Below are 61,991 nucleotides of genomic sequence, written 5' to 3'. Positions count from 1 at the left end.
CACCTGATAATTATACTACAACAGTTATTTCAGGAAAATGTGTTTTTACATATTTTTGGGGAATTTTATTGTGAAAAATCGTCAATAGTGTTAATATTATACAGTGTAGGACAACCAAAATCATGCTACACAACAAGGGTCACCTGATAATCATACTACAACAGTGATTTCAGGAAAAAAAAAAGTTTGCATATTTTTGGGGAATTTTATTTTGAAATATTGTCAATAGTGTTAATATTATACACTGTATACTCACCAAAATCATGCTACACAACAATGGTCACCTGATAATCATACTACAACAGTCATTTCAGAAAAATGTGTTTTTGCATATTTTTGGGGAATTTTATTGTGAAAAATCGTCAATAGCGTTAACATTATACAGTGTATACTCACCAAAATCATGCTACACAACAAGGGTCACCTGATAATTGTACTACAACAGTCATTTCAGAAAAAAAATCTTTTTGCATATTTTTGGGGAATATTATTGTGAAAAATCGTCAATAGCGTTAATATTATACAGTGTAGGATGACCAAAATCATGCTACACAACAATGGTCACCTGATAATCATACTACAACAGTGATTTCAGGAAAAAAAAAAGTTTGCATATTTTTGGGGAATTTTATTGTGAAAAATCGTCAATAGTGTTAATATTGTACAGTGTAGGATGACCAAAATCATGCTACACAACAATGGTCACCTGATAATCATACTACAACAGTCATTTCAGAAAAAAAATCTTTTTGCATATTTTTGGGGAATATTATTGTGAAAAATCGTCAATAGCGTTAATATTATACAGTGTAGGATGACCAAAATCATGCTACACAACAATGGTCACCTGATAATCATACTATAACAGTCATTTCAAAAAAATGTGTTTTTGCATATTTTTGGGGAATTTTATTGTGAAAAATCGTCAATAGCGTTAACATTATACAGTGTAGGTCGACCAAAATCATGCTACACAACAAGGGTCACCTGATAATCATACTACAACAGTGATTTCAGGAAAAAAAAAGTTTGCATATTTTTGGGGAATTTTATTTTGGAATATCGTCAATAGTGTTAATATTATACAGTGTAGGATGACCAAAATCATGCTACACAACAATGGTCACCTGATAATCATACTACAACAGTCATTTCAGAAAAATGTGTTTTTGCATATTTTTGGGGAATTTTATTGTGAAAAATCGTCAATAGCGTTAATATTATACACTGTATACTCACCAAAATCATGCTACCCAACAAGGGTCACCTGATAATCGTACTACAACAGTTATTTCAGAAAAATGTGTTTTTACATATTTTTGGGGAATTTTATTGTGAAAAATCGTCAATAGCGTTAATATTATAGACTGTATACTCACCAAAATCATGCTACACAACAAGGGTCACCTGATAATCATACTACAACAGTGATTTCAGAAAAAAAAAAAGTTTGCATATTTTTGGGGAATTTTATTGTGAAAAATCGTCAATAGCGTTAACATTATACAGTGTAGGACGACCAAAATCATGCTACACAACAAGGGTCACCTGATAATCATACTTCAACAGTGATTTCAGAAAAAAAAATCTTTTTTCATATTTTTGGGGTATTTTATTGTGAAAAATCGTCAATAGCGTTAATATTATACAGTGTAGGACGCCCAAAATCATGCTACACAACAAGGGTCACCTGATAATCATACTACAACAGTCATTTCAGAAAAACATTTGTTTTGCACATTTTTTAGCGAATTTCATTGTGAAAAATCATCAATAATGTTAATATTATACACTGTATACTCACCAAAATCATGCTACACAACAATGGTCACCTGATAATCGTACTACAACAGTTATTTCAGAAAAATGTGTTTTTGCATATTTTTGGGGAATTTTATTGTGAAAAATCGTCAATAGCGTTAATATTATACACTGTATACTCACCAAAATCATGCTACACAACAAGGGTCACCTGATAATCGTACTACAACAGTTATTTCAGAAAAATGTGTTTTTGCATATTTTTGGGGAATTTTATTGTGAAAAATCGTCAATAGCGTTAATTTTATACAGTGTATACTCACCAAAATCATGCTACACAACAATGGTCACCTGATAATCATACTACAACAGTCATTTCAGAAAAATGTGTTTTTGCATATTTTTGGGGAATTTTATTGTGAAAAATCGTCAATAGCGTCAACATTATACAGTGTAGGACGACCAAAATCATGCTACACAACAAGGGTCACCTGATAATCGTACTACAACAGTTATTTCAGAAAAATGTGTTTTTACATATTTTTGGGGAATTTTATTGTGAAAAATCGTCAATAGCGTTAATATTATAGACTGTATACTCACCAAAATCATGCTACACAACAAGGGTCACCTGATAATCATACTACAACAGTGATTTCAGAAAGAAAAAAAAGTTTGCATATTTTTGGGGAATTTTATTGTGAAAAATCGTCAATAGCGTTAATATTATACACTGTATACTCACCAAAATCATGCTACACAACAATGGTCACCTGATAATCATACTACAACAGTGATTTCAGAAAAAAAAAATCTTTTTGCATATTTTTGGGGTATTTTATTGTGAAAAATCGTCAATAGCGTTAATATTATACAGAGTAGGACGCCCAAAATCATGCTACACAACAAGGGTCACCTGATAATCATACTACAACAGTCATTTCAGAAAAACATTTGTTTTGCACATTTTTTAGCGAATTTCATTGTGAAAAATCATCAATAATGTTAATATTATACAGTGTATACTCACCAAAATCATGCTATACAACAATGGTCACCTGATAATCGTACTACAACAGTTATTTCAGAAAAATGTGTTTTTGCATATTTTTGGGGAATTTTATTGTGAGAAATCGTCAATAGCGTTAATATTATACAGTGTATACTCACCAAAATCATGCTACACAACAAGGGTCACCTGATAATCATACTACAACAGTCATTTCAGAAAAACATTATTTTTGCATATTTTTGGGGAATTTCATTGTGAAAAATCATCAATAGCATTAATATTATACACTGTATACTCACCAAAATCATGCTACACAACAAGGGTCACCTGATAATCATACTACAACAGTGATTTCAGGAAAAAAAAAAGTTTGCATATTTTTGGGGAATTTTATTTTGAAATATCATCAATAGCGTTAATATTATACACTCTATACTCACCAAAATCATGCTACACAACAATGGTCACCTGATAATCATACTACAACAGTTATTTCAGAAAAATTTGTTTTTGCATAATTTTGGGGAATTTTATTGTGAAAAATCGTCAATAGCGTTAACATTATACAGTGTAGGACGACTAAAATCATGCTACACAACAAGGGTCACCTGATAATTGTACTACAACAGTCATTTCAGAAAAAAAAATCTTTTTACATATTTTTGGGGAATTTTATTGTGAAAAATCGTCAATAGCGTTAACATTATACAGTGTAGGACAACCATAATCATGCTACACAACAAGGGTCACCTGATAATCGTACTACAACAGTTATTTCAGAAAAATGTGTTTTTGCATATTTTTGGGGAATTTTATTGTGAAAAATCGTCAATAGCGTTAACATTATACAGTGTAGGACGACCAAAATCATGCTACACAACAAGGGTCACCTGATAATCATACTACAACAGTGATTTCAGGAAAAAAAAAAGTTTGCATATTTTTGGGGAATTTTATTGTGAAAAATCGTCAATAAAGTTAACATTATACAGTGTAGGACGACCAAAATCATGCTACACAACAAGGGTCACCTGATAATCATACTACAACAGTGATTTCAGAAAAAAAAATCTTTTTGCATATTTTTGGGGAATATTATTGTGAAAAATCGTCAATAGTGTTAATATTATACAGTGTATACTCACCAAAATCATGCTACACAACAAGGGTCACCTGATAATCATACTACAACAGTCATTTCAGAAAAATGTGTTTTTGCATATTTTTGGGGAATTTTATTGTGAAAAATCATCAATAGCGTTAACATTATACAGTGTAGGACGACCAAAATCATGCTACACAACAAGGGTCACCTGATAATCGTACTACAACAGTTATTTCAGAAAAATGTGTTTTTGCATATTTTTGGGGAATTTTATTGTGAAAAATCGTCAATAGCGTTAACATTATACAGTGTAGGATGACCGAAATCATGCTACACAACAAGGGTCACCTGATAATTGTACTACAACAGTCATTTCAGAAAAAAAAATCTTTTTGCATATTTTTGGGGAATTTTATTGTGAAAAATCGTCAATAGCGTTAACATTATACAGTGTAGGACGACCAAAATCATGCTACACAACAAGGGTCACCTGATAATCATACTACAACAGTCATTTCAGAAAAACATTTTTTTTGCATATTTTTTGGCGAATTTCATTGTGAAAAATCATCAATAGCGTTAACATTATACACTGTATACTCACCAAAATCATGCTACACAACAAGGGTCACCTGATAATCATACTACAACAGTGATTTCAGGAAAAAAAAAAGTTTGCATATTTCTGGGGAATTTTATTTTGAAATATCGTCAATAGTGTTAATATTATACAGTGTAGGATGACCAAAATCATGCTACACAACAATGGTCACCTGATAATCATACTACAACAGTTATTTCAGAAAAATGTGTTTTTGCATATTTTTGGGGAATTTTATTGTGAAAAATCGTCAATAGCGTTAACATTATACAGTGTAGGACGACCAAAATCATGCTACACAACAAGGGTCACCTGATAATCGTACTACAACAGTTATTTCAGAAAAATGTGTTTTTGCATATTTTTGGGGAATTTTATTGTGAAAAATCGTCAATAGCGTTAACATTATACAGTGTAGGATGACCGAAATCATGCTACACAACAAGGGTCACCTGATAATTGTACTACAACAGTCATTTCAGAAAAAAAAATCTTTTTGCATATTTTTGGGGAATATTATTGTGAAAAATCGTCAAAAGCGTTAACATTATACAGTGTAGGACGACCAAAATCATGCTACACAACAAGGGTCACCTGATAATCATACTACAACAGTCATTTCAGAAAAACATTTTTTTTGCATATTTTTTGGCGAATTTTATTGTGAAAAATAGTCAATAGCGTTAATATTATACACTGTATACTCACCAAAATCATGCTACACAACAATGGTCACCTGATAATCATACTACAACAGTGATTTCAGGGAAAAAAATCTTTTTGCATATTTTTAGGGAATTTTATTGTGAAAAATCGTCAATAGCGTTAATATTATACAGTGTAGGATGACCAAAATCATGCTACACAACAAGGGTCACCTGATAATCATACTACAACAGTGATTTCAGGAAAAAAAAAAGTTTGCATATTTTTGGGGAATTGTATTTTGAAATATCATCAATAGTGTTAATATTATACAGTGTAGGATGACCAAAATCATGCTACACAACAAGGGTCACCTGATAATTGTACTACAACAGTCATTTCAGAAAAAAAAATCTCTTTGCATATTTTTGTGGAATATTATTGTGAAAAATCGTCAATAGCGTTAATATTATACACTGTATACTCACCAAAATCATGATACACAACAAGGGTCACCTGATAATCATACTACAACAGTGATTTCAGGAAAAAAAAGTTTGCATATTTTTGGGGAATTTTATTGTGAAAAATCGTCAATAGCGTTAATATTATACACTGTAGGACGACCAAAATCATGCTACACAACAATGGTCACCTGATAATCATACTACAACAGTCATTTCAGAAAAATGTGTTTTTGCATATTTTTGGGGAATTTTATTGTGAAAAATCGTCAATAGCGTTAACATTATACAGTGTAGGACGACCAAAATCATGCTACACAACAAGGGTCACCTGATAATTGTACTACAACAGTCATTTCAGAAAAAAAAATCTTTTTGCATATTTTTGGGGAATATTATTGTGAAAAATCGTCAATAGCGTTAATATTATACACTGTAGGACGACCAAAATCATGCTACACAACAAGGGTCACCTGATAATCATACTACAACAGTGATTTCAGAAAAATGTGTTTTTGCATATTTTGGGGGGATTTTATTGTGAAAAATCGTCAATAGCGTTAACATTATACAGTGTAGGACGACCAAAATCATGCTACACAACAAGGGTCATCTGATAATCATACTACAACAGTTATTTCAGAAAAATGTGTTTTTGCATATTTTGGGGGGATTATATTGTGAAAAATCGTCAATAGCGTTAACATTATACAGTGTAGGACGACCAAAATCATGCTACACAACAAGGGTCACCTGATAATCATACTACAACAGTTATTTCAGAAAAATGTGTTTTTGCATATTTTTGGGGAATTTTATTGTGAAAAATAGTCAATAGCGTTAATATTATACACTGTATACTCACCAAAATCATGCTACACAACAATGGTCACCTGATAATCATACTACAACAGTGATTTCAGGAAAAAAAATCTTTTTGCATATTTTTAGGGAATTTTATTGTGAAAAATCGTCAATAGCGTTAATATTATACAGTGTAGGATGACCAAAATCATGCTACACAACAATGGTCACCTGATAATCATACTACAACAGTGATTTCAGGAAAAAAAAAAGTTTGCATATTTTTGGGGAATTTTATTTTGAAATATCGTCAATAGTGTTAATATTATACAGTGTAGGATGACCAAAATCATGCTACACAACAAGGGTCACCTGATAATCATACTACAACAGTTATTTCAGAAAAATGTGTTTTTGCATATTTTTGGGGAATTTTATTGTGAAAAATCGTCAATAGCGTTAACATAATATAGTGTAGGACGACCAAAATCATGCTACACAACAAGGGTCACCTGATAATCATACTACAACAGTTATTTCAGAAAAATGTGTTTTTGCATATTTTTGGGGAATTTTATTGTGAAAAATCGTCAATAGCATTAATATTATACACTGTATACTCACCAAAATCATGCTACACAACAAGGGTCACCTGATAATCATACTACAACAGTGATTTCAGGAAAAAAAATCTTTTTGCATATTTTTAGGGAATTTTATTGTGAAAAATCGTCAATAGCGTTAATATTATACAGTGTAGGACGACCAAAATCATGCTACACAACAAGGGTCACCTGATAATTGTACTACAACAGTCATTTCAGAAAAAAAAATCTTTTTGCATATTTTTGGGGAATATTATTGTGAAAAATCGTCAATAGCGTTAATATTATACACTGTATACTCACCAAAATCATGCTAAACAACAAGGGTCACCTGATAATCATACTACAACAGTCATTTCAGAAAAATGTGTTTTTGCATATTTTTGGGGAATTTTATTGTGAAAAATCGTCAATAGCGTTAATATTATACACTGTATACTCACCAAAATCATGCTAAACAACAATGGTCACCTGATAATCATACTACAACAGTTATTTCAGAAAAATGTGTTTTTGCATATTTTTGGGGAATTTTATTTTGAAATATCGTCAATAGTGTTAACATTATACAGTGTAGGACGACCAAAATCATGCTACACAACAAGGGTCACCTGATAATCGTACTACAACAGTCATTTCAGAAAAACATTTTTTTTGCATATTTTTTGGCGAATTCCATTGTGAAAAATCATCAATAGCGTTAATATTATACACTGTATACTCACCAAAATCATGCTAAACAACAAGGGTCACCTGATAATCATACTACAACAGTGATTTCAGAAAAATGTGTTTTTGCATATTTTTGGGGAATTTTATTGTGAAAAATCGTCAATAGCGTTAATATTATACACTGTATACTCACAAAAATCATGCTACACAACAATGGTCACCTGATAATCATACTACAACAGTTATTTCAGAAAAATGTGTTTTTGCATATTTTTGGGTAATTTTATTTTGAAATATCGTCAATAGCGTTAACATTATACAGTGTAGGACGACCAAAATCATGCTACACAACAAGGGTCACCTGATAATTATACTACAACAGTCATTTCACAAAAATGTGTTTTTGCATATTTTTGGGGAATTTTATTGTGAAAAATCGTCAATAGCGTTAACATTATACAGTGTAGGACGACCAAAATCATGCTACACAACAAGGGTCACCTGATAATCGTACTACAACAGTGATTTCAGGGGAAAAAAAAGTTTGCATATTTTTGGGGAATTGTATTTTGAAATATCATCAATAGTGTTAATATTATACAGTGTAGGATGACCAAAATCATGCTACACAACAAGGGTCACCTGATAATTGTACTACAACAGTCATTTCAGAAAAAAAAATCTTTTTGCATATTTTTGGGGAATATTATTGTGAAAAATCGTCAATAGCGTTAATATTATACACTGTATACTCACCAAAATCATGATACACAACAAGGGTCACCTGATAATCATACTACAACAGTGATTTCAGGAAAAAAAAAGTTTGCATATTTTTGGGGAATTTTATTGTGAAAAATCGTCAATAGCGTTAATATTATACAGTGTAGGATGACCAAAATCATGCTACACAACAATGGTCACCTGATAATCGTACTACAACAGTCATCTCAGAAAAATGTGTTTTTGCATATTTTTGGGGAATTTTATTGTGAAAAATCGTCAATAGCGTTAATATTATACACTGTATACTCACCAAAATCATGCTACACAACAATGGTCACCTGATAATCATACTACAACAGTTATTTCAGAAAAATGTGTTTTTGCATATTTTTGGGTAATTTTATTTTGAAATATCGTCAATAGCGTTAACATTATACAGTGTAGGACGACCAAAATCATGCTACACAACAAGGGTCACCTGATAATTGTACTACAACAGTCATTTCAGAAAAACATTTTTTTTGCATATTTTTTGGCGAATTTCATTGTGAAAAATCATCAATAGCGTTAATATTATACACTGTATACTCACCAAAATCATGCTACACAACAAGGGTCACCTGATAATCATACTACAACAGTGATTTCAGAAAAATGTGTTTTTGCATATTTTTGTGGAATTTTATTGTGAAAAATCGTCAATAGCGTTAACATTATACAGTGTAGGACGACCAAAATCATGCTACACAACAAGGGTCACCTGATAATTATACTACAACAGTCATTTCACAAAAATGTGTTTTTGCATATTTTTGGGGAATTTTATTGTGAAAAATCGTCAATAGCGTTAACATTATACAGTGTAGGACGACCAAAATCATGCTACACAACAAGGGTCACCTGATAATTGTACTACAACAGTGATTTCAGAAAAAAAAAGTTTGCATATTCTTGGGGAATTTTATTGTGAAAAATCGTCAATAGCGTTAATATTATACACTGTAGGACGACCAAAATCATGATACACAACAAGGGTTACCTGATAATCATACTACAACAGTTATTTCAGAAAAATGTGTTTTTGCATATTTTTGGTGAATTTTATTTTGAAATATCGTCAATAGTGTTAACATTATACAGTGTAGGACGACCAAAATCATGCTACACAACAAGGGTCACCTGATAATCATACTACAACAGTCATTTCAGAAAAACATTTTTTTTGCATATTTTTTGGCGAATTCCATTGTGAAAAATCATCAATAGCGTTAATATTATACACTGTATACTCACCAAAATCATGCTACACAACAAGAGTCACCTGATAATCATACTACAACAGTGATTTCAGAAAAATGTGTTTTTGCATATTTTTGGGGAATTTTATTTTGAAATATCGTCAATAGCGTTAACATTATACAGTGTAGGATGACCAAAATCATGCTACACAACAAGGGTCACCTGATAATTATACTACAACAGTCATTGCACAAAAATGTGTTTTTGCATATTTTTGGGGAATTTTATTGTGAAAAATCGTCAATAGCGTTAACATTATACAGTGTAGGACGACCAAAATCATGCTACACAACAAGGGTCACCTGATAATTGTACTACAACAGTCATTTCAGAAAAAAAAATCTTTTTGCATATTTTTAGGGAATTTTATTGTGAAAAATCGTCAATAGCGTTAACATTATACAGTGTAGGACGACCAAAATCATGCTACACAACAATGGTCACCTGATAATTGTACTACAACAGTGATTTCAGAAAAAAAAAGTTTGCATATTTTTGGGGAATTTTATTGTGAAAAATCGTCAATAGCGTTAATATTATACAGTGTAGGATGACCAAAATCATGCTACACAACAATGGTCACCTGATAATCGTACTACAACAGTCATCTCAGAAAAATGTGTTTTTGCATATTTTTGGGGAATTTTATTGTGAAAAATCGTCAATAGCGTTAACATTATACAGTGTAGGACGACCAAAATCATGCTACACAACAAGGGTCACCTGATAATCATACTACAACAGTGATTTCAGGGGAAAAAAAAGTTTGCATATTTTTGGGGAATTGTATTTTGAAATATCATCAATAGTGTTAATATTATACAGTGTAGGATGACCAAAATCATGCTACACAACAAGGGTCACCTGATAATTGTACTACAACAGTCATTTCAGAAAAAAAAATCTTTTTGCATATTTTTGGGGAATATTATTGTGAAAAATCGTCAATAGCGTTAATATTATACACTGTATACTCACCAAAATCATGATACACAACAAGGGTCACCTGATAATCATACTACAACAGTGATTTCAGGAAAAAAAAAGTTTGCATATTTTTGGGGAATTTTATTGTGAAAAATCGTCAATAGCGTTAATATTATACAGTGTAGGATGACCAAAATCATGCTACACAACAATGGTCACCTGATAATCGTACTACAACAGTCATCTCAGAAAAATGTGTTTTTGCATATTTTTGGGGAATTTTATTGTGAAAAATCGTCAATAGCGTTAATATTATACACTGTATACTCACCAAAATCATGCTACACAACAATGGTCACCTGATAATCATACTACAACAGTTATTTCAGAAAAATTTGTTTTTGCATATTTTTGGGTAATTTTATTTTGAAATATCGTCAATAGCGTTAACATTATACAGTGTAGGACGACCAAAATCATGCTACACAACAAGGGTCACCTGATAATTATACTACAACAGTCATTTCACAAAAATGTGTTTTTGCATATTTTTGGGGAATTTTATTGTGAAAAATCGTCAATAGCGTTAACATTATACAGTGTAGGACGACCAAAATCATGCTACACAACAAGGGTCACCTGATAATTGTACTACAACAGTGATTTCAGAAAAAAAAAGTTTGCATATTCTTGGGGAATTTTATTGTGAAAAATCGTCAATAGCGTTAATATTATACACTGTAGGACGACCAAAATCATGATACACAACAAGGGTCACCTGATAATCATACTACAACAGTCATTTCAGAAAAACATTTTTTTTGCATATTTTTTGGCGAATTTCATTGTGAAAAATCGTCAATAGCGTTAATATTATACACTGTATACTCACCAAAATCATGTTACACAACAAGGGTCACCTGATAATCATACTACAACAGTCATTTCAGAAAAACATTTTTTTTGCATATTTTTTGGCGAATTTCATTGTGAAAAATCGTCAATAGCGTTAATATTATACACTGTATACTCACCAAAATCATGTTACACAACAAGGGTCACCTGATAATCATACTACAACAGTGATTTCAGGAAAAAAAAAAGTTTGCATATTTTTGGGGAATTTTATTTTGAAATATCGTCAATAGTGTTAATATTATACATTGTAGGATGACCAAAATCATGCTACACAACAATGGTCACCTGATAATCATACTACAACAGTCATTTCAGAAAAAAAAACTTTTTGCATATTTTTGGGGAATATTATTGTGAAAAATCGTCAATAGTGTTAATATTATACAGTGTAGGACGACCAAAATCATGATACACAACAAGGGTCACCTGATAATCATACTACAACAGTCATTTCAGGAAAAAAAAAAAAGTTTGCATATTTTTGGGGAATTTTATTTTGAAATATCGTCAATAGTGTTAATATTATACAGTGTAGGATGACCAAAATCATGCTACACAACAAGGGTCACCTGATAATCGTACTACAACAGTTATTTCAGAAAAATGTGTTTTTGCATATTTATGGGGAATTTTATTGTGAAAAATCATCAATAGCGTCAATATTATACACTGTATACTCACCAAAATCATGCTACACAACAAGGGTCACCTGATAATCATACTACAACAGTGATTTCAGGAAAAAAAAAAGTTTGCATATTTTTGGGGAATTTTATTTTGAAATATCGTCAATAGTGTTAATATTATACAGTGTAGGATGACCAAAATCATGCTACACAACACGGGTCACCTGATAATTGTACTACAACAGTTATTTCAGAAAAATGTGTTTTTGCATATTTTTGGGGAATTTTATTGTGAAAAATCGTAAATAGCGTTAATATTATACAGTGTAGGATGACCAAAATCATGCTACACAACAAGGGTCACCTGATAATCGTACTACAACAGTTATTTCAGAAAAATGTGTTTTTGCATATTTTTGGGGAATTGTATTGTGAAAAATCATCAATAGCGTTAATATTATACACTGTATACTCACCAAAATCATGCTACACAACAAGGGTCACCTGATAATCATACTACAACAGTGATTTCAGGAAAAAAAAAAGTTTGCATATTTTTGGGGAATTTTATTTTGAAATATCGTCAATAGTGTTAATATAATACAGTGTAGGATGACCAAAATCATGCTACACAACAAGGGTCACCTGATAATCGTACTACAACAGTTATTTTGGGGAAATTAGTTTTGATATAATTTGAGATTTTTTATATTAAAAAATCTTCAATATCGTTAATATTATACAGTGTAGGCCGACCAAAATCATGCTACACAACAATGGTCACTTGATAAGCTACTTTTTTTAGCTGTAGTTTTACAAACTACATTTCTCCATGGTTAGTTTGTTCAAACTACTGGCAGGCGGAACTACATGTAGTTTTACAAGGTATGCTTGCAAAGTAGCTTCCCCAACACTGAGGAGAGGAGAGGAAGAGCAGAGGAGAGAAGAGGAGAGAAAGAGCAAGGGAAAATGAGAAACCCGGGTGCGTGGGGGCCCATCTAAGATTATCTCGTCCCGGGCCCAGGCAAGACTGTCAGCTGGCTTGGTCTGGATGGTTCATAATGTAGCAGCTAATCAGAAATGTTTTTTGGCCCTAAACCAGTAAGTGCTTTATAAACCAACAGCAGTATTGTAAAGTTAGTTCTTTGAAGCCAATATAGGTATCTGACAACTGGACTGAAATGATCCACTTTCTTAGTTTAAGTGAGGACTCGGAACAGAAGCATTCTGAATCTGTAACTGGTTTGAGTCTTGCATCAGACCTTTATTGTATTCCCCACACCAAGGAAAAACCGACATAAAGTAGGTCTTCGTAAGTCTTCAATATGCCTTCATATTTATTCTTTGCTAACACTTAGGTCCAAAATCTCCCATTTCCCATAGGTGTTCAGTTGGGTTGACATCTGTGGACTGCAAAGGCCATATCATATGATTCACATCATTTTCATACTCATCAAACCATTCAGTGACCCTTTGTGCCCTATGGATGGGGGCATTGTCACAACACTCCCATGAGGCTACACATAATTCATCATAGGAGAAAGGTGATCACTCAGAATTTTGTATTGATTTGCAGTGACCCTTCCCTCTAAAGGGACAAGTGGACTGACATCATTGCCCCACAGCATAACTGAGCCACCAAATCCTCTAACACCTTAGGTTTTTCCTTTAATTTGCGCCCCGTCTGTAGCTTTTGATTGGCTGAAAGGTGTGGAATAACTTTTTTAAACTTTAGTTTTTTAGCTCTAATTCAATATGTCTGTATTAAACTGTAGGTAAAGAAGGGAACTTAGATGAGACTAAGTTAAAGAGCTGGAAGCCAGGGTTATTCACAGTGCCGTGCATAGACATTTTGGGGGGCAGGTGCTCAGTGAAAAATAAGGGCACTTTGTGCGGCATGTGGAACTGCTGGCTGCCTTATTATAGCAGTGTGAGACACAAAAAAAACATTACAGGCACATGTTGAATGTAATTGTATATTTATTTATGTCAATATGTTAATATCAATTGGACTATAGAACTGATCAGTCAATCACTGTTGTCTTATTTGTCTGGAATATACACACATGGAGAGGTTTTTAGCAAGCTAGGCAGCTACAATGATAGATCAGTGTACTGGTTGCAAAATAAGAAACATGTTTTTTCCCGTCAGAACAAAAGAAGTGTACAAAGTGTCATTTTGAAGTGAGGAGTGAAGAGTGAGCAAATCTCTAAAGCAGCATTCTCCTCGGTGGTCATCACGTCATATCTATTATTGATTTGGGCTAGCGTCGCTATAGCTTGGCAACTGAGGCTTAGGTTAGGAGGCAAACAATACACTCGACTCGTTTCATTTATGTTTTACCTGGCTGGTGGGGCAGAGGAAGAGGTGTGTGTGGGCTGCAGCTGTGCACTGCTGCTGCAACTCGCCTCCGTTTGTGTCCGCTCTGCGCGTTCACGTTGACAGAGGAAGAGAGGTGTGTGCGGAGGAGGAGGGGTGGGGGCTCATAATCGTCGAGCATTTATTATCATGTCAACATGGGCCACATACAGTACACTGTTTAAAAAAAATAATAAAAAATTTCAAAAGGGCACTTGCTTGGTCCAGAGGGCAAAGGGCAGGTGCTATAGCACCACTTAATGTCTATCTGTGCACGCCACTGGTTATTTATGTATCCACTACCAACAAAAATGGAAAAAGATAAATATATAAGATATTAAAACGATATGGAGTTGTAGATTTTGACAATAAGTCAGTTAGTTCACTTGCTTTTATACTTTAGCATTACAGCTGTCAAAGTGTTGATATCCAAATGGGTGCCTCAAATTATATGATATATGGGATATCAGTTGAAATTACAGCTGTGCTTACAAATTGTTTTTATAGTGATGGAAAAATCTTCTTGGACTCAAACAACTTTGAAAATAATTTTTGTACCTCTTTGGACTGCAAGCCATAAATAATAGGGTTTAGGCTGCCAGGGATGATATGAAACAAAATGGTACAGAGTTTTCTAAAGTCTGTGTACTGGGGAAAGCGATGAAGAGTAATGATAGAAATTCCATTGAAGACCACAATCAAATACATAACCAGATGAGTGCTGCAGGTCTTCAAGGCTTTACTGTTCAAAGACTTGTTCTTACTAGTCAGACAGACTACTGTAATCTTAGTATAAGTGAGAACAAGGCTGCCTATAGAAGTTGTAAGTAAGACTACAGTGAACAGAAAGCCATAGACATTATTAATAAACACACTCTCACAGGAGAGTTTAAATAAGGAGGGATTGTCACAGTAAGGATTCAAGATCAGAGTCCTGCAAGTATTTAGCCGTATGGTCAGACCGAGCAGAATGCCAACCCAAACAAGGGGCACTCCCCAGGCAGAAATTGTCAGTTTGATGACCATCTTGTCGGTCATTATGACAGCATAGCGTAGAGGATTGCAAATGGCAACATATCTGTCAAAGGCCATAATCATGAGCACAGTATGTGAAGTGGTGCCAAACAGGTGTGTAGTGAAAGCTTGTACTACACACTCATAGTAGCTAATGAGGCGTTCAGAGGAAGGCTTCAACATGTCTATAAGCAAACGAGGCAATAAGTTAGTGTTTCCAAGTATGTCATTAAATATCAGGTTGCAAAAAAGCAGATACATAGGCTGGTGAAGGCTCTTGTCTGTGAAAATCAGAAAAGCAATCCCTATATTGGCAACCATTATAAACAGATAGGAGAAAAAGAAGAAGAAAAAAAGAGGGTAAATAGAATCCTTTGAAACATTTAACCCTTCCAGCTGTAGTGTGGGGCTGTTGTAGGTGTAGTTGTCCATTAACCTGAAAAAAACAAAACAATGCGCTTATTGTCACATGTAATGTCTAGGCAATCTACATATGAGAGATAATTTTAAATCATTTTAAAACAGAACAGAAATGTCCTTGTTATTTTTTTAGCAGACACACTGATCAAGGATTGCCTTGTACAATTCATGATCTTTAGTGCCATATCAATGAAAGCTGAATGAATGAATAGTATTTATATACATTTTGTCTTTCATCAGAAATTATGAGACAAAGTCAAAAAGATTGTGAAGAAATAGTTTTTTGTAGATCAGTAATACCTTTTTGTGTCTCTGGTTTCAGTCCTCTGGTTTCTCTTTCTTGTGTCTGGTAATACCCACCAGCACCAAACAAGATGTTCTCTGCTGCAGTGTTTTATAGACATGTTTTTACTCCTTTGTTACCTTGGATTATATCTGATGCAACATTAAGTTGAAATACACAACATGTTGCCTCACATTGTTCAACCTTTGCCTTTTTTACCCAGCTAGTCTGCTTCAGAGCAGGTTAATTTCAGAGGATAAGGTAAAAACTTTTTTCAAAGATGTATAAATAATTTTTTAAAACAAGGTTTCTTATGTGATTTGTTTTATTTTCATTGGGACAAAATTACCTTAAACCTGCAGTTTTTAACTATTACATATCAATGAACATTCGTTACATTCAAGCCCATGCCAAACAAGTGGATCAAATTCTAATAGTGAAATGAGTCATTTTGCGGGGAATTTATCCACCGTTTAACAGCCACAAAAGTAGGTTGTTATGTACTGGCCATCGGGCATACTTTTTATAAATCTCAGCAGGAAAAGGCCAAAATAATTTTTGGTTCAACGATTGGTTCCATCTTAGGCAATTTAGGAATCGATGCACAGCTCAAATCTGAATATCAAATCTATGCTACCTCTGTCAGTCTCAGTGACCCCAGAAAGTTCTGGGGATCAATTAAATCATTGTCTGCTCAAAACTTTAATGATCCTGCATTATTAAGCGCTTAGCCAAAGTGTCTGATAGTGACATGGGGCTATAGAACCGGTGAACCCAGGTGCATGCACAGATAATGAGACAGGAATAAGGCAAATAGATATTTATTGTTATTCACGAAAATCGTTAACTCATCAATATGCTCCAGAGTGGGCTGGCCATCTCTCTTAATGCATCATCCAAGTAGTTGGTATATCTTGATTTATGTAAAGCCATTCTAGACAAACCTCATATCTTTGCAATCTTATTTCATTGAGTTCATCTTCCAATCAAAATCGTAGATACAGAAGACACTTTCTGTCTATAGGATATGGATATGGAATGAAAGCTTTTCTGTTTTCTGCTCCAGCCACTTGGAATAATTTGCAGAGGGAAATTAGGTTAGGACTAAAGATTAATTTAAAGAACAAACCGGATGACCATGTATAGAGGCACAAAGAAGAGACATTTTATTACCTAGCTGTACTGTAAAGAATGAAAATGGGTTGAACATATATGTATTTACAAGGAACAAACACCAGAACACAAAATACAGTAGGATGCTATTAGTTAACACATTTTATTATTTGTGTTATTAGATTTACAAATGAACCTTGGAAATGGTCCTTACTTTGTGTGCAAAATTTTCTTGGGCTCAAACATCTTTGCCAAAGATTTCCGCATTTCTGCGGACTGCACGCCATAAATAATAGGGTTCAGGCTGCCAGGGATTATATGAAACAAGATGCTACTGAGTTTTCTGTAGTTTGAGTACTGAGGGAAGCGATGCAGAACAATGAGTGACATTCCACTGAACACCATGATCAGATACACAACCAGATGAGTGCTGCAGGTCTTCAATGCTTTACTGTTTAAAGACTTGTTCTTACTGGTTAGACAGACTAATGCAATCTTAGTATAGGTGAAAACCATGCTGCCTATAGAACCTGTAAACAGAAATACAGTGAAAGTGAAGCCATAGACATTATTAATAAACACACTCTCACAGGAGAGCATAAAAATTGAGGCATTGTCACAATAGGGATTTGTGATCAGAGTCCTGCATCGGTTCAGCCGTATGGTCAGACCGAGCAGAATCCCAACCAAAACAGAGGGCACTCCCCAGGCAGAAACTGTCAGCTTGATCATCTTCTTGTTGGTCATTATGACAGAATAATGCAGAGGATTACAAATGGCAACATATCTGTCAAAGGCCATAATCATGAGCACAGTGTGAGTAGTGGTACCAAACATGTGTGCAATAAAAGCTTGGATCACACACTCATAGTAGCTAATGAGGCGTTCAGAAGAAGGCCTCAACATGTCTATAAGCAAACGAGGCACTAGGATAGAGTTTCCAAGTAGGTCATTAAATGGTAGGTTGCAAAACAGGAGATACATGGGCTGGTGGAGGTTCTTGTCAAAGAAAACTAGAATAGCAATGCCAACATTTGTAACCATTATAAACAGGTAGGAGAAAAGGAAGAAAAGAAAAAGAGGGTATGTAGTTTCTTTTGAAACATTTAACCCTTCCAGCTGGAGCATTACGCTGTTGTAAGTGTAGTTTTCCATTAACCTGAAAGAATGGAACAATGTTCTTATTGTCACATGAAATGTCTAGACAATCTACCAATGACACATCATTTTCTAGAGACAGCACCGATTGTACAATTAAACCCAACAGAAACTTAAAGCTTTTTCTAGATATTAATCAATACCAGGAGATTGTTTGTACAATACAGTCTTTTAGTATTTCTGTAACAATCAAAGCTGAATGAGTAAATGCATTTCACACAAGTTTTCTCTTCAATAGGAAGTAATATCAAAAAATTATAAAAAATTGTGAACAAACTGTTTCTAGTAGACCTGCAAACCCCGTTTGTATTTCTGGTGTCTGGTAATACCTACCAGCACCAAACAAAATGTTCTCTGCTGCAGTGTTTTATAGAGATGTTTTCAGCTCTTGGGGAATAAATCATTGTTGCATAATATCTGATGCAACATTAAGGATCATTAATTTGGCCATTGCAACTGTAAACAAGTTGAAATATATTATTAATAATAGTAATAATAATAATAAACTTTATTGGCAGCAAAACACACAAACCAAAATAATTGTATTATTAAAAAACAATTTGAGTAATGTTTTTAATTAAAAGTTACTGTTTTTGTCTTCATTTTTAATGTTTTTTAAATCCAACATTATTTTAAATAAGGATAACTTCAATGAGTCTTTGAGTTTAGATAAAAGTTGTAATATTTAAATGTAGGAAAAAAACAAGAACAGAAAAAACGTTAAGATTCAAATTAAACCAGGAAAGGCTCTTTGATAAAAGTATGTTTCAAGAAGGGACTTAAAAGAAATGACTGATTCTGCTGACCTGATTTCCTCAGGTGGATTGTTCCAGAGCCTCCGGACTTTTACTGCAAACACTATCCCCTGTAGTTTTCAGCCAGGACTCTGGAACAGTCAAAGGATCTCAAAGTGTACCAGCACATATGGCACTAAAAGGTCAAATATATAGGTGGGAAAGAGGCAATGAAGAGCCTTAAGATCAATTCTAAAACATACTGGGAGCCAGTGTAAAGAAGCTTAAACAGGAGTGATGTCATTACTATAAAAATCGGTGTAAAAGACGCACCTTTAACGCAATATTTTTTCATTTAAAAGTGGGGTGCGTCTTATACACTGGTGTGTCCTATTCACCAAAATGCAGACAGAAGTCAGATCTGGATATAATTATAGGTAAGGCAAGGCAAGGCAAGGCAGTTTTATTTATATAGCGCATTTCATACACAGTGGCAACTCAATATGCTTTACATAAAACAAACATTTAACAGAAAAAATTGAAAAAAACATGGAATTTGAGAAATAAAAATAAAACCCAATCATCCAACACATACATACCCCCCCCCACCCCCCCCACACACACACACACACTAATAATAAAAACAAAGTACAGAAACATAGAAAGAGAGAGAAATAAAATACTATAATAGAGCATTAAAAATAAGATTGCAGCATAAAATAATGATTTGCTTTAAAATCATTAAAAGGACATAGAGTGCAAATGAAAGATTAAAATGTAAAGTGCTTTGAAAGAGCTCAATCATAAGCACAGGAGAAGATACGTTTTTTTAACCTGGATTTAAAAATATTCACAGTTGGGGCTGATTTCAGTTCTGCCGGTAGTTTGTTCCAGTTGTGTGCAGCATAACAGCTAAAAGCTGCTTCACCATGTTTAGTCTGAACTCTGGGCTCCACTATCTGACCTGAGTCAGTAGATCTCAGAGCTCTACTGGGTTTATATTTTACTAACATGTCATTCATGTATTCTGGACCTAAACCATTCAGTGATTTGTAGACCAGTAGCAGAACTTTAAAATCTATTCTATAGCTGACTGGGAGCCAGTGTAAAGACTAGAAATGGAGTAATGTGCTCTGATCTCTTTGTTCTGGTCAAAACTCGAGCTGCAGCGTTCTGAATGAGCTGCAGCTTTTTAATGCTTTTTTGTGGGAGTCCAGTCAGAAGACCGTTACAGTAGTCGAGTCTACTGGAGATGAAAGCAGGAATCAACTTCTCCTGGTCTGTTTGAGACATAAAACCCTTCACTCTGGATATGTTCTTAAGCTGATAGAAGGCTGTTTTGGTGATTGATTTGATATGACTGCTGAAGGTCAGATCTGAGTCTATCAGCACGCCAAGGTTTCGGACTTGGTCGCTAGTTTTTAGAGAGAGTGACTCGAGATGTTTACTGACAGCAATCCTCTTCTCTTTATTGCCGAAAACAATTACCTCAGTTTTGTCCTGATTTAATTGAAGGAAATTTTGGTTCATCCAATATTTACTTGCTCTAAACAGTGACACAATGACTGTATTGGACTGTAGTCATCCGGGGACAGTGCTAGGTATATCTGCGTGTCATCTGCATAACTGTGATAGTCTACATTAGAGTTCTGCAGAATTTGACCCAAAGGCAGCATATATAGACTGAACAGAAGGGGTCCAAGAACTGACCCCTGAGGAACTCCACATGTCATAGCCACTCGATCGGATTCATAACTTCCAATGGTCACAAAATAACTCTGCTCCTCCAAGTAGGACCTGAAACATTCTAGGACTGTTCCGCTGAGTCCTGCCCAAGTTTCCAACCTGTTCAACAGTATACTGTGATCCACAGTGTCAAACGCAGCACTGAGATCCAACAGGACCAGAACTGACACCTTGCCTGAGTCAGTGTTTAACCTTATGTCATTTAACACTCTAATAAGAGCTGTTTCTGTACTGTGGTGAGGTCGGAAGCCTGATTGAAATTTGTCAAAAAGGCCACTGGAGTTCAAGAAATTGCTGAGTTGATTAAAAACCACTTTCTCGATGATCTTGGCTATAAAAGGAATATTTGAGATAGGTCTGTAGGTAGTGTTGGGGAAGTTACTCAAAATGTCATGTACAGTGCATCCGGAAAGTATTCACACTCCTTCACTTTCCCTACATTTTGTTATGTTACAGCATTGTTCCAAAATGGATTAAATTCCTTGTTTTCCTCATCTACACACAATACCCAATAATGACAAAGCCAAAAAGGTTTTTTAGAAATTCTTGCAAATTTATTAAAAATAAATAGCATGTACATAAGTATTCACACCCTTTACTCAGCACTTTGTTGAGGCACCTTGGCAGCGATTACAGCCTCAAGTCTTCTTGGGAATGAAGCTATAAGCTTGGCACACCTGTATTTGGGGGATTTCTCCCATTCTTCTCTGCAGATCCTTTTAAGCTCTGTTAGGTTAGATGGGGAGCGTCGCTGCACAGCTATTTTCTTTATAGAGATGTTCAATCGGGTTCAAGTCTGGCCTCTGGCTGGGCCACTTAGGGACATTCACAGACTTGTTCCGAAGCCACTCCTTCGTTGTCTTGGCTGTGTGCTTAGGGTCGTTGTCCTTTTGGAAGGTAAAGCTTCGCCCCAGTCTGAGGTCCTAAGTGCTCTGGAGCAGGTTTTCATCAAGGAACTCTGTGTACTTTGCTCTGTTCATCTTTCCCTTGATCCTGACTAGTCTCCCAGTTCCTGCCACACAGCATGATGCTGCCACCACCATGCTTCACTGTAGGGATGCTATTAGCCAGGTGATGAGAGGTGCCTGGTTTCTCCAGATGTGACGCTTGGCATTCAGGCCAAAGAGTTCAATCTTGTTTTCATCAGACCAGAGAATCTTGTTTCTCATGGTCTGAGAGTCCTTTGGGTGCCTTCTGGCAAACTCCAAGCGGGCTGTCATGAGCCTTTTACTGAGTAGAGGCTTCCGTCTGGCCACTCTACCATAAAGGCCTGATTGGTGGAGCGCTGCAGAGATGGTTGTCCTTCTGGAAGGTTCTCTCATATCCACAGAGGAACGCTGGAGCTCTATCAGCGTGACCATCGGGTTCTTGGTCACCTCCCTGACCAAGGCCCTTCTCCCTGATTGCTCAGTTTGGCGGCCAGCTCTAGGAAGAGTCCTGCTGGTTCCAAACTTCTTCCATTCACGAATGATGGAGACCACTGTGCTTTTCAGTACCTTCAATGCTGCAGACATTTTCTTGTTCCTTTCCCCTGATGTGTGCCTCGATACAATCCTGTCTCGGAGGTCTACAGACAATTCCTTTGACTTCAAGGCTTGGTTTCTACTCTGACATGCACTGTCAACAGTGGGGACTTATATAGACAGGAGGGTGCCTTTCCAAATCATGTCCAATCAATTGAATTTACTACAGGTGGATCAGTGGAAACAGGATGCACCTGAGCTCAATTTTGAGTACCATAGTAAAGGGGGTAAATACTTATGTACATGCAATATTTCAGTTTTTTATTTTTTATACATTTGAAAGAATTTCTAAAACAACTTGTTCAGTTTGTCATTATGGAGTATTGTGTGTAGATCAGGCAGGGAGTTCCGGTCCTCTGAAATGATGCCAACGCGGAAGTAACTTAAAACTGCATTCTATCAAAAGGCCACCAGGGGGCGACCGTTTTGGTGTCAAAAGGACTTCCGTCTCTATACAAGTCAATGGAGAATTCACCAACTTCTCACTTGATTTCTAACCTCAGTAAACGTTTTCAAAATGTGTTTATGGTCTCAATCGCTAGTTTAAAGCCTTCTTCAATGCAGTATGATGTTCATTTTTGAAATTTTGGCCTCCCTGATTTTAAATGTGACGATAAAGCAGGGTATGCATTAGGGCTTGGCTACGTCGTGATTGACAGGTTGATTGGTTCACAGGTTCAGGAGGGCGCCTCATGCTCCTCCTGATGCCCATATAAGTAGAATCCGTGTTTTTATTTTTCCCGGCATGCACCGGAAATTTTCAAGATGGCGCTGCTCAGATCTGATACTATTGGCTTCTGAGCAGTACGAACGTCCATTTCCTATATACAGTCTATGGTGTAGACTGATGAGAAAAAAAGGAATTTAATCAATTTTGGAATAAGGCTGTAACATAACAAAATGTAGGGGAAGTGAAGGGGTGTGAATACTTTGCACTGTATTACACATTACTCGTTACTTTTAAAAACAGTAATGCTTTATTTTACTTAATTACTCTGTGTGGAAAGTAATTACACTGCTATTTACATTACTTTTGCGTTACTCCTTAGCAACACAGGTAATGTTGTGCAAAAATATCAATATCAACAGATAAAATAATGTGGGACTCGACCATCATAACACCATGTTGTACGAATAACTGCCTCAAAATGATATGTACACAACCTGTTTCTCCTCAGAGTCTGCACAAGACTGGCTGGGCTGTAGAGACTTTACACGGGCACATTAAATGGTGTTTCCATCCTGGCCTAACACCGGTCCAGATAGCTCACTAGTTTTCCTGTTTAATGACAGCCGTCCGTTCACTATTATCGGTACTTTACTGAGTTTTATCTCTGAAAGATGGAGATTAACGAGCAACGCACAAACTGTGGGTGCTTGGTTGGGTTTTGCATTAATTCAACTTGAGCATCACTGTGGGTCCGTAAGTGTTTGGCTATTAGCTTTGTGTTAGCATGAGAGATCAGGCAGTTGTACCCCAAACGTGCATGAAACGCACCTTTGATAATCTTTTAATAATAATTGAAGAACTTATGTAACGCAAGTAACGCCATATTTCTTTGTTTAGTAACTGCAATGTGATTACTGACTGTAGACAATATAACGTGTTACATTACTGCGTTACAGGTAAATGTAATGTGATTACAATAACCCAACACTGATTCTAAGTATGTAAAGGGCAGTCCATACTTAGAACGATAACTATAACAATAACTATAACTTTAAGCATGACATAGCATCCACATTTATGAACTATAACGTCCTATAGACGGCAGTGTGAAGCACTCGCTGCACGCTCCAGCTGTTTCGGAAGCCAATGAAAATAGGCTATTGATGACCCGTTAATGCTGTATGTTTTACGGAAAATGATTGTGTGTTGATCAGAAGTATTTCAGACACGAGCTGCTGTGATGTTTCAGTATTTACAGACCAAACTGATGTTCAAGTGTGACTCGGGTGCAGTAGTCTATTTGCACACAGCGACAGCGTGATGAAGAGTCTTTGAGACTCGAGTAAGCACACAGGTACACACTGTATTAAATATGTAAAGTTACTGTGTTCTTTAAAAGGTTTAATTGGAACTCAGCCTAACCCGAACCCGGTCTGAGCTAATATACCGGTCCAGTTCAGTTAAGCAAATCATTACTGTACCATTATATAATATAAACATGTGGTTATAAATGAATAACTACTGGTGCATTCAAATAAACCATTCTTTAATAGAAAAGTGTTTTCCCAGCATGACACTCCCAAAATAGACTTATAGCGACTTATACACCAGTTTTTACGGTACGTCTGTTTGTTCTGGTTAAACGCCTGGCAGGTGAGTTCTGTATAATCTGGGGTACATCAATAGATTTTAGGTTTAGAAAAAAAAGCAGTTTGCAATAATGTAGTTTTGATGAGATAAAAGCATGTGAAATTGTCTCTTGTGTCTTTAAGTTTTAAGATTGACGGAATTTTTAAAATATTTTTGACATGATAAAAACAAGTTTGGACAAGTTATGTGGTGTGCTGCTTAAAGCTTAAATTACTTTCAAATAAGACAAAAAGATTCCTCGCAACAGATTTGATGTGTTCAACTAGGAAACCAGTAGATGGCAGAATTTGCTTCCCATATGATGGGACCTAATGACAAGGATCTCTGTTTTGTTTGATTTCAACTGAAGAAAGCTGTTTGACATCCAGTGTTTTCTGTTGCTTTAATGTTTGCATATATACCTACTTATGGCTCACATCTTTTGTATAAATACACATGGAATATTCTCACAATGGAAAAACCTTCTTGAGATCAAAAACCTTTGACAAAAATCTTCGTATCTCTTTGGACTGCATACCATAAATAATAGGATTGAGGCTGCCAGGGATAACATGAAATAAAAGGGCAACCATTTTTCTGCTTTCTGACAACTGGGGAAAACGATGCAGAGTAATGATAGTCATTCCACTGAACAGCAAAATCAGATACACAACCAGATGAGTGCTGCAGGTCTTCAAGGCTTTACTGTTTAAAGACTTGTTATTGCTAGTTAGACAGATTACTGTAATCTTAGTATAGGTGAGAACCATGCTGCCTATAGAACCAGTAAACAGAACTACAGTGAAAGTGAGGCCATAGATATTATTAATGAAAACACTTTCACAAGAGAGTTTAAACAATGCAGCATTGTTACAATAAATGCTCCCAATCAAAGTCCTGCATCGGTTCAGCCGTATGGTCAGACCGAGCAGAATCCCAACCAAAACAAAGGCCACTCCCCAGGCAAAAACTGTCAGCTTGATCAACATTTTGTCAGTCATGATGACAGCGTAGCGCAGGGGATTGCAGATGGCAACATATCTGTCAAAGGCCATAATCATGAGCACAGTGTGGGAAGTGGTACTGAACATATGTGTGGTGAAAGCCTGGATCACACACTCATAATAACTGATGATACGTTCAGAGGCAGGCTGCCACATGTCTATAAGCAAACGGGGCACTATGACAGAATTTCCAAGGATGTCATTGACTGACAGGTTCCAGTAAAGGAAATACATGGGCTGATGAAGGGTTTTTTCAATGAAAACAACAAAAGCAATTCCAGCATTTGCAACAATTATAAACATATATGAGAAAAAGAGAAAGAGAAACAAAGGGTACATAGAATCCTTTGAGACATTTAACCACTCCAGCTGCAATGTGGGGCTGTTGTAGGTGTAGTTTTCCATCAACCTGAAAAACCAAAAAAATACTGTTAGTGACAGGAAATCAAGCTGGCAGAGATAGTCAGCAAGAAGTGCAACAACTACTATATAAATATAGAAACTACTATGTAAATATTCCATTATATATCAAATTGAATATTTCATTAAATATTTGATATTATTTCAAATTAGTATCGTTACACTGAAAACTAGTTCCACACATCATTAATACAAATGAAAGCTAAATGAAATGGAGGTAAAATGAAGGTTAATAATTAAAATAAAATGTGAAAACTGTAAGGAAACATACAGATCAGTAATACCTATGTTGAGTATCTCTGGTTTCAATCTCTTGTCTTCTTTTTCTTGCGTCTTCCTGTTCATTGCTGGTAATATCTACCAACATTGATCCTCTGTTGCAACATTTATAGACTGGATTTTATCTTTAGGGGAATCATTTATCATTACGTCAGTAATTTTTGTCACACTATTCACCCTCCCTTCTACCCAAATGTTTCACTCACTTTTATAAGCCGTCTAAATTTTCCTGCTTAGAGGTTTAACCTTCGTGTCGTCCTCCCGGGTCAAATTGACCCTGTCTGTTTTGACTGTTCCTTCTTTCCTCCCTTCCTTCCTTGCGTCTGTCCTTCCTCCCTCCTTATGTCTTTCTTTCCTCTCTCTTTCCTCCCTTCCTTCCTCCATCTCTCCTTCTTTCCTTCCTTTCCACCCTCCCTCCTTCCTTTCCTCCCTCCTTCCTTTTTTCCTCCCTCTTACTCTTTCTTTCCTCCCCCCTACATTCCTCCCTTCCTTCTTTCCTCTGTCCTTCTTTCCTTCCTTCCTACCTTCCTCTTTTCCTTTCTCCCTCCCTCCTTCCTTTTTTCCTCCCTCCCTCCCTCCTACCTTCCTTCATTCTTTCCTCCGTCCTTCCTTCCTTCCTTTCCTCCCTTCCTTCCCTCCTCCCTCCCTCCTTCCCTTCCTTCCTCCTTTCCTTCCTTCTTCCTCCCTTCCTTCCCTCCCTCCTTCCCTTCCTTCCTCCTTTCCTTCCTTCTTCCTCCCTCCCTTCCATCCTTCCTTCTTCCTCCCTTCCTTCCTTACCTCGACGACAACAGGAGGGTTAAGTTAAACTATATGTTACATTTAGCAGGTGACATGACAAATGTACAGCTTTAAATTCACTGTATACAGTACTAGTCAAACGTTTGGTCACACCTTCTCATTTAAGTGAATGTGAAGATGCATAGGCCCTGACAAAGAACGGGACTAGACAGGCCAAACAATACCTGCAAATGATCTAATTATATGTTTGTTATAATATAGACATGCAAGTTGAATATGGCATAGGTTTATACTCACACATAGGCAGACTGGTTTGGGGCTGTCAAATATCAGATATTCATGTCTTTTTACATCTATGGTCAATGAAACTTTCAAGACAAAGTTTTTGCCTTCTGAGGCTCATTAAGAGCTTTTTGGGTTCATGCATGGATGAGGCCAGACTATCCAACCTCACTTTGTTGTGTGTTGAGCAGGACTAAAACATTGACAATGTCAAAGTGGTTGGCAGGTTTGTGTGGTGCTGTAGACTGTCTACTTTGTATTTGACTGTGCCTATTTTATATTTCAATAGGCCTCTTAGTGTTGTAGACCACTGTGTGTATTTTATGTTTGTTGTTCCCGTGAGAAAGATATAGTATTGAGACTGCACGTGATCTAGGGCTGAGTGATAAATCGTTATGTTTAATACAAGTTACACTAAACTATAGTTTGTATTGTGTATTAAACTCAGAGCACAGTAACATTCCTCTTTATCATTGACCTCAGATGGTTTTAACTGTGGTAGTTAGCCTGCAGGTGTTATTACTCACTTTGCACTTATTAGCCTCGAATCAGCGGTTTATCTGAAATTCTCCCTGTTAACTTTGAGGAAGACTCCATATGAAGAGGGACTGCTTGGAGAGGTGGCCCACCAATCTCAAAGCAAAGGTTAGAAAGGAAAGTCATGGACTGGTACCCAACACAGAGCTCTTGGATTTAATGTTGCTGAAGTTGAGAATGGTATGACTGGGACTGTTTTTAATTGCTTTTGTTGGTTATTGTTTGTGGCATAATGTCAACCTGATGTTTGTTGGTCTGTAGGCTGGGACAGTGACATGTCTGCTATCTTGCTGGTGCAACATCTGCAACAACCATCTGCACAAAGACGAAAGAGGCCAGGAAAGAAGTCTGCATCAGATTCCTAAACTGAACAGTTTTTTTAAATATGCCTTCCATCACCTCAATTTCATGCACAGTTTGAGTTGATCTGATCTATTGCCAGAGGTTGGTCAATAAATACTGCTGTTGAATGTGTTTTGTATGAGGCTAGAACCAATGTACAGCTGAATCTAGACAACATCACAAAAAGCAGTCAGCCCTACCTTCTTGCTCAGGGACCCAAAAGAAGCAGCATTCAAAGCAACCTGAATTATCCCAGGCCTTTTGACATACAAATCTCATATGGAGTGAATGACACAGATCTCTTTGTTGTCCCATACTGCTTTCTCTGGTGAGCACTGTGTTTTAAAAATGTTATATTAAAATTGACATTGTAGTCAAGGCAAGTATGGGTAATGGTTTGTAATGTTAATTCATTGACATTTAAATGACAAAGACTTAATAATAAATGCTCTTACTGTAACCTTGTATGTTTATGTTTATTTCCATTTTATAAGTTAGATCACAGCAATTCAGTAATATAGCATCATATTAAAATAGCATCATATGACCTAGATGTAAAAAATAACACTGTAGAGAAATCAAAATTAAATATTATTACATATGAGAGTGTCATTTTTAAACTAAATGTGGAGTAAAATTAGCTCTATAAAGTGTATTCATATTACTTTGAACAGTGTGAACAAACCACAGTGTTAAATATTTTTACACATTTCATTATTCATTTTGACACTGGATTGAGTAGAATTTACTCTGAAAAATGACGCTGGCTACAGATTAAATTTTACTCTAATTTCGAATGTGACCAAATGTTATCTGAAACGGAGTTAAATTCAACTCTCTGAGAGTTAAATTGACACTCTGTTTTTTACTGTGTGTTATTTGTGGTGATTAATGGGCTACTAAAAATAAATGACATATTCTTAAAATGATGGCAAAACCTTCTTGGAATCAAATAACTTTGACAAAAATCTTCGTATCTCTTTGGACTGCATACCATAAATAATAGGATTGAGGATGCCGGTGATAATATGAGATAAAAGGGAAATCATTTTTCTGCCTTCTGACAACTGGGGAAAACGATGCAGAGTAATGACAGTCATTCCACTTAGTAGCAAAATCAGATACAAGACCAGATGAGTGCTGCAGGTCTTCAAGGCTTTACTGTTTAAAGACTTGTTATTGCTAGTTAGACAGATTACTGTAATCTTAGTATAGGTGAGAACCATGCTGCCTATAGAACCAGTAAACAGAACTACAGTGAAAGTGAGGCCATAGACATTATTAATAAACACACTTTCACAAGAGAGTTTAAACAATGCAGCGTTATTACAATAAATGCTTCTCATCAAAGTCCTGCATCGGTTCAGCCGTATGGTCAGACCGAGCAGAATCCCAACCAAAATAAAGGCCACTCCCCAGGCAGAAACTGTCAGCTTGATCAACATTTTGTTGGTCATTATGACAGCGTAGCGCAGGGGATTGCAGATGGCAACATATCTGTCAAAGGCCATAATCATGAGCACAGTGTGGGAAGTGGTATTGAACATATGTGTGGTGAAAGCCTGGATCACACACTCATAATAAGTGATGATACGTTCAGAGGCAGGCTGCCACATGTCTATAAGCAAACGGGGCACTATGGCAGAATTTCCAAGGATGTCATTGACTGACAGGTTCCAGTAAAGCAGATACATGGGCTGATGAAGGGTTTTTTCAATGAAAACAATAAAAGTAATGCCGACATTTGCAACAATTATAAACAGATAGGAGAAAAACAGAAAGAGAAACAAAGGGTATGTAGAATCCTTTGAGACATTTAATCCCTCCAGCTGTAATGTGGGGCTGTTGTAGGTGTAGTTTTCCATCAACCTGAAAGAACAAAATTATACTGCTAATGTAACAGGAAATCAAGGTATCAGAGATAGTTTACAGTCAGTAATAAGTGCAACAATAACTAACTTTATACATGTAGAACTATTATATAAATATTCCATTACATATCACAATAAATCTCTCCTGGTATTTTATATCACAGTAACACTGAAAGCTGCATAAATTAAAGTGTGTTACATATGTTTTTGTTTTGATGACAGTTAATTTAAATCAGATTTGAAAACTGAGGAAACACACAGATCAGTAATACCTACTTTGAGTGTCTCTGGTTTCAATCCCTTGTCTTTTGTTTCTTGCGTCTCTCCGCTCCAGCATTGATCAAGATCTCTGTTGCAACATTTATAGACTTGATTTTATCTTCAGGGGATTCAGTTATTACATCAGATAATGTGAGGCAACATTAAGAAATTATCATGCTGGCCATCGCAACTGTCAACAAGCTGCAAATGTGTTGTTCTAAGACAGAGATATTTTTCGTCCTGTCCATCCTCCCTGCTACCAAAACTTTTTATTCTCCTTCATGAACCGTCTATCTTATCCTCCTTCAGTTCCGAAATCACTACAGGTGATCAGGAAGCATGTGAAAAATGCAGTGCGTTATTCAACAGACATTGAAGAGGTACTTAAATTTAGAAGAAGTTACTAATCTTAATCATATACACATAGCACAAAAAGTAAGGAAATTTGTGTTTGGTAGAGTATTTCTTTGTTGTAACAATGCTTCTTGGCAATAAATCTTATACTGTTGGAAAGCCTGTTTATTTCCCTTTTAAATGGAGCCACATTTGTAAGTAACATGCATTTTTGGGATGAGCAGCAGAGCTGAGTATGTGGGTTGCGCCCCCATGAAAAATGTGGCAAATTTTTCTCTGCCAATGCTGTTGCTATTGACTTGTTTTGAGCTTCTGGTACCCCCAGGTGCTGCCAATCAGGTTCCGATCTGACACCCGTGAGCTCCAAGAATCAGCATGCCATGTTAAACTGATCTGGATAGGGCCCATGCATTAGGGCAACTTCAAGCTGGTGTTCCACAAAACCAAGTTGCAGCATTATTTGGAGTGAGCCCAAACTGTGTGAAGAAGTCTGAAGAAACAAGACATATTGGCAATCTAACAATTTATTCATTTAACAAACAGGAGCCTCAGTAGTGTGTGGAAAAAACATACACAGCCACAACAGCCTGGCAACTCCTCCTCATGCTGGTCACCTGCCTGCTCACACACTGCTGTGGGATGGCTTCCTATTCTTCAACCAGCATTTGTCACAAGTCAGCCAACATGGTTGTGTTGGTCACTCTGGCACGAACAGCTCGCCCAAGCTGATCCCACAAGTGTTCAGTGGGGTTGAGGTCAGGACTGCTGGCAGGCCATTCCATCCTCTCCACTCCCAAATTGTGGAGATAGTCTCTGATAAACCTGCTCTGTGGGGGCGAGCGTTGTCATCTTGGAGGACAGAGTTTGGTCCCAGACTGTGGAGATATATCTCTCTGCATTAAGATTGTCTCCAATGATGACAAGCCTTGTTTTTTGGGGTGTCGTCTTCTTGGGACGCCCACTTCGTGGCCTATCTCTGACATCCCCGTTATATGGAACGTGGCCTTTAGTTTGGAGATGGTACTAGGGCTCACTCCAAATAATGCTGCAACTTGGTTTTGTGGAACACCAGCTTGAAGTTGCCCTATTGCACGGGCCCTATCCAGATCAGTCAAACATGGCATGCTGATTCTTGGAGCAGATACCAACTGACCTGCTCACGGGTGCCTGATTGGTACCTGATTGGAAGCACCTGGGGATACCAGAAGCTCAAAACAAGTCAATAGCAACAGCATTGGCAGAGAAGATTTGCTTAATTTTTCATGGGGGCGCAACCCACATACTCAGCTCTGCTGCTCATCCCACAAATGTGTGTTCCTTACAAATGTAGCACCATTTAAAAGGGAAATAAAGGCTTTCCAACAGTATAAGATTTATTGCCAAGAAGCATTGTTACAACAAAGAAATACTCTACCAAACACAAATGTCCTTACTTTGTGTGCTATGTTTAATATGTCTCCAAAATCTCAGTGAGGGAAGAAAGTAGTTGAGATGTTCAGATACATACATCAACAAAAAAAATTGAGAATGATGGATGCATTTTTGTCTCATTCATCCTTTCTTGAAAGAACCTTCATGTTTTTAGGCTACAAAACAACAGGTTAAGCGAACATGTTGTGCTGGTACACTAAGCACCATTTAAGAAAGTAAGTAAATTAATTTGTACTTTTTTCATGCAAATAACAATTAACTCTTGGCTACGTTTTATGTATGTTTTATGTATTATGTTATATTCACTATGCACAGTACCACTCAAAGGTTTGGACACACTTTCTCATTTAAGTGAAATGGGAAGGTGCTTATGCATAGGCCATGACAAAGAATGGTAATGGACATGCCAAAAAGGTTTATTAATATACAAAACTGTTACAGCATTCGATATGTAGTGCGTAACTTTTACAAATGAACATCTGATACATAATGTTGGCTTTCAATGTTACATTCTCAAAAACATGGACTACAATAGGCTACTTTTGGCTCACATTTTCATGTTATTTGTGGCGATAAAATGTACAAATAAAAATGAAATATTCTCCTTAAAATGATGGCAAAACCTTCTTGAAATCAAACAACTTTGACAAAAATCTTCGTATCTCTTTGGACTGCATACCATAAATAATGGGGTTGAGGCTGCCGGGGATGATATGATACAAAATGGCAACAAGTTTTCTGCTTTCTGTCAACTGGGGAAATCGATGCAGAGTAATGATAGACATTCCACTAAACAGCAAAATCAGATACACAACCAGATGAGTGCTCAAGGTTTTCAAGGCTTTACTGTTCAAAGACTTGTTCTTACTAGTTAAACAGACTACCATTATCCTAGTATAGGTGAGAACCATGCTGCCTATAGAACTTGTAAACAGAACAACAGTAAAAGTGAGGCCATAGACATTATTAATGAAAACACTTTCACAAGAGAGTTTAAACAATGCAGCGTTATTACAATACATGCTTCTCATCAAAGTCCTGCATCGGTTCAGCCGTATGGTCAGACCGAGCAGAATCCCAACCAAAACAAAGGCCACTCCCCAGGCAGAAACTGTCAGCTTGATCAACATTTTGTTGGTCATTATGACAGCGTAGCGCAGGGGATTGCAGATGGCAACATATCTGTCAAAGGCCATAATCATGAGTATAGTGTGAGCCGTGGTACTGAACATATGTGTGGTGAAAGCTTGGGCCACACACTCATAATAACTGATGATACGTTCAGAGGGAGGCCGCAACAGGTTTACAAGCAAACGGGGCTCTAATAGAGAGTTTCCAAGGATGTCGTTGACTGACAGGTTGCAGAAAAGGATATACATGGGCTGATGAAGGGTTTTATCAATGAAAACAATTAAAGTAATGCCGACATTTGCAACAATTATAAACAGATAGGAGAAAAAGAGAAAGAGAAACAAAGGGTACATAGAATCCTTTGAGACATTTAATCCCTCCAGCTGCAATGTGGGGCTGTTGAAGGTGTAGTTTTCCATCAACCTGAAAGAACGAAATTTATAATCCCATTTTAAGCATATCGTGTTTCCTGTTTCAGTATTAGTTACGGCCAATGAGCCATTGTTTGATGTTCACATTTTATCAAAATTGAAGGACCAAATACTATTTTCTTACTGTCTTTTTTCATTCTGCTGTACCGAAAACAAATGCATACTGAACTGTAAGCTTTGTGTACTGTTATGCCCTGATTGGTAATCAAGGTGTCAGAGAACATTTTAAGTCAAAGTACTTAGTCTACAGCTTAACTGTATACACATAAAAACTATATATATATATATATATATATATATATAAACACCAATGTATACATATATATTTAAATATATATGGGTCAATGACGTATAAGGATTTAAAACAACTCAATTGTAGTATAATAAAAACAAGCATATCTAATGCAGTAGTTCAAACATTCAGAATGTTGTGTACCTGAAGATTCATATTATACATTTGAAATTAAGTGATTTTAGTGGGTTTTTCAAGATTAATTGGCACTGGCCTTTAAAAAGAGTCATGTGGTGCGACCACGATTCATCTTGAAATAAATTAATTTAGTTAACATGCTTCACATCTTTTTTTACAAGTTTTCAGTAATATAAAGTGTTTGGAAACAAAGTATTTGCATTTTTTTTTTAAATCTTTGTAAATGATGGTCTTTTATTTATATAAGACATTTCAAGATGAATCATGGTCGCACCAAATGACTTTTTTTTCAGGCCAGTGCCAATTAATCTTGAAAACCCCACTAAAATCACTTTCAAATTGTAATATGAATTGTCAGGTACACAACATTCTGAATGTTTGAACTACTGCATTAGATATGCTTGTTTTTATTATTTAAAATTGAGTTGTTGAAAATCCTTATACGTCATTGACCCATATATGCATTCTATTACATATCACTTTAAATCTTTAGTATTTCAATTCAGTATAGTAATACTGAAAACTGAAGAAGTTAATGTTATATTTCCAGAAATCATCAATGAGAATAAATACTAAAAGAAGTTAATGTGTGTAACAGACATTTTTACTTTTTCACAATTTATTAAAATAAAATATGAAAACTGTGGGGACACATACTGATCAGTAATACCTAGTTTAGCTGTCTCTGGTTCCTTGTCTTCTCTTTCTTTTGTCTCCCCGCTCCAGTGTCGATCAAGATCTCTTCTGTTGCAACATTTATAGAATTGATTTTATCTTTAGGGGAATCGGTTATCATTACGTCAGATAATGTGAGGCAACATTAAGTCGACAAGCTGAAAATGTTTTGCTCTAAGAAAAAGATTACATTAGATTAGAAAGTCTTTATTGTCCCTGAGGGGCAATTTGATTTGCAACAGCAGTCGACAACCAAATTCACACCATAAAAAAAAACAAAAAACAGTACAATACATAGAAACATAAATATAAATAATAAATGTCATCAGGTGAGTTATAATGACCATGGATGCAGAGGACAGGAACACCAGCCTAAAGCTTATTTAGAAACCCTACAGCAGAGGGAACAAATGATCTGAGGAGTCTGTTTGATTTGGCCCTCTTAGAAAAGGTATACCTCATTCCTGACGGACAAAAGTCGAAACTCAACATAGAGAGGGTGATGTGGGTCTGCCAAGATGACCTTTGCCCTCTTAATGGCTCTTGCTCGATAAACACAGTCAAGCTGCTGCAAGCTAGTGCCAGTGATTTTTTTGGCAAAGTTTAACGATACTTCCCAGCCTATTTTTATTAGTGATGCTGAGGTTCCCATACGAGCAAATCACTGCAAAAGTTAAAATCGACTCAATAAAAGATGAATAAAACTGAGATTTTAAGGGCGCGCAGGTGGTCAAGTGGTTAGAGCGCATGCCATATATGCAGCCGACCCCGGTTCGAATCCCAATCGCAAGTCCTTTGCTGCATGTCACACCCCCCCCCCCCCCCCCTCTCTGTCAGTCTACTGCTAAATAAAGGCGTCTATGCCAACAAATTTGGAAATTACTATTCTTACCCGCATCACAAAATGTCTGTGATATAAGAAAATATTACAGAAATTGAGATAGTAACATCAACAAACAAATTAGAATAATGGATGCATTTGTATCCTACTCAACTTTTCTTTAAATAGCATCCTAGACTGCGAAACCTATGTTTTCTTCAATGATATGCATTTCTCAACAGAAAAAAAATGAAAGTGTCCTTCAAAACTCAAAAGTCTTAACTTTTTCCAGATGCTCACTGTCTTTAGAGAGTGAAAGAGAATTTGAAGTAGTGACAGCAAAGAATCCTTCTGAAGTCAATAAAGTAAATACCTAAGTCCATGACTCATGACTAACAAAACAGAAGGTAGTTGAGCCCACATTAAAAGTTGGTCGAATGAAAATTACAAACAAAAATAAAGAGGAAAGAACTTAAATATCACAGTTTGGAATTATGGCTCTTCTGTACTTAAAAACAGGGTTAGGGAAGTTCATTTTAAGACTCTACAAACCATTTCCTCCTGGAAAAACAAAACAAAACAGAGAAACCAATAAACAAATATACTGACATTGCCACCCCTCCTGACTCAGTGTCTCTGTTGAAAACAGAAGCAGCTGGTTATACACGGGCTTATGATAAAAGAATAATAGAGACAATTTTTCTCTTGTAAAGGGATGTTTATTGTTTTTGCATGTTTCACTTACATGTTGAATGACTGTATTTACCGAATCAATGTTAATAATGCTAATAATAATAATACTCATCACTCAAACATCACTCATCATCTTTCTGTATTTTCAAAAAGTTGGTGAATTGGTAAATTCCCAAGTACTGGGGCTGGAATCATAAATATGTCTTCTGTTCTTTTTGCTTCATTCTGCAGAAATATTTACATCTCTTATTTATTTGTATTTAATATCAAGCATCAATATAAATATATATATATATATATATATATATATTTCATGCAGTTGAAGGTAGATACAGACAAACACGAAGGCAGAGAGAAAGAGGGATGGCGTGCAGCAAATGTCCTGAACCAGGACAGAAATTTGGACACAGTGATTACATCGTATGTACGTTAGACCACAATGGGATGTGCCAGTTTATTGTAAACAGACTTAAAACATTCTACACTTTTTTAAAACAGTTCAGGAAATAGTCAGGGATATAATGGTCTGAAGACGTTAACACCTTTCACTTTTTGTGGCTTACGTGAGTGATAAACTGTTTGATGATGCTGCCACGTAACTCTTTACTGACCAGTCCGTAGATGATGGGGTTGATGGCTGGGGGAATGATGATAAGCAGGATGCTAAAGAACTTTTTGATGTTGTGGGAGACTGAGGGGAACCGCTGACTCACAATTATGATCACTGAAGCAATTTCAAAGAGCAGATACACAACAAGGTGCGGTGCACATGTCCGAAGGGCCTTGCTTTGGGCGCTGCTGTCAGATCGGCCTAGTTTAATGGAAGCATGCAGGATTCTGATGTATGAAAAAGCAATGATGAGGAAGATGCCGGTACTCAAGGACCATGTCATGGACAGACCTAGAAAAACAACAACAAGAACAACAAATATTAAAAAGTATCATGTAAACCATGATCATATATAATGGTTTGATGAATCATCCATTTAATTAATTTTGTCCTACAGTAACAGGACAGTTAATGCTGTAAGGGCCTCTCATTTAAATGATGAAATATTAAATATATGTGTTTTATTATACAAGTCTGATTGGCAGATCCTGACACACTCAGTTGATATTTTAATAAAAAGCTGCAGGTCGCATTATGAAGTCTTACTTTGCTTTGCAGTAGTATTGTTTGAGGAGAAACTGCCCCAATAAACGTGAGTAAAATGACTTTACTCAGTAAAGAGAAATTAACAACTACAACAATTCCTGACACTCCACCAAAACTACATGCAATAGTTGGTCAAAGATGCTCAACAATGTGCTGTAGATCTGTTGCTTTATTCTGACCTATGTACTGACCATAGATGTTATTTGGGAGGGTGGAACTGCAGGCCAGGCTCAGGATTGTACGGTTGCTGCAGTAGACATGCCGTATGATGTTGCCACACAGCGGAGTGTTTATGTGGAAAGCAAAAAGTACAGCAATCAACAGCAGAGCGATGAACCAGGCCAGGGCACAGCAGAAGTGCAGCCGAGCCGATGTCATGATGGCGTGATACCTGAGTGGCTCACATACAGCAATGTACCTGCAAAGGAAGCGTTAAGAGATATAACTGTCCTTCGATTTTTCCAATTGTGGACACATTTTGTTTAGAATCCTAGTGTCACTGACTGTTTACATCTGCTTCCCTATGCAAAATTAATTAAGTCTTAGGCTTATGACATGGCAGTACACATCTGATGTCCCTTCAAACTGAGCATTTGGAAAAGAAACTGTACAATTTATGCAAAATATTGAAAAGATATCATTTAAAATGCTGGTGCATTTCTGTACCTGTCATAGGCCATCGCACCCAGAATAGTCTGCACTGCAGCTCCATACGTGTGTACACAGAAGGCCTGGGCGATGGCGAGGATGTAGGCGATCCTCTTCTGGCCCGTTAAGAAGTGCATCATGAGGCGAGGCAGCACCGCTGTGGCCCCCAGCAGGTCACAAACTACCAGGTTACAAACCAGTATGAACATGGGTCTGTGCAGGCTCTTATCTATGACAATGACACACAACACCACACCATTCCCCAACAGCACCACTATGTAGTTTAACAGAGCCAGGAAGAACAGCAAAGAGCTGTAGCCTGGTGGTACAAAGAAGCCTTCCAGCTCGAACACAATAGGCTGTTTGAGTGGCGTTACCATTGTAAGGTTCTCCATCCAAAACAGTAGAGTTCTGTAAAAGACATGTATATCAAAACCATCCAAATAAGTTACTATTCAGCGTCAGGAAAAGTACTAATAATTTTAGACTTTCAATGTACCACACAGTGTTACCTACAGTAAAACAGATGATCTCAATTCAATCGTTCATCAAACAGATGAAAAGAAAAGCGTAAAAGGTTATGATCACTACACAGTGAAGTATCCACCCTCAGGTCTTCTCATCAGAGCATTGATGATGCTCTGACTTGTTGTAGAATGTTTTGAGCTTTAAATAATTTTCCTTTGGGCTCTGAGTGTCCGTCACTTAATGCGGATCCCTGCCCACAGTCAACCTCACCATCAGAGCATCAGTCACACCCTAAATATCCTCTGCAGCCTAAGTTTGAAGGTTTTGGAAGTTGTGGCTATGATTTGAAAAAATAAATAACTAGAGTGAATATATCATTTATTTCATAGGTGTCCGCCACGACAGGCACTGATGACCTTCTAACCACAGTGATGAACTGAGGTTATTCCTGCCTACTGCAGCAGGGATAGAAAAGTGTTTCACTGGCAGTAATATCAGCAGGTTGATCTAGTGACTTGAGCTATCACAGCTCTGTTGTTCAAATGTTTAGCTGATCTCTTTTCGTCTACGTTTACTGCTCTACACAATAAATATCACTCTTTTCTGATTTGAGGATGGAGGTCTCACATCAGACCATCAAATTACAGAGATTATAGGAAATGATGGGAAACGATGTTTGGGTTCTTGGTCAGTGTATTGATACCTAGGTCCAACAAGTCCTATAAATTGAACAACATAATCAATGAATGCATTTAACCGAATCAATGCTATTAATCATAACAATAATAATAATAACCAACGTTAATAATTACAACTTAATTTGCATCACACCCTGTATTACATCAGGGTAATCCACAGACCTGTTTGTTTCAGAAACTAAGACTAAACTAAGTTTTTCCAAACTCATTTAATCATTCATTCATATTCTCCTTAATAGTCTGAACATCTTTATCTTCTATTATGTTTCAGTAGAGTGGCAATATTTTAATTTAGATACAGCAGCTGTTTTGTGGAATCTAACCAGCATATTGTCGATCATTTATCATATTTGTTCATTTTCAAAAAGTTGGAAAATTGGTAGGTTCCCAGTGTACAATATCAAGTGTCAGACAGCTAGAATGATCAATATTTGTTTCCTATACTTTTCCCCCTTTATTCTGCTGAAGTTTTTACTTGCGTTATTATTTGTATTCAATATAAGGCTGAGAAATGAAAACAAAAACATCATACTTATATTTATTTTTCATATATTTGAAAGTAGATACAGACAGAAGACGAAGGCAGAGAAAAAGCGTGCAGCAAAGGTCCTGAACCAGAACAGATCTTGGGACACAGTGATGGATGCTATATTATTGAACATAGAATTTAAATATTCTACACTTATTTAAAACAGTTCAGGAAATAGTCAGGAATATAATGGTCTGAAGAAGTTGACCATTTTCACTTTTTGCAACTGACTTGAGTGATAAAGTGCTTGATGATGCTGCCACGTAACTCTTTACTGACCAGTCCGTAGATGATGGGGTTGATGACTGGGGGAATGATGATAAACAGGATGCTAAATAACTTTTGGATGTTTCTGGAGACTGAGGGGAACCGATAACTCACAATTATGATCAATGAAGCAATTTCAAAGAGCAGATACACAACAAGGTGCGGTGCACATGTCCGAAGGGCCTTGCTTTGGGCGCTGCTGTCAGATCGGCCTCGTTTAACGGAAGCATGCAGGATTCTGATGTATGAAAAAGCAATGATGACAAAGATGCCGGTACTCAAGGACCATGTCATGGACAGACCTAGAAAAACAACAACAAGAACAACAAATATTAAAAAGTATCATGTAAACCTTCTATCATCCATTTATTTAATTTTGTCCTCCAGTAACAGGACAGTTAATGCTGTAAGGGCCTCTCATTTAAATGAAGAAATATTAAATATATGTGTTTTATTATACAAGTCTGATCGGCAGATCCTGACACACTCAGTTGACCTCATAAAACTACTGCTGATAAACAACAATTTGTTCTGTTAAAAATTAGGCTTGAACATGAATCAGGACTATACTGTGACTCAGTTTAAACGGTCTCATCACATGCTCAGACTACAAACTGAAAATATTTTTTAAAAATGCTGCAGGTCGCATTGTGAAGTCTTACTTTGCTTTGCAGTAGTATTGTTTGAGGAGAAACTGCCCCAATAAACGTAAGTAAAATGACTTTACTCAGTAAAGAGAAATTAACTACAGACAACAATTCCTGACACATCACCAAAACTACATGCAATAGTTGGTCAAAGATGCTCAACAATGTGATTTAGATCTTTTGCCTTATTCTGACCAATGTACTGACCATAGATGTTACTTGGGAGGGTGGGACTGCAGGCCAGGCTTATGATTGTGCGGTTGGTGCAGTAGACATGCCGGATGATGTTGCCACACAGCGGAGTGTTTATGTGGAAAGCAAAAAGTACAGCAATCAACAGCAGAGCGATGAACCAGGCCAGGGCACAGCAGAAGTGCAGCCGAGCCGATGTCATGATGGCGTGATACCTGAGTGGCTCACATACAGCAATGTACCTGCAAAGGGAGAGCATTCTTAGTTACGTTTTGGGCTTCTGTCATGCAAAAACACCTTATTACACTTTTTAAAATAAAGAGAAAGGTCTATGAAAGGAAACTGGACACAGGAAGCTATCTTTGTGCAATGATGAATAAATATTAATTATTTAAGATAGTCTCAAGAAAATCTCAAGATGACATTCTCATTCTCACATGCTTACATACACTCAAATTGCATCAGGAAGGGATCCTTTAATGGGTATGAACAGATACACTATAGTTTTAAGAAATGATCATTTAATATTCTGATGCATTTCTGTACCTGTCATAGGCCATCGCACCCAGAATAGTCTGCACTGCAGCTCCATACGTGTGTACACAGAAGGCCTGGGCGATGGCGAGGATGTAGGCGATCCTCTTCTGGCCCGTTAAGAAGTGCATCATGAGGCGAGGCAGCACCGCTGTGGCCCCCAGCAGGTCACAAACTACCAGGTTACAAACCAGTATGAACATGGGTCTGTGCAGGCTCTTATCTATGACAATGACACACAACACCACACCATTCCCCAACAGCACCACTATGTAGTTTAACAGAGCCAGGAAGAACAGCAAAGAGCTGTAGCCTGGTGGTACAAAGAAGCCTTCCAGCTCGAACACAATAGGCTGTTTGAGTGGCGTTACCATTGTAAGGTTCTCCATCCAAAACAGTAGAGTTCTGTAAAAGACATGTATATCAAAACCATCCAAATAAGTTACTATTCAGCGTCAGGAAAAGTACTAATAATTTTAGACTTTCAATGTACCACACAGTGTTACCTACAGTAAAACAGATGATCTCAATTCAATCGTTCATCAAACAGATGAAAAGAAAAGCGTAAAAGGTTATGATCACTACAAAGTGAAGTATCCACCCTCAGGTCTTCTCATTAGAGCATTGATGATGCTCTGACTTGTTGTAGAATGTGTTGAGCTTTAAATAATTTTCCTTTGGGCTCTGAGTGTCCGTCACTTAATGCTGATACCTGCCCACAGTCAACCTCACCATCAGAGCATCAGTCACGCCCTAAATATCCTCTGCAGCCTAAGTTTGAAGGTTTTGGAAGTTGTGGCTATGATTTGAAAAAATAAATAACTAGAGTGAATATATCATTTATTTCATAGGTGTCCGCCACGACAGGCACTGATGACCTTCTAACCACAGTGATGAACTGAGGTTATTCCTGCCTACTGCAGCAGGGATAGAAAAGTGTTTCACTGGCAGTAATATCAGCAGGTTGATCTAGTGACTTGAGCTATCACAGCTCTGTTGTTCAAATGTTTAGCTGATCTCTTTTCGTCTACGTTTACTGCTCTACACAATAAATATCACTCTTTTCTGATTTGAGGATGGAGGTTTCACATCAGACCATCAAATTACAGAGATTATAGGAAATGATGGGAAACGATGTTTGGGTTCTTGGTCAGTGTATTGATACCTAGGTCCAACAAGTCCTATAAATTGAACAACATAATCAATGAATGCATTTAACCGAATCAATGCTATCAATCATAACAATAATAATAATAACCAACGTTAATAATTACAACTTAATTTGCATCACACCCTGTATTACATCAGGGTAATCCACAGACCTGTTTGTTTCAGAAACTAAGACTAAACTAAGTTTTTCCAAACTCATTTAATCATTCATTCATATTCTCCTTAATAGTCTGAACATCTTTATTTTCTATTATGTTTCAGTAAAGTGGCAATATTTTAATTTAGATACAGCAGCTGTTTTGTGGAATCTAACCAGCATATTGTCGATCACTTATCAGAAAATTGGTAAATCCCCAAGTGTCGGACAGCTAGAATGATCAATATTTGTAAATGGACTATACTTATATAGCGCCTTTCTAGTCTTTATGACCTACATTATACTACATTTCATTCACCCATTCACACACCGTGGTAGCTCCTGCCATCAGTGTGTGAATGGGCCAACCTGCACATCAGGAGAAAGTTAACCATTCACTCACATTCATACACCGTTCGCACAGCAACGGGAGCTAAGGGTTAAGTGTCACATCGACATGTGGACTGGAGGAGCCAGGAATCGAACTGCCAATCTTCCAATTGGAGGACGACCGCTCTACCTCTTGAGCCACAGCCGCCCCATTCTTTTCTCCTATTCTTTTCCCCCTTTATTCTGCTGAAGTTTTTACTTCCCTTATTATTTGTATTCAATGTAAGGCTGAGAAATGAAAACAAAAACATTATACTTATTTTTATTTTTCATACATTTGAAAGTAGCTAGACAGAAGACGAAGGCAGAGAGAAAGCGTGCAGCAAAGGTCCTGAACCAGAACAGATCTTGGGACACAGTGATGGATGCTAGATTAGTGAAAGTAGACTTAAAACATTCTACACTTATTTAACACAGTTCAGGAAATAGTCAGGAATATAATGGTCTGAAGAAGTTGACCATTTTCACTTTTTGCAACTGACTTGAGTGATAAAGTGCTTGATGATGCTGCCACGTAACTCTTTACTGACCAGTCCGTAGATGATGGGGTTGATGACTGGGGGAATGATGATAAACAGGATGCTAAAGAACTTTTGGATGTTTCTGGAGACTGAGGGGAACCGATAACTCACAACTATGATCAATGAAGCAATTTCAAAGACCAGATACACAACAAGGTGCGGTGCACATGTCCGAAGGGCCTTGCTTTGGGCGCTGCTGTCAGATCGGCCTAGTTTAACGGAAGCATGCAGGATTCTGATGTATGAAAAAGCAATGATGACGAAGATACCTGTACTAAAGGACCATGTCATGGACAGACCTAGAAAAACAACAACAAGAACAACAAATATTAAAAAGTATCATGTAAACCTTCTATCATCCATTTAACTAATTTTGTCCTCCAGTAACAGGACAGTTAATGCTGTAAGATCCTCTCATTTAAATGAAGAAATATTAAATACAGTATCTCACAAAAGTGAGTACACCTCTCACATTTTTGCAAATATTTTATTATATCTTTTCATGGGACAACACTATAGAAATGTATCTTTGATATAACTTAAAGCAGTGAGTGTACAACTTGTATAGCAGTATAGATTTACTGTCCTCTGAAAATAACTCAACACACAGCCATTAATGTCCAAACAGCTGGCAACACAAGTGAGTACACCTCACAGTGAACATGTCCAAATTGTGCCCAATTGTGTCGTTGTCCCTCCCGGGTGTCATGTGACTCGTTAGTGTTACAAGGTTTCAGGTGTGAATGGGGAGCAGGGCTGTTAAATTTGGTGTTTTCTCTCATACTCTCATACTGGTCACTGGATATTCAACATGGCGCCTCATGGCAAAGAACTCTCTGAGGATCTGAAAAATGTAATTGTTGCTCTTCATAAAGAAGGTCTAGGCTATAAGAAGATTGCTAACAACCTGAAACAGAGCTACAGCACGGTGGCCAAGATCATACAGAGGTTTTCCAGGACATGTTCCACTCGGAACAGGCCTCGCCAGGGTCGACCAAAGATGTTGAGTCAACGTGTTCAGCATCATATCCAGAGGTTGGCTTCAAAAAATAGACGAATGAGTGCTGCCTGCATTGCTGCAGAGGTTGAAGAGGTGGGGGGTCAGCCTGTCAGTGCTCAGACCATACGACGCACACTGCATCAAATTGGTCTGCATGGCCGTCGTCCCAGAAGGAAGCCTCTTCTGAAGCTGATGCACAAGAAAGCCAGCAAACAGTTTGCTGAAGACAAGCAGTCCAAGGACATGGGTTACTGGTACCATGTCCTATGGTCTGATGAGACCAAGATAAAGTTGTTTGGCTCAGATGGTGTCACCGTGTGTGGCGGCACCCTGGTGAGGAGTACAAAGACAACTGTGTCTTGCCTACAGATAAGCATGGTAGTGGTAGCGTCATGGTCTGGGGCTGCATGAGTGCTGCCGGCACTGGGGAGCTGCAGTTCATTGAGGGAAGCATGAATTCAAACATGTACTGTTACATTCTGAAGCAGAGCATTATCCCCTCCCTTTGGAAACTGGGCCGCAGGGCAGTTTTCCAACATGATAACGACCCCAAACACACCTCCAAGATGACAACTGCCTTGATGAGGAAGCTGAAGGTAAAGGTGATGGACAGGCCAAGTATGTCTCCAGACCTAAACCCAATTGAGCACCTGTGGGGAATCCTCAAGCGGAAGGTGGAGGAGCGCAAGGTGTCCAACATCCACTAGCTCCGTGATGTCATCATGGAGGAGTGGAAGAGGATTGCAGTAGCAACCTGTGCAGCTCTGGTGAATTCCATGCCCAAGAGGGTTAAAGCAGTGCTAGATAATAATGGTGGTCACACAAAATATTGATAGTTTGGGCACAATTTGGACATGTTCACTGTGAGGTGTACTCACTTGTGTTGCCAACTGTTTAGACATTAATGGCTGTGTGTTGAGTTATTTTCAGAGGACATTAAATCTATACTGCTATACAAGTTGTACACTCACTACTTTAAGTTATATCAAAGTTTCATTTCTATAATGTTGTCCCATGAAAAGATATAATAAAATATTTGCAAAAATGTGAGGGGTGTACTCACTTTTGTGAGATACTGTATGTGTTTTATTATACAAGTCTGATCGGCAGATCCTGACACACTCAGTTGACCTCATAAAACTACTGCTGATAAACAACAATTTGTTCTGTTAAAAATTAGGCTTGAACATGAATCAGGACTTTACTGTGACTCAGTTTAAACAGTCTCATCACATGCTCAGACTACAAACTGAAAATATTTTTTAAAAATGCTGCAGGTCGCATTGTGAAGTCTTACTTTGCTTTGCAGTAGTATTGTTTGAGGAGAAACTGCCCCAATAAACTTAAGTAAAATGACTTTACTCAGTAAAGAGAAATTAACTACAGACAACAATTCCTGACACATCACCAAAACTACATGCAACAGATGGTCAAAGATGCTCAACAATGTGATTTAGATCTGTTGCTTTATTCTGACCAATGTACTGACCAACGATGTTACTTGGGAGGGTGGGACTGCAGGCCAGGCTTATGATTGTGCGGTTGCTGCAGTAGACATGCCGGATGATGTTGCCACACAGCGGAGTGTTTATGTGGAAAGCAAAAAGTACAGCAATCAACAGCAGAGCGATGAACCAGGCCAGGGCACAGCAGAAGTGCAGCCGAGCCGATGTCATGATGGCGTGATACCTGAGTGGCTCACATACAGCAATGTACCTGCAAAGGGAGAGCAGTGTTAGTTACGTTTTGGGCTTCTGTCATGCAAAAACACCTTATTACACTTTTTAAAATAAAGAGAACGGTTTATGAAAGGAAAGGGGACACAGGAAGCTATCTTTGTGCAATGATGAATAAATATTAATTATTTAAGATAGTCTCAAGAAAATCTCAAGATGACATTCTCATTCTCACATGCTTACATACACTCAAATTGCATCAGGAAGGGATCCTTTAATGGGTATGAACAGATACACTATAGTTTTAAGAAATGATCATTTAATATGCTGATGCATTTCTGTACCTGTCATAGGCCATCGCACCCAGAATAGTCTGCACTGCAGCTCCATACGTGTGTACACAGAAGGCCTGGGCGATGGCGAGGATGTAGGCGATCCTCTTCTGGCCCGTTAAGAAGTGCATCATGAGGCGAGGCAGCACCGCTGTGGCCCCCAGCAGGTCACAAACTACCAGGTTACAAACCAGTATGAACATGGGTCTGTGCAGGCTCTTATCTATGACAATGACACACAACACCACACCATTCCCCAACAGCACCACTATGTAGTTTAACAGAGCCAGGAAGAACAGCAAAGAGCTGTAGCCTGGTGGTACAAAGAAGCCTTCCAGCTCGAACACAATAGGCTGTTTGAGTGGCGTTACCATTGTAAGGTTCTCCATCCAAAACAGTAGAGTTCTGTAAAAGACATGTATATCAAAACCATCCAAATAAGTTACTATTCAGCGTCAGGAAAAGTACTAATAATTTTAGACTTTCAATGTACCACACAGTGTTACCTACAGTAAAACTTAATGACACTTAATGAATAGATGTTCTCAATTCAATCGTTCATCAAACAGATGAAAAGAAAAGCGTAAAAGGTTATGATCACTACACAGTGAAGTATCCACCCTCAGGTCTTCTCATCAGAGCATTGATGATGCTCTGACTTGTTGTAGATTATGTGTTGAGCTTTAAATAATTTTAATTTGTGCTCTGAGTGACCGTCACTTAATGCTGATACCTGCCCACAGTCAACCTCACCATCAGAGCATCAGTCACGCCCTAAATATCCTCTGCAGCCTAAGTTTGAAGGTTTTGGAAGTTTTGGGTGTAATGTAATAATGAATAATTAGAGGGAATATATCATTTATTTACAGAGAACAGAGATCTCTGTTTTCCAGAATACCACCCGAGTGATTTTATGGGAGCGTATGACCATCTTTATAGTGATGAACTGAGGTTATTCCTGCCTACAGCAGCAATGAAAGAAGAATCTGTCACATGCAGCAACTTCAGCAGGTGTTTCCAGTGACTTGAGCCATGACAGCTCTGTTGTTACATGTTTAGTTGATATTCTTAGTTCTTCTGCACTTACTGCTCTATACAATGAATAGAACTCTGTTCGGATTTGAAGATGGAGGCCATCAAAGTACAGAGATGCAAGGGTATGATGGGAAAGATGATCGGGTCCTTGGTCAGTGCATTAATGTCTAGGTCCAACAAATCCTTTAAATTGAAAAACAAAATACATCAATTGATCATGTGACTCCAGAATGACACATTGGAGCGTTTTCTAGTCTGGTGCCTTTATCTGCATGACAACATTATTTCTTTGTACTTGCCAAAACTATTACATATCACTGTTCACGAATAATGGTGTTTTTCTGATGTGACAATTCTGTGGTTACGGCCTGTTTAAGTTTAAGCAAAAAAACACTTGGTTAGGTGTTGGGAAAGAGTGGTTTGGGTTAAAATGGTGAATTTGTGGCAATGTGCTTGTCCCCAGAGGATGATTATATACACACACACACACACACACACACACACACACACACACACACACACACACACACACACACACACACACACACACACACACACACACACACACACACACACAATGTACAGACCATACTGCACAGAGAGGCCTGTCTGATTTTGAGTACTCCATAACCTTTCCTATAGTACCAACCTCAGGATCTCTGAGGTTAGTATCAGGATACTGATAAAATGCCAAAGCTTCATGACATGGACATTTTCATTCAAGTTAAAATAGTTTCACTTGAAGTGGAAACATCTCTGCCTCGGTTTGTATGCTGGGATTTACACCTGTGTGGGTGTGTGTTGTAGTTCTTGTATCCCTCTTATTAGGGGGCTGTAATTAGTGTCCTCGTGGCCTCATAGCTCCCAGGTGTATTTTCAGTGACCAGCAGGTTAATTGAATTAAAAGCTTCAGTGAGGTGTTCAGGGGGCAACAGACAGGGGGCTACTCGCTCACTCTGGAGAGAATCCAGCCTCTGGACAGGCTTTCTATTATCTAAGCAATCTCTGAACCACCAGGATTTCCATCAGATGTTGGAACCTGGCTGTAGGGATTTGTGGCTTCAATCGCAAGAGCATTAATAAAGCCCAATACTGGTGTTGGGTGATAAGGCCTGGCTGGTGTTGGATGGGGTTGAAGTCAGTGTTTCTGCAGGCCAGTGACTTGTGGTTCTTCCACACCAAAACTGGGAAAACCATTACCTTAAAGAGCTGTCTTGGTGCACATGGGGCGCTTATGTTAAAACTTACCAAGAACACTAAAATGTTTAAAATAAGATATTATGCTGTAGCATTAAGACTAAAAGCAAAACAAAACAGACCTTTACAGTGTCTGGACAGAAGGACGTCATGGAGTCATTAAAACTAAAAAAGTTGTGTGTACTCAATGAAGGTTCTTTGCAGTTTGTTTATTAGATTATAATATGTCTTCCCTGTTGTGTTCAAATGACAAATGATGGCACTAGAGGAAATGTCACCTAAATTGTGTAGGGACCAAATTACCACAATATCTGGCCATTAATTTGTGTGTTTTGTTGCGTGGACCAAAGTACAACATGTTGTAATATCAGCAGTCAGGATCATCAGTCAGTGAAGTGAGTCCTTGTGAATCCCAGGAGCTTTCATTACTCACTGATAAACATGTATCTTCTTTACTCCCTGAGGGTTAATTACCATCAGAAACTGTTGATAAGTGTTTTGTTAGGAAGCAGCTCACAGTGGACCTCGTTAATGATCGCATTTGTTTCAGAAGATTTAACACTCATTACTGGCTGCTGTGGTAACTGGAACACACAGTGATGAAACTGGTGAGCCATTAGAGGGCAGTGTAGTCCCCTGAGCTCCCAACATGCAACAGTTTAGAGTTCATAGTAACTGTTTTGGCTTATTGATCACAACACAGTTTTGAAAAACAAAATTTGATTTTCAAAAGCACACAAGGACACATTATTATTCCTTACTTACTAATCTTCTGGACCATCAGAATTAGTATTTTTTCATCATAAAAAAACCTAAAGAACACACTCTCACAGTGCTCTCTGAAAGACTAATCACACATTTGTTGACTGATACAGTATTTATGAACGCCAAATGACTCTGTGGTCCAAAATTTGGTCAGAGTTTGAATAGTATGTAAATGTTTAGAAAATTCCCCCCATGAACACACAATATAAACTAAAATAACAAAGGTCTTTGAACAAGATTTTGACACAAGATTTGTTGATAACACATCTGGGGCTTTTTTTGGGGCCTGAGGGTCGTTGTCTGTTGTGGTGGTTGGTAATTCAGTAGATTAATGTCAGCTGCGGACAAATGACTGCATTTGTTTCAGAAGCATTAACAAAAACATGACCAAAAAAAGAGACAAATTATGTTTTGGAGTGAGTTGGGACTGCAGCACTTAAAAAAAACAACTATTCATCTCTGGTGAGAAACACTTCCTTTGTTTGGCCATGGTATTACATTGGGTCACTTGTTACAAAAGAGTCATAGACCACAGACCCAGTTATTCTTACTTATACTCATATAAATTAAACACCCATCAGTAGCTATCTTTACCTGTTCATTCTGTCCAATTACAGGTCTCCAGTTTACATAACATGCATGTCTTTGGACTGTGCGTTGAAATCAGAGAACCCATGTGGACAACATGCCAACTATAGACAGGCCTTCTTTCTGTGAGGCAACAGTGCTAACAACCGAAACAGTATGTCAACCCATTGTCAAGTATACACAATGTGCTAGCCCAATTTGGGAAGGTATTGTGCAAGATACATAATTATGTGTTAATGACAGAAGTCTGTACAAACATTGCCACTGAATGCATATTTGGAAGGAATTGCAAAAAGTAAGAATAACACAATTCCCCAGAATTTAAAACATTTCATTCCCTGAGGTGTTGTTGACACGGCCGTGGTCATTTATACCACCAGGCACATGTTTTCATTTATCCTGCTGTGAACAGCTTCAGTTTCCATTGAGCACTGCAGTGTGGGTCTTCATAGTGCCATTTAAAGCTTGGCTTGTATAGTATACTTTGTCATTGTGTCAACGTGAATGCAGCATAGACACAAAACATAGAACAACAGTTTCATCTGCAGCTGGAATTAACTTACACATTTATCTGAAGTCAGTTCAAAATGAAACTAGTGTGACAGTCATGTTAGTGTTCATATTGTAACACTAACATTAACTGTATTTTAATTTTCTAAAAGGTTTCACTGTTTAAGTTGCTGTAACATAGAATCTACATTTCACATTGACACATTACCAGGAATGCATTATATCTGTCATATAGACTTAATAAGTAAAAATAGCATATATTATGATATAGTGAAAACCTAATATATATTAAGCAATACTTATGCATGTATGGAAATATTGTACTATATGTAACTTTGGAAGTGCTGACAGACTGCTGTCCAGGCTGAATTTTACAGTTCTTTAGCTCCATCTGCTGCTCACTTTCTGCTACTGCAGCCAGTGCAACTGTCAGCAAACAATAGTGTGATCTGTCTGCACATTGAGTGGTACATAGAGTTGGTAAAAGCTTTGAAAGGGCGACATTGATAAGATAAATGTTGTATAGACATGAACAAATTACACATGGCTTTCAAAGATTAGTGTTGATATGCATGAAGGAAGTCATGTCAGAGATTTATTGTGTTTCTTACAGGTTCTGCTTTTCTGGTTCTCTACAGGGTCAATGAGCTGATGACCATGGCCAGATCTTCCCTACAGCAACTGAACAAGGGGCCCTTGAGCAGAAAGGGGCCTTCAATGAAACTAAATATGGAGGGGGGTACTATGCAGCCTTGCTGATGAGCTTTCGAGCCTTTGACTGTCAGATGATCAGCACCAGGTGAGCCAGGCAGGACTTCAAGGCCTTTAGTTTGGTTCTAGTGAAGATGTCACAGGGAACTTCAACAGGTTTAACACATTGTTTCAGTAAGTGTTTATAATTAAGTTGGCTCATTTTCTCATAAACTTCCATACAATCAAACTTCTTTTTGCACATTGTGGAGTCGCCTCCTCATAGTCAGTAGAAAGAATGCAGGTTTAACCAACTTCTGCATTCACTTTTCATACAGGAACTACCTGTTTGGTTGCTCCAACCCTTACTGCAGCTCTGGAGGTGAGACTTTAAGATAGTGACAAACTTCCACTAACACTAAATAACAAACACTAAATGAGTTTGATTGCATAACCTGATGGAGGAAATCATTCTTTGACTGAACACAGGCCTCAAAAGCAAACACAGCTCTCCTATGATATAATCACATGCACTGCCAACAACTCCTTTAGCATATGAGTGTTTTAGTGTTTACTTTAATAACGCAAATGTGTGCTTCCTCTGGCAATTTTCATGTTGTTTTTCCTTTCTCTCTGTCTGTCTTATCTGCCCTTTTATTAAACTACATTTCCTGTCCTAGCACAAGATTGAATCATCTCTAAAACATTAATTTGAGGTTTGCCTGCCCATTGGAGAAGAGACACAGGGAAATATTTGTACACCAACACTAACAGTAAAGGGACCAGAATGCAATGCAGTCATAAGATATGTTGAAGAAACCAGTTTGTCTGTTGACTGGAAGAACAGGTTTCTGTCCCCTCTTTATCCTCTGTGTGGAGAGAATGTGGAGAAAAAATGTTCCTACAAAAAACGTAGCAAACAAAGTTGTTTTTTAAAGAAACCTTTAATGTATTTCATGGCATTAACAGTGTGTTAAATATTCAACATCACACAAACAGGAAATATAACAAACAGTTAACACTGATACATTTGGCATTTCTTGTTTTACGTTGTGAAAAGTAAACACAGCAAAACAATGAAAAGGTGACTGACATTTCATTTCATCCCTTTAATGTCATTATTAAATACTTGTGACTAAAATGTGAATGGAGCAGGACATTTTATAGTGTAAACATTAAATGGTGTTTTTACTTAAAAAAAACTTTAAAAAAGACCACATATAAAATCTCAATTCTTGTAGTTCTTCCCACAAGGCAACATCAAAGTTTCTGATTTATTGCAGTAAATACAGACTTTAAACAGGCTTGTGAAAATACGTTTTGACATAATTTCTTACCACGAATCCTTAATAACTCAGATATACTATCATGGAATTATCTTCATGATTATCACTCAGTGTGCAGATATGGAGCACAACTCATTCATGCAATCAGTGACACCAAATTAAACTCTAGTGTGTAGCTCAAACACTGAATCATCATCCAACTGTGACAACAACCTCAGACAGACGCTCGACTGCTCCTGTGAACTTTTTAAATCGCATTGTTTTATCATTTCATTGGAAACAATGATTAGTTTTAATTCATTTAACCTGACATTCCCCAGGTATCCAGCTGAAAATGACCAATCGCAGCTGAGTGATGGCACATTGAGCCGAGCACCGACTGCCAGGCGACTTTGGCACAAATACAACAGCCACACTGGGCTGGATTTTTAGTGTTGGTTGGATTTCAGCTGAAAATCAGCTTTAATTAGCAAAACTCCATCTGCAGGTCAGTGTTTACATCTGGAATCCAACGCTCTTTTTTCCTTCCTATATTCTCTTCAAGTCCTGTCTTAAATATTCCATTATTCTCTTATGTGAGTGAATGTTCAGCTGACAAATTCAAATTCAGTCACAGCGTGTGTGACTAACAATTAGTTGATCAATGTAAAAATTCAAATCTTTTATCTTCAGCCCTTAAAGATGAATTGATTCAATAATAATCAATCAGTCGCAGATCGCTGACTTCAATGTGATGAATGAATTCAAAAAATCCTGCATGCATTTTGAAGTTTAAAAAAGTATAAATACGGTGTGATAGACACTCATCGTGCAAACAAAAACGTGTTTTATATCTTTCTTTCATCTTTTGATCATTTTAAACAGATAGATGCTTCCTACAGACAGAAGTAGTCAGGGTTCAGTAGCCAGTATTCGCCAATATGGGTAATGAATGTGACAACATTGCTGTTTTGCAAATTGACAAATGTCAACCCATGATGATCTCTGTGAAGCTGCAGTGGGTGTGTGTTGCTTAAGGTACCATTAAGATGTTGCCAAATGGTCCTATGCACGCACAAATTCATCTATTTCAATGAAGAAGCACAACGAGCACGTTCAAAACTGAAAACAATGCCATTGCGGCTTTTTGGACTGCAGCAAGCACTTCAGGTCATATGTGTGTGATATGAATGAACCAATCAGCTCCACAGGACTTGCTTCATCCTTTCTGTCGGTCAACACTGTGTGCCAAACGCTGCAATTTTGGTTGCTTGGTAACATCAGGCACGACAGAAACACCTTGGATAAAAGGCTGAAATTGGCATTCAATAATCTGAAGAGCTATGGATCTATCTATGGATTTATCTTTGATCTTTTTCAATTGTTTTACCCTCATAAACTTTGATGTATCCACCTATTTCTCCATCTGTGTGGCCGAGTCTCTTTCAGACCCATAAAACTATATTTTAAACTCTGGAGGAAAACATTGTTTGCAAACATACCTGAATATATAGTACATTTATGGTGGGTGGCTGTGCTGCACAAAAAATGTTGGATCAAGCTTTTAAACCATCTGGAATTCACACAGAATTAAAACACAACCATCATTGTTCACTTGTTTCAAGAAGGCGTTAAACAAATCATTTTATTGGTGAACAAACTCTCTCTCGAAGCTCTCATGATCCTTGGTAGCTTCCATCAGATGGCCTTTCCCAGGATGAGGATGCTCATGAAGAAGGCCATGATGAAGAATAGCCACATGAAGAAACGATCCATCACCTTGGCAACCTTCCTCCATTCGCCAATGCGCACCTGTGCGAATCGCTGGTCTTTGTACGAGTTGGCAATGTAATCGACGCTACTGCGCAGTCCCTGGTGCTGGCAAACGCACTGGGTTCTCACAAAGATCTTCCTCCTGTTCTCCCCGGCTCCACCTCCTCCTTCGCCTCCTACGCCTTTCTTTTCTTCAACGTACTCTCCTCCTCCACAAGTACTGTTTGACTGCTCCTGCTCTTCACTTCCTCCAGCAGCTCCTTCTTCCTCCGAGTGGTCGATGGTCACAAACAGATCCGCTTTCCAGTCAATCGGCTTCAGAGACTCCCCTGCCCCATCTTTCTCCACCCTCCCTCCCCACACCTGCCCGTTCACATCCCAATTTGTTCCTTTGGGGTTGGCGCAATTGGCCGCTGGGGATTCAGACTGCTCCTGTGACGGAGGTTGTTTCGTGGATGAAGTCCCACTCAGGCAGTTCTCACCAACCTCGTAGACAAAACAGATGCGGGCCAGGTGGTTGAGGATGAATTTCTTGGCCCATTCTGGGACAGGACGAGCCTCCGGACCGCAGTGGTGAATGTTCATAATGAAGATGGTGAGCGCTGTTGATGCAGTGACCATCGTCATGGTAGCGATGTAGTACTTTCCTGTTGAAAAGGAAATGGAAAATAATTGACAGGTCAAAATCCATTTATAGTATCAAACACAAATGTCTCTCACTGTCATCAGTTTTGTGATTGGTGGAGATTTGCTGGAAGTAATAAATGTATATTGGTAATTACAAGATAATGATACACTGAATTCACACAATCACAAGAGGTTGTCTATCAGAAAAATATAAATATAGGTAATTTACAGCATTAGAACAAGTATCCATCTATTTTTTTAGGACAATCTCTATTTACAACAACCACAAGAAAAGTTACTGTTATCTGCTGATGTAGCATTCAGCTTTGAGTTTAGGCTGATGTTTAATCTTTTCAGTTTCCTAAATATGTTGATATTTCAAATATGTTTTTATTAAACACAAATTTATCATTTTCATTTTGTTGTCTGCTGCCGAGCCTCAGCGCTCTCACACCTATAATCTCACAGCTTCAATTTGAAAGCAAAAACTTTGTGAACGTTAGCACATTTTCAGATTCCTAACTTCACAAACATGTTCATAAACATAAAAAAGTGGCAGTAAAACTACAGCTGGTAAACTGAGAATAAATGCGTTTAATTGCTTAAAAATTCAACTTTGTAATTTCTGGCCAACAATCTTTAGTTTTTACTGGACAGAGTATGAGACAGTTGATTACTTCTATGAGTAGATTCAATGAAAAAGTCTCAAATGTAGAACCAGCAAATACATGAGAAGTATAATCTAAGTTCAATGTGTAGATATCCTTTGTCAGAATATGAAGTTGCACCCTTTTTATTTATTTAGTGAGATTGAAAAAGTTTAAATGCGTCTACAGAACAATCTCAGCTGAATTCTGAGTTGCTTTTGGCAACATTTAAACTCAAAGATTGAACTGCTGCAATAATGACTGACCATCGCTTTCTGAGCTGTGATTGTTGTATTTTAAATAAGCTCTGACATCTTATCGACCAGCTGGCCTCCTCGTCAACACTGCTGTTAGCCAACACTTTATCTGTTGGTGCACAAACACACACAAACAAAAACTACTCTGAATGTGCTTTAACATTGCTGTACCTGCTTTTCATACTGTAGACAAAACATTCCTAACATTTTTCTATGAACCTCCACTGCACCAGAACAAAACAAAACAGCATTGACCTGAAGCATTCATCTTAAAGTCCAACTGAAGTCATATTTATACGTCCCTTTTTTGGTAACACAAATAATGTCAACATTTTGTTTAAAAAAAATTAATTGTCCATTTTTTTTATTATTCAAATGAAGGGAAAAAAGACATTTGGGGAAATATCAGAAGTACATTGGTGCCAAGTATATTTTCATACAGTTTAAGTTTTATGATTGCCCTCAGGTTTCAACTTCCAGTGAACTTGGTGAGGCCCTTTGGTATAATAGAACTACTTAACAGGGCATCTTACATGTACTAAAACCACCTAGATTACCACTTGATTGACTTAGAAACTCAACATGAAAAACCAGGGACTCCTCACCTATCAGCGGGACGCTTTCAGAGGGCGGCATGCTCTCAGCCACCAGCAACTGAAACACAGTGAGGGCCAGCAGCACTGTGACACCCAGAGAAACCTTTTCACCAGAATCAGCTGGCAGGTAGAAGCCCAGCGGAGCCAGAAAGGAGATCATCATGCAGGGGATGAGGAGGTTGAAGATGTAGAAGGAGGCACGCCTCTTCAGGTGGAGGGTGAATGTGATGTCCGGGTATGGGTCAGAGCAGCAGCCGTACAGGATGACGTTCTTCTTGGCTGGCATGCCCAGAACCTGATTAGAAAATAGGTTTTTGGAAAATTTGGTTCAGGGATGAAGTTGTGTTCTGAGAACAAGAAAACGGTAAGCACTCACCTCCCACTCCACATTGGGAACAAAGTCAGCCAGGTCGGCGCTGTCCAAGGCATTGGACAGGTCCATCTGGTTACCGTTATGAGTCCAGGAGCCAAAGGTGAGGTGACACTGCTGCTTGTCAAAGGGGAAGAAGGCCACGTCCACAGAGCAGGAGCTCTTGGTGATGGCTGGCTGGTCCCACATGACCTGGCCATCGTGACGGAGAACCACATTGGTCTCCATGGAACTGGAGAACTCGTCGTCTGCACTATGGTGGAGAATGTGAAGGAACCTTTAGAGTCTGTCAGTCATTACTTAGTATTTCTGCCATAATCAGAGTGTTTCCCTGCCAAAGTCCTGCAGTCTGACAGGAAGCGACACTGACCTGTTATACAGGACGATGTCAGGTCTCCAAACGTAGCTGCTGGGTATGCGGATGGTGTCGAGGCCGTCATAGTCTTCCTTCTTCCAGGTGAGGTAGGCGTCGATCCACACCTGGCGAATCCACAGGTAGGTGGTCAGGATCTGGTTCCTCTCATCCTTGAGAAAGGAGAACAGCAGTGTGATAAAATTCAAGGCACAGTGGAACAAAGTACCTGCATTATATCTGAAGTATTAATAGGACATAATAGTCAGTAAAAGCATATGATTCATGATTATATACAACATGTACATCCAGATCAGCCACCAGGACAGGATTACCATATCAATGATCTGGGAGAGGGTGATCTGAAGCGTGACGTTGATAGAGAGAAGAGATGAGTGGAATTGGTGTGTAGAGCTGTGAAGCTGGAGGAGACTCCAATTCACAGTCTGAGCACAAGCTTGGATCGACATGAAAGTCGAAGGATGAACAACTGTGTTATAAAATAATTTCGTTGACAAAAAGTCGAAGGAACGAGACTTTGTACATAAAATTTGATGAAGATGACAATCACAGAAATGTGAATTTAGCAACACAGTGCCACATTTTGTTTAGAACTTCAATTAAATCATTATTGCTCTGATTCACATCTTGGACTGACTTTTTTCTCCATAGCAACCATAGACTGTATATAAGAAATGGACGTAACATCCGTGACGTCACCCATTGGTTTGTGGACTGCTGCTCGGAAGCCAATAGTGTCGGATCTGGGCAGCGCCATCTTGAAAATTTCAGGTGCATGCTGGGAAAAATAAAAACAGTGATTCTACTTATATGGGCATCAGGAGGAGCATGAGGCGCCCTCCTGAACCTGTGAACCAATCAACCTGTCAATCACCACGTAGCCACGCCCTAATGCATACCCTGCTTTATCGTCACATATAAAATCAGGGAGGCCAAAATGTCCCAAATGAACATCATACTGCATTGAAGAAGGCTTTAAACTAGCGATTGAGACCATAAACACATTTTGAAAACGTTTACTGAGGTTAGAAATCAAGTGAGAAGTTGGTGAATTCTCCATTGACTTGTATAGAGACGGAAGTCCTTTTGACACCAAAACGGTCGCCCCCTGGTGGCCTTTTGATAGAATGCAGTTTTAAGTTACTTCCGCCTTGGCCTCATTTCAGAGGATCGGAACTCCCGCCTGATGGTAACAGCAACTAAGGCTCATGGGTATTTTCAACTTCAACTTTATTTATAAGGCACTTTAAACACAACATAGTTGATCCAAAGTGCTTCACACAGAGGAAAAACACAATTAAAGAAAAATAAATCGGTATGATGATAAAAAAATGTATTAAAAAAATATGTGGAATCAGATTCTTGAGATTTAACCTTTCTTTTAATTTCATTTATTTACACCATAACAACACACTAAAAAACCCCAGTGTATTAAAGACATCTCATCAAAACAGAAACAAAGACTTGAATCTTTAACTCTTTTAAACCACTTTTACATAAATAATACTATTGTCCTAGTTTTAAAACTTTGATGTAACCTTTCAAATTTCACATGTTGAACCTGATTCTTGAAGTGTGTATAAAGTCATTTCCTCTGCTGCTTTCTTCCCTGTAGTGATTCTCTGTTAATCCTGAATTATCTGCTATCAGCAGCAGCACACCTGCAGCTCAGTGCTTCCCACAGAAACACTCTACACACACACACACACACACACACACACACACACACACACACACACACACACACACACACACACACACACACACACACACACACACACACACACACACACAGACACACACATACAAACCACATTTCCCAGTTCAATTAACCGGGGAATCACCTCAGGTTTTCCACTTAAATCAGAAAGTGTCTGCAGACCAGCAGCAGACCGATAATTCCTTTAAATCCCGTGACAACTAATTATGAGGATGGTGAGGGTGGGAACAGGTGGACGAGATATTTTTCTTGCTGGGAAATGATTATTTAATTGTGGGCCTGTAGAATTGATAAACACTATACAGCAAGGCTATGTGTAGGGAATGCAGGGAGGCAGGAACAGGGAAGCTTCCACTCCTGAACTTCACTGGTATCTCAACAATGTCTGAAACCTCCTCAGCTTTCCAGTGTTGGAGCTTCATCCACAAATGTTTGTAACTTTGCAAACCTGAGAGTCTCACATTCACACCCACAGTGATTGTCCAGGTATGTGGAAGTAAGTCAATGTTAGGTTGTTATGTTAAGTTCAAATTCAGCTTCACCTTTATTGTCATTCAAACAATATAAATTCATTTATAGTAGAATGATTTTCTCAGGGGCCAAAGTGCTAGACATTAAATAATAATAAATAAGCTCTTTTTTATTTTTTATTTTAACAATTGCTGTCACTTCTTGTACATGCAGCCCTATGAATGTCTTGAAGAGACATTCATAGGGCTGAGTGAACAGTGCAAAATACCAAGGATAAAAGTGCTCATAGCATCATATCTGATATATTTGACATAACCTTATAACTTTTCACTGTCTTTGTAAGTAGTAAAGAGAGCAGAGGGAAATGCAGCCTTAAGACATGAACAGTGACTCGTCTCATCTGTAAACTAAAAGAATAAGTTCATGAACCTTTTTCCAACCTCAGAGCTGGAAAAAGAAAAACCTTCACTGTCCTGCTTTATAACCCTCAATAACTCCCTGACAGTCAAAACACAAACACACCTCAAGTGTTACTTTATTTGACTAACAGCCAAAAAGACAAAGGACAAAGGCTGCAGATGAGTTTTAACATCCAGAAGAAGTCTGATCATATCAGCGGAGTCGTGGAAACCTTTTTTTGAGATAATATTTTATGATCTGATAAAAGCGTTATAAATCAGAGCTAATTAAGCTGAAGACTTCTCTGAACTTTCAGACTGATAGCAGCCCGACAGCATCTTCAGTCCAGTAACCATATAAGTAAAGAGTGAACAGTGAACTCTCTCCAGTTGTGTAAATTGTGTTTTATAGTTAAGGACAAAGACTTCACTATCAGCTGCAGTCTGTCATCTTAAAGTCACAGTGAAACACTAAAACTACAACCTGCTTTACTCTCTGGTGGCTCCTCTTTAACAAAATGTTTATGCAGTATAATATAACCAAATGTGAAGATTTAAGAAAGAACAACAGAAACTAAACTTTCAGGGTGACAACATTCATCTTCATCTAGTTTGTGACATCTTGTGGAATATACCTTTAACCTTTGTGTCGTCCTCCCACCCGTCTGTTTTGACTGTTCCTTCTTTCCTCCCTTCCTGCCTTCTTTCCTCCGTCCTTCCTTCCTCCTTTCCTTCCTTCTTCCTCCCTTCCTTCCTTCCTTCCTTCTTCCTCCCTTCCATCCTCCCTTCCATCCTTCCTTCTTCCTCCCTTCCTTCCTTCCTTCTTCCTCCCTTCCTTCCTTCCTTCTTCCTCCCTTCCATCCTTTCTTCTTCCTCCCTCATTTCTTCCATCCTTCCTTCTTCCTCCCTTCCTTCCTTCTTCCTCCCTCCTTTCCTTCCGTCCATCCTTCCTCCCTTCCTTCCTTCCTTCTTCCTCCCTTCCATCCTCCCTTCCTTCCTCCCTTCCATCATTTTTTCTTCCTCCCTCATTTCCTTCCATCCTTCCTTCTTCCTCCCTTCCTTCCTTCCTTCTTCCTCCCTCCCTTCCTTCCTTCCTCCCTCCTTTCCTTACTTCCTTCCTCCCTTCCTTCCTTGACTCGAGGACAACAGGAGGGTTAAGTTGATATGTTGAACTTATTTCCACATCCAGCAGTTACTGATCAACATCATCATTCATTAGTTCATCATGTTTCTGTCCAATATTCTCTCTCTTTTATCTCCGTTTTTACTCTCTACCAACTCCTGAGGGAAATATCTAAATGCTCCACTATGTTCACCAGCTAGTCTACAGATAACTGTGTGTGTAGCAGGTAGAGTACAGTGGCTTTATTATAGCGCTGAGAATGAACCAGAACAGTAACGTTGCAGCCAGACAGCTAAACAGTGTTGGACTGCTGCTTTTACAAACTATGTAGAGACCTTCCCAACCTGCCTCATCCTACTGAGCAGGAAATCATCTTATAAAAGAAAGGAAAGGCAAATTATATTGATGTTAATTCCCTGGGCAGGATGCAAGGAAAATTAGACATTAGTCATCATTTGACAGTGTAAATTTGTGTTATTTCTGCACAGATTGAAGACTAAGCTCAGACACTGCTAATAAGAAAACTATAAATGATTCTGATAGTAAAGTTACAACTGAACAGCCAAATAATGTTATAAACAGTGTTCTTCTGCTGCTTTTGCAACTTTTTCCCCGAGCAAACTATGTAGAGATCCACCCAACCTTCCTCAACCTATGTGAGCCAAAAATCAACGTATATAATAAAAGAAAGTCACATCATATTGACGAT

The 61,991-nt window shown here is 37.7% G+C and overlaps 9 protein-coding genes across 9 annotated transcripts; all 9 read right to left on the bottom strand.

Moving 5' to 3' along the window:
• Window positions 1-15,025: 15,025 nt before the first annotated feature.
• Window positions 15,026-15,982, bottom strand: LOC133993577 (olfactory receptor 8G17-like). Its single transcript, XM_062432567.1, has one exon. It carries the CDS (start codon window positions 15,968-15,970, stop codon window positions 15,026-15,028), a length of 945 nt encoding a protein of 314 aa, XP_062288551.1. The 5' UTR covers window positions 15,971-15,982.
• Window positions 15,983-17,564: 1,582 nt separating this feature from the next.
• LOC133993865 (olfactory receptor 8G17-like) lies at window positions 17,565-18,512 on the bottom strand. The gene has a single exon (XM_062432968.1). It carries the CDS (start codon window positions 18,507-18,509, stop codon window positions 17,565-17,567), a length of 945 nt encoding a protein of 314 aa, XP_062288952.1. The 5' UTR covers window positions 18,510-18,512.
• Window positions 18,513-25,281: 6,769 nt separating this feature from the next.
• On the bottom strand, window positions 25,282-26,232 carry LOC133993575 (olfactory receptor 52N5-like). The gene has a single exon (XM_062432566.1). It carries the CDS (start codon window positions 26,221-26,223, stop codon window positions 25,282-25,284), a length of 942 nt encoding a protein of 313 aa, XP_062288550.1. The 5' UTR covers window positions 26,224-26,232.
• Window positions 26,233-29,336: 3,104 nt separating this feature from the next.
• LOC133993986 (olfactory receptor 9K2-like) lies at window positions 29,337-30,284 on the bottom strand. Its single transcript, XM_062433139.1, has one exon. It carries the CDS (start codon window positions 30,279-30,281, stop codon window positions 29,337-29,339), a length of 945 nt encoding a protein of 314 aa, XP_062289123.1. The 5' UTR covers window positions 30,282-30,284.
• A 2,654-nt stretch (window positions 30,285-32,938) lies between these two features.
• Window positions 32,939-33,886, bottom strand: LOC133993933 (olfactory receptor 8G17-like). The gene has a single exon (XM_062433071.1). It carries the CDS (start codon window positions 33,881-33,883, stop codon window positions 32,939-32,941), a length of 945 nt encoding a protein of 314 aa, XP_062289055.1. The 5' UTR covers window positions 33,884-33,886.
• A 3,172-nt stretch (window positions 33,887-37,058) lies between these two features.
• LOC133993574 (olfactory receptor 52D1-like) lies at window positions 37,059-38,697 on the bottom strand. Its single transcript, XM_062432565.1, has 3 exons — window positions 38,336-38,697; window positions 37,849-38,087; window positions 37,059-37,414 (listed from the first exon to the last, which is right to left on the bottom strand). Exons 1-3 carry the CDS (start codon window positions 38,695-38,697, stop codon window positions 37,059-37,061), a joined length of 957 nt encoding a protein of 318 aa, XP_062288549.1.
• A 1,528-nt stretch (window positions 38,698-40,225) lies between these two features.
• Window positions 40,226-42,026, bottom strand: LOC133993573 (olfactory receptor 2K2-like). Its single transcript, XM_062432564.1, has 3 exons — window positions 41,665-42,026; window positions 41,122-41,360; window positions 40,226-40,581 (listed from the first exon to the last, which is right to left on the bottom strand). The coding sequence occupies exons 1-3, from the start codon at window positions 42,024-42,026 to the stop codon at window positions 40,226-40,228; spliced, it is 957 nt and encodes a 318-aa protein (XP_062288548.1).
• A 1,786-nt stretch (window positions 42,027-43,812) lies between these two features.
• Window positions 43,813-47,808, bottom strand: LOC133993572 (olfactory receptor 2K2-like). Its single transcript, XM_062432563.1, has 4 exons — window positions 47,745-47,808; window positions 46,890-47,322; window positions 46,359-46,585; window positions 43,813-44,168 (listed from the first exon to the last, which is right to left on the bottom strand). The coding sequence occupies exons 1-4, from the start codon at window positions 47,806-47,808 to the stop codon at window positions 43,813-43,815; spliced, it is 1,080 nt and encodes a 359-aa protein (XP_062288547.1).
• A 6,817-nt stretch (window positions 47,809-54,625) lies between these two features.
• Window positions 54,626-58,019, bottom strand: LOC133993571 (neuronal acetylcholine receptor subunit alpha-9-like). Its single transcript, XM_062432562.1, has 5 exons — window positions 57,885-58,019; window positions 57,568-57,722; window positions 57,204-57,450; window positions 56,837-57,122; window positions 54,626-55,347 (listed from the first exon to the last, which is right to left on the bottom strand). Exons 1-5 carry the CDS (start codon window positions 58,017-58,019, stop codon window positions 54,626-54,628), a joined length of 1,545 nt encoding a protein of 514 aa, XP_062288546.1.
• Window positions 58,020-61,991: the final 3,972 nt, after the last annotated feature.

The sequence above is a fragment of the Scomber scombrus genome, chromosome 14, assembly GCF_963691925.1.
Source record: "Scomber scombrus chromosome 14, fScoSco1.1, whole genome shotgun sequence".
Classification (NCBI taxonomy): Eukaryota; Metazoa; Chordata; class Actinopteri; order Scombriformes; family Scombridae; genus Scomber; species Scomber scombrus.
This window is presented reverse-complemented; position numbering and strand designations above follow the sequence as displayed.

Coding starts and splice junctions, on each gene's coding strand:
- LOC133993577 (XM_062432567.1), bottom strand. CDS start 15,970: ATGGACAACTACACCTACAACAGCCCCACACTACAGCTGGAAGGGTTA.
- LOC133993865 (XM_062432968.1), bottom strand. CDS start 18,509: ATGGAAAACTACACTTACAACAGCGTAATGCTCCAGCTGGAAGGGTTA.
- LOC133993575 (XM_062432566.1), bottom strand. CDS start 26,223: ATGGAAAACTACACCTACAACAGCCCCACATTGCAGCTGGAGTGGTTA.
- LOC133993986 (XM_062433139.1), bottom strand. CDS start 30,281: ATGGAAAACTACACCTACAACAGCCCCACATTACAGCTGGAGGGATTA.
- LOC133993933 (XM_062433071.1), bottom strand. CDS start 33,883: ATGGAAAACTACACCTTCAACAGCCCCACATTGCAGCTGGAGGGATTA.
- LOC133993574 (XM_062432565.1), bottom strand. CDS start 38,697: ATGGTAACGCCACTCAAACAGCCTATTGTGTTCGAGCTGGAAGGCTTC. Junction 38,088..38,335: donor GGTGCGATGGCCTATGACAG/GTACAGAAATGC, acceptor CTTCCTTTGCAG/GTACATTGCTGTATGTGAGC. Junction 37,415..37,848: donor CATCTATGGTCAGTACATAG/GTCAGAATAAAG, acceptor TTGTTTTTCTAG/GTCTGTCCATGACATGGTCC.
- LOC133993573 (XM_062432564.1), bottom strand. CDS start 42,026: ATGGTAACGCCACTCAAACAGCCTATTGTGTTCGAGCTGGAAGGCTTC. Junction 41,361..41,664: donor GGTGCGATGGCCTATGACAG/GTACAGAAATGC, acceptor CTCCCTTTGCAG/GTACATTGCTGTATGTGAGC. Junction 40,582..41,121: donor CATCTATGGTCAGTACATTG/GTCAGAATAAGG, acceptor TTGTTTTTCTAG/GTCTGTCCATGACATGGTCC.
- LOC133993572 (XM_062432563.1), bottom strand. CDS start 47,808: ATGGTCATACGCTCCCATAAAATCACTCGGGTGGTATTCTGGAAAACA. Junction 47,323..47,744: donor AACAGAGATCTCTGTTCTCT/GTAAATAAATGA, acceptor GACGCTGAATAG/TAACTTATTTGGATGGTTTT. Junction 44,169..46,358: donor CCTCCCAAGTAACATCGTTG/GTCAGTACATTG, acceptor TTGTTTTTCTAG/GTCTGTCCATGACATGGTCC.
- LOC133993571 (XM_062432562.1), bottom strand. CDS start 58,019: ATGTCGATCCAAGCTTGTGCTCAGACTGTGAATTGGAGTCTCCTCCAG. Junction 57,723..57,884: donor TCTCCCAGATCATTGATATG/GTAATCCTGTCC, acceptor TCCTTTCTCAAG/GATGAGAGGAACCAGATCCT. Junction 55,348..56,836: donor TGAAAGCGTCCCGCTGATAG/GTGAGGAGTCCC, acceptor CCTTTTCAACAG/GAAAGTACTACATCGCTACC.